This window comes from Vitis riparia, chromosome 19, assembly GCF_004353265.1.
Source record: "Vitis riparia cultivar Riparia Gloire de Montpellier isolate 1030 chromosome 19, EGFV_Vit.rip_1.0, whole genome shotgun sequence".
Classification (NCBI taxonomy): domain Eukaryota; kingdom Viridiplantae; phylum Streptophyta; class Magnoliopsida; order Vitales; family Vitaceae; genus Vitis; species Vitis riparia.
In genome coordinates, this window is record NC_048449.1 from 16,518,445 (window position 1) to 16,590,533 (window position 72,089).

Sequence of the window (72,089 nt, forward strand, 5' to 3'; positions counted from 1 at the left end):
ATGCACTCATTTGCTGGGAGATCAAAAACTTTACCACCTATTTAAAGGAAACAATAGGCATGGAAGAAAAGCTGCAAACAATCCACAGTTGATTCTCCTATTAGGCTCGACAGTCAATCACAAAGCCCGTTCACATATTCCAATACACGTTCTTGTGTATTATTTTGTCGAAGTTGGCTTTGCATCCAAACATATTCCTTAAATTTTAACACTTCCAAAGAAGAGAGAAAGCACAACCAAACTATACACCACAAGTTGAAGAGTGAAGAAAAGCGCGGAACCCATGAGATGTTCCCCCTTAAAATTCACCTGTGAAGCCTTGTATCCCAACAACCACCTCAGCAGATTCTGGAGCTCCGTCTCCTTCACATCCTTAGGTAGACCCGAGATGAAGGTCATATGTACCTTGTCGGAAGGCGGAGGAGCCGGAGTCGACAGCCACTGCCAGTGGTAGGGGTGGATTTCGGCATCGCCCATTTTTAGAGGGTTTGGAATACGAGATATAGTGGAGACCTTGGTATCCACTCAAGAAAACTAACCTATCAAAATATCTTACCATGGATTCCCCTGCTCAGTCTCGACCCAGCCGAAATGCTTATCACCCCAAACACACCCAAAAGAAACATAGAAATGCAAAGGAGTGCAAAGACCAAAACAGAGCATAAAATAAGCAAACCAAAGACCATTACACCTCGCTCCATCCCATAAAGATCAAGGAGTCGGATACAAGTGGCATAAAAAGGAAGCAAAATCATGATTTTAATACATCAAGTTCAGGGAAGGAACAAAACATCAGACATTGGCAAGAGAGATAAAAAACACCCCAAAATAAAACCAAAACAGAGCATGCATATAAATAATAGATCCAACAAAGCAAACAAGTGGCCCAGTAGTCATACCTGGAATGCTCTCCTCAAGCCAAGAGTTTCTTGGCTACCTGCTCTGCTCCCTCACCTAGCTGTCTCTTTCCTACAACTGTGTTTTCTTTTTCTCCTTGCTTCCCGTCCTTTTCAGCCGCCCAAATACAGCTCACCCATCAACTGCTTTCTTTCCTTTTCAGTCCCATCTAGCCGCCCAATGCAACTCAATCTCAGGGTGGTAAGAAGAAGTCAAGAAGAAGAAAGAAAAAAAATGAGACACAAAAGAAAATGCCCCCCATGTGAGGGGGTCTACACATACCTTTTTCTTTTTTTCTTTTTTAAATTGACATGACAATTGAAAAAACTTCTTATTATTTTTTATAAGAAAATTGACATGTGGCAATCAACCATACCACATGATTTTTTTTCCAATCATGCTTATCAATGTTTTTAAACTTGACATGTGGGCATCAACATGCAACATTATTTTTGTTTTTTTGTCCTTTTTATTTTTTATTTTTTATTTCTATAATATGTCACTAACACATTCTCATAAAATATTTTTAATTTCATTTTTTTTCACTCTTTCATTTTTTTATTTTAATTATTTATGAATACTTTAAATATAAAATAATAATAACAACATATAATAAATCATTAATAAGAAAAAATTAATATAAAAATAAATACAAAATAAACAAATTTAACTTTTTACTTATAAACATGTAAATTCGCCATGGTTTTAACTTTTTTTCTTGATTAAAATGTTTAATAATTTTAATTAATGAAGATAAAAACTTGGTTGTGGTTCTACCATTTTGATTTGTTAAAATTTTTAATTTTTAATTATATAAAATAAAAAATAAAATATACTTTTTCACAAAGAATTTGTATTTAATCATTTATATTAATTTTCTTTTAATTTTATTAAAAATTAAAATTTTTGTATATCTTAGCATAAACCAAAAAACAATTATATATTCTTCTCATTATAGTGGTACTTTTAATACACGTCAATATTACTTTTTTAATAAAAGAGTGATGCTTTTTTTTTTCCAGAAAATCAAAGAAGAGTGGAATATCATTCCCATCACACTCATATTATTAATATATTTTAGTGTTACATTTTTCATTAAAGAGTGATACATTTTTTTTTTTCCAGAGAAGTGTGGTATTCTCTTTTCCAAGAGTTATGTTGATGGATGCGTAACAAAAATTTTAATTTTTAACAAAATTAAGAGAAAATAATATAAATGATTAAATATATTTTTTTAATAAAAAATATTTTATTTTTATTTTATATAAATAAAATTTTTTAAAATTTAACAAAGCAAAATATTAAATGTTAAAACCATAACCAAGTTTTTATCTTTTTTAATTAAAAATATTAAACATTTTAACCTAAAAAAAGTTTAAACAATGGTCAAGTTAAATTTACAAGCAAAAAATTAAAATCATAATCATCAATTATGATTTTCACATGAAAATTTAAAAATATTATAAATGTAATAAAATTTATAAAATAAAAAATCATGTGTTTTAGGAATATAAAAAATCTTATGTCATAAATCTCTAAATGTGTTTTTATGTATTTATTTTTATATTAAATTTGTTCTCATTAATAATTTATTATATATTATTATTTTATGTTTAAAATGTTCATAAATAATTAAAATAAATAAATGTGAAAATATTAAATTGTGGAAAAAAATTGAAATATAATTTTTTTTATGAAGCCAACATATTAAAAAAATAAAAAAATGTGAAAGTATTATGGAGAAAAAAAGGAAAAAAAAAAGTCATATGACATGATTGATTGACACATGTCAATTTTTTTTTAAATATTAATCATAATAGGTGATGAGTGATGTAAAAGTACAAAAAAAGAAAAAAAAATGGTGACAATTAGTAGCCGGAATTTGGATGATGAGGGTTAGAGGGTAGTTTTGGCATGTTAAGGATTTTTTACTATTTAAGTGCATGTTTCGAGGGTTATTTTTTCTAAAATGAATGAATTTCAAAAGTAAAAAGTTAAAATTTTAAAAAATTTATTTATTTTTAGATAACACATTATTAGAGGATTCTTCCTTTACTAAGGTGATGTTTGTTTTTTTTACTTAATTCTAAATAAAGCCTTAATATTTAATAGTGTTAAATATTAGGTTGTTTATTTTTCTAGTATTTTATTTATATTAAGTATTAAAAAGTAAAAAAAAAAAAAACCAATATGTTATTTTTTTTCTATTTAGAAAAAGCTACTGTAGACCCCCATATGGGGCTTGTTTTTTTCATTTGATGCAGGTCACACTTCTTGCCAAGTGGAGGGCTCTTAAAGAGCCAGATGCTGCTTCCTGGTTGGGTGGTCAGTGAATCAGGTAGTGGGTTGGAAATGCAATGGGGTGGAGACACCTGTTGGAGGATATTCAGAAGAGCTTTTGGGCTGTTAGAGAGGAGTTGGGTTATTCTTTTAAAGTGTGAGGGGGACCCCCCCCCCCCCTCTCTTACCATGAATCCCGGCCAGATGATACGGGCAGCCATGAAGCTGAGGGCTGGATGCCGGCTGTAGCAGGCGTGCAACAGGCGTGCAGTAGCAGGAAGAGTGGTTGGGCAAGCCATGCTTGCTGACCGGTGAATAGGAGGGCATAAGAGTGGCTTGCAAAATAAGACACCAAAAAAAAGAAAAGAGGAAAAAGGGGGCTGGAGAAAAATATAGAAGGAGTAAGGGGGGAAAGGATTTTTTTAGAGAGGTAGGAGAAGAATCAGTCAGGTTTGATTATCTCTTACTTTATCTTATCTTATTTTTTAGGATCACCTTACGTTTCTTGCTGATATTCAGATGATTGCTTTGATTACCTAAGGAGGCAAACCTGTTTCCAACTTTTGTTTATTTGATCTTTGTTTTCTCCCGTATGAGCTGCATGTTGGATATATTTTGTGTTTGTATGTTAAGTTCATTGAGATCCTCCCACCAGGCTCTTTTGAAAGCTCTTTTGGTCTTCGTGATGCAGAGCTTGGTTTTAATGGTATTATCTTCCCTTATACATTGCTCTGTTCTTTTTTTCTTTTTCTTTTTTTATTCTTTTTCTTTTTCTTCGTTTTTCCCCTCTATTCTTGGCATTTTCTGGAGAGGAGATTCGTTAGCTTGAGGGTGAAGCAAAGTAGCAAACTGCCTGGGTACATTTTGCAGAGTGAGAGGAGGAGAGCAGTTGGAAAAGAGAAGAAAAAGGGGGAAGGAAACGGGACAGTAGAGGAGGAGGCCCAGGCAGAGTCGCGGAGAGCAGGGAAAGAGCTTGTTAGTTCGATCTAGGTATGATTTTCGCACTATTTTTTGTACATTTTCAAGAGATCTATCTTGTTTCTTGATAGTTTTTGGGTTTTATTTGTTGGTTTGCTGTGGACATCAAGAGCCACAAGATGGTTTTGGTTGAATGTGATTATCTGCCCATATATGCTCTGTTTTGGTACTCTTTGATGCTCTCATTTTTTTCCCTTGTAAATGGCCCATGTGCATGGAGAAAAGTTTAACTTGTCCAAGCAAAGGCTTCATGTTCTCATGATGAATAACACGATAACCACATGCCTACGCCTTCTCCACTGTTCGCGTCATCCATACCCATTTCCTCACTCAAGCTTGTAGGAATCAAGCATCCTCCACCCCACCCATTTTCCTCTCATTCATTCTCCATCCCACTCCCTCACTTACATGGAGTCTCACGGGTGCATGCTATCCTTCACTCCTTCACATACCCATTAAAACCACTCACCCAAGCCTCCATATCCATACAACCCATACTCATCCTTCATGCTACTCATAACCATGTTTTACCATACCCATGTGTACACCCATTTAATCATACCACCAAACTCGTTTCTCTCTCTAAACCTTTACCTACCTGTGGGATCCTCCCTAAAAAATGCCACGTGACTCTCTCTCCCTTGCACACGCAGACGATCCCCTTTGCGACGCGCGACATAGTTCATTCCACCTGGGGAAATTCTGTCCGGCCGACGTTCCACCTTCTCCGGATATCTCACATCCGGAATTCTATCTGGCCAACGTTCAACCTCCTCCGGATATCTCACATCCGGAATTATGTCCCGCCGACGTTCACCCTCCTCCGGATATCTCACATCCGGAGTTCTGTCCGGCCGATGTTCCACCTTCTCCGGATATCTCACATCCGGAATTCTGTCCGACCGACGTTCAACCTTTTCCGGATATCTCGCATCTAGAATTCTGTCCGGCCGATGTTCCACTTTCTCCGGATATTTCACATCCGGCGTCTGACGCCGGATGGGGGAGGAGGGCGATTCAACTTCCCCGATCAGACATGTCTGGATCCTCTGATAGTGCTTACCCAGAGAGCATCCACAACCGACAATTCAGATTCCCTGGACAGCTTAGCTCGTCAGACACTCGCGATTCGCCAGATCCATTTCTGCCCACAATCTTCTACTCCTCTTGATTTTAATAGGCATGAATGTTTTTTTTTCATAATTCTGGAATAATAGAATTTGTGATATTAATTTATGCAAAATAAACGGGTTTTGATGGGGCCCCACATATGTGACTGATCGATTGATTGACAGATAGATTGATTTGATTATGATACATGATTGATTTATCCTGCTCTATGACATGTTCGAAATTGTTCCTTAATTGTGCACTAACATCACTTCTCGATAGCGCTTCATGGATCACTGCCCAGGTACGCATCCACATCCGCTCTGGTCATTTTCGGTATGCATGTTTAGATTCTCACGTGTGCATGATCACTCTGAGTATTCATTGATTCCCTTATCAATTGTCATGATTGCTTCATTTTATTAGTAGAGACCCGTTTTTAGGGACTTAGAAGGGTGCTACGGTTTTTACCGTACCTTCCTGACAAATAACCTGACCCCCGAACCCGATCCGGTTTTTCGCAGACCACCTTTTCCAAAATAAGGAGTCACACTTAGAGTTTTCTTTCTTATATTGTTTACCCTTTAAAAATAAAACAAAAATAAGTGACGACTCCAAGTCATTTTCTTAATAAATAAAAATCATAATTTTTCGAATAAAAAGCGAGTTTCGCCATCAAGTGGGAAACACATGAGCCGAAATGCGGGGTCCACAACTACATATTTTGACTTTTTCTATTCAGTAAAAAGTTTATAATAAGTTATGAAAAAGTAGAAAACAAACAATCCAAATTCTAAAAACAAATTGTTTTCAACAAAAAACCAAATAAACAAACACCCTCTAAATCTATAACTTTTTTTTTCCTTAGCTTACACTAATTTCTAGAACTATAGACTGATTTTGTATAAAATATTAAACAATATTATAAGAATTTAGAGTGTGACATTCTCATTCTTTAAATTTCTTTTTCAGAATTCTTCTATTTAATTTCTTTTACCTATGTTTGTTTCCAAAAATTTTGAGAGAAAATGTAAAACAAAGAAAATAGGGAGGAAAAGTAGTAGGAGCAAAGTGAAGGAAAATAAAAAATAAATTTAAGGTCAATAAATTAATTTTATTTGCTACTTCAAATTCATTTTATTTATTTTAACTCATTAATATAAAAATTAAACAATTTAAAAATATATAAGTTTTTAACTAATTTTAATTATATTTAATTTTCTTTAATATTTTCCATAAAACAACTAAATATATAAAAAAAATCATTTTCCTCCAAGAAACAAACCTTAGTTTTACAACAAGACAAAAAATTTTAATTATCAGGGTGTGAGAAGGCACAGCCATAAAAAGACAACATAACAATCCAATACTTTATTGATTCATCTCTTAGACAATATGAAAAGGTATAAAATGCATGAAGTAGAATATAATTTAAGAATGTTTTAATGAATCATCTCTTAGACTATATGAAAAGGCATCATATGAAAAATTAATTCACTTGTGAATTTTTAAGTAACTTTATATTTGCAATCATATATCAATGATAAAGAAAGTATAAGAAAAGTAAAATAAAAAAATTGACTGCCCTAAAATGAAGAGAAGGTGGTGATGAATTTAATGATTACAGTAGCCATTGTAAAGACAGTGAATACGACATTAAAAAATAACATATGGTTTGATTTGAATGATAAGGTTTAAAATAATAATCTAGTAGATGACGATGTTACACCAATGACATCAGAGCATGCTTATCGCCAACATAAATTAATACAAGTGCATGTTTTTTTTTTTTGGCGCGGGGTGGGGGGATGGTGTGGGCGCAGAGACATCATAGGAGCTACGGTGGATGATATGCTAACAGCGGTCAAAGGTGAAACTTTTATTTATTTTTATATGACATTTTAAATCGAGGCCTCATCATGGTTGATCACGTCCGAACACGTGGCAAGCAGTTAAATTATTTGGAACCACATCTGGTGGGTCCCACCACAAGAACTTTTGACCACCATGACGTTCCAAAATTTCAAAGTACGGTTCCCACAAAATTCCACACATCCGATGGCTCAAAACCAATCATGCTGGTTTGGAATCTTTGCGCAGGCGGTACGGTTAGTAGGCCCCACTCCGGCAACAAATTGCTTCTCACCACGTGGCTAATTTTTTGGCTTAGTACTCTGCTTTTGGTCAGAGCAGTCAGGCACAAGAGTTCCCAAATGTTAAAGTTGGAGGATGCTTAGTGTGAAGTGAAGAGAATGTAGCAGAAAGAGAGAGAGAGAGAGAAACGACTCAACGAGTCTTTGAGGTGGGAAGTGTTGGTTTTTGCCATCAAGGGAATCAAGGAATCTGTTGCGGGATTTGGGAAGAAGAAGGTGAAAGTGCTGTTGGGTTTTCCTTGGGTTTCTTCTTTTGCATGAGGTACGATTCTTACCAACAACTGATGTCTCTTTGATTTTCGCTGCTTGAGTGTATGTATATGCTTTTTTGGGTTTAAATCTCAGTCTAGAAATGCTAGATTTCATCTGGGTTTTTTTGTCATTGATGATTTCTTGTTTTGGAAGAAATTGGTTTTTGATGGTGAATTTCCCTGGGAAGGTTTGCCTTTTCCCAGGTGAGTGCTAGATTTTGTGGGTGTTTGCTGGGACATTTTGCGGAAATCTGTGTTAATGGTGAAAGGGGAAGTCTTTTTGAGATGGGGCTGTCTTAAAATTTTGATTTTCAGTGACTGGTTTGTTGAAATGGGGGAGGTTTTGGTTCTGTTTCCTTTTTCTCACGGAAGGATGGTCCTTAGAGAGCTGGAATGATGTGTCTTTATGTATTATTGAAATGGAGATACTTGAATTGGTCGGTTTGTGTACCCTCAAGCTTTTATTGGAGGGTTTTGTTGAAAACTCAAGATATATCAGTGGATGGAATTGGAACTTACCTCACAAAGAAGGAAATGACCCAACAATTTTCATTTTTCTTTTATCCAGTGGAACTCCAAAAAGATACAGAAGATGTATGAGCAACTACAAACCGTAAATTAATGAAGCAAATTTTTGTAGATGAATTAAAAATGAATCCAAAAGCTGGGAGATGTCAACAGGTGAATGGGATTGTGGCCAGTTCCCCGCACCTGGGGTTTAACTCTGGTGGCATGGATTTCTTTTGGGATGAACCCAAGCCCAACCTGAACTTGGTTTTCTTCTGATGAATAAAAGTCTCTGTTAAGAGAACTGGGCAAATTCCAAGTGAGCAGTATGTGTATGTACTAGGCAAAGAGAGAAAACATTAGCTAACCAAATCAGTTGTCTAGGCAAAGTGCTAAATTCATCGAATTCACCAAATATACGGAAGAAAGATCCAAATGCCTCCCAGCTCCCACAGACAACCTAGAATGCAACAAGCTTAGAAAAATGTTCTTCGAATATCCTATGATTGCTATGCTAAAGATGAAGAGTGTCATCACCACAGTTTACTGGCTTAGCAAATCGAAGGTTGGAGTAAAATCGAAAGTTGGAAAAAATTGAATCTCCAATTCCTTAAAGATTTTTCCATCATGTCAAGTTTCACGCAAGACAATGCCTGCATTTTATTTCCCACCTTGAAACTTGTCCATTATGATTCCATATGCCCACACCGTGGTTCCTCCAACTTCATGGCGCCATTAACTGAAATTTGTTTCCTCAGATTTCGAGAAGACAATATTTCTTCAAAGGAATCTCTTCTCTACCTCCATAATAATTTACCTGAGAGCTTTATTCATGACCACATCTCTAAAATTAGAACTCCTTGTCCCCTTAGGCAAGAAAATCTGCTCCCGTTTAAGTAAATGGTATTTGGATTTCCTCGCACTTACTACCTTGAAGGAAAGTATCTAAAGAAACAAACTTCCATTTTTTGCCCCTTATCGTATGAGGTAAAGGGCTGCTGTTAGAACTTATAATTTTGGAAAAAAATCTTCTTCTATTTTATTTGCCTGTGTTTATTTGGAAGTTTCCTAAGTCATCAAAGAATTAGGTGGACTGTGTATTCTTTTTTTCTTTCATTGATTGCTAGCTTAGTTTGCAAGATATATGCAGAACAACTGACAGGCATGAGTGAGGCAGCATGATCCATGTTACTGCACTCTGATTTTAGTTTTCCTGGACTTATATAGCTAAGGGACCAGCTTCTGGGAAACGGCTTTGATTGAGAATTGGACATGAGTATGCTGGTGGGGACATGCTCGAGCCAAGGGAAGCTGATATACCTGCCCTTTTTCTGTTCTTGATTGTATTTCCTCTGGTTACCTACATTTTACTTGGAAAATGGAGTGAGGTCACAAAGAAGAAAAAGAGAGTAAGTTTGCTTGCTCAACTGGCTGCTGAAGAAGCTTTTAAAGCAGAAGCAATGGCTGCTGCCAGTGTTATGCCTCTTGTGTCTTCTTCAAAGAGTGGAAATCATGAATGCGCCAGATGCTTTGGTCCAGCAACAACCCGCTGCTCCAGATGCAAGTCTGTTAGATATTGGTATGTCCTATTCCTTGCCTTTTGGCTACTGTAACCTGTTTTAATCATTGTCTATATATAAGAGTGTGTGTGTTTTAAATATGTTATTTTTTGTCAAAGTTCTTATACATTGATAATGTTCTCTCTCTCTCTCTCTCTCTCTCTCTCATTTTAATTTTTAGGATGAAGTGGGGTGTTGCAGTAATGCAAGGAAGTGCAATTTGAAACTCTGAATATAATTCTAATATTTTGGACAAAACTCATCAATTCGGAATAGCATGTTCAATTATAGAAGTCAATTTCATGAAGATATTATGTGTACTTAGATTTGATTCTGAGTGAAAATATCAGTTCATTCTTGAAAGGGGGTTTATGTCAGTTGTCCATTTCTAGTGAACTGTGCCTTTTATCTGTCCACCACGTGGCATCAGATAAATCTCCCTGTCTAATGAAAAGGCAATCCTTGACACTCTGAATAATTTCAATAGAGCTTCGTACTGTGCTTCAATTGAGTCTTATGAAATGTTTTGAGCACGTTCAGATTGCTTTTAGAAGATCTATTCTCTTTGGAAGCTTGTTTTGGTGAAAGATTCCATCAACTGAATTATCAATTAGTGAAATGAGGAATCTGTGCTATTAATTTATGAGAGATTTCTTTAGTAATAACTAGGAAAATAGTTCTTAAATTTAAATTTGGTTCACTCACCGGGGAGGATCAAATTACTCAAACCTGATCCGGTCACATTAATAAATCTCCTTTAATAATCACAAAACTCTATATGATGGCTCTATTTCAACAAGCCCCCCTCCAACTAGTGCGTGCAAAAGTCTGTTACCTACTCTCAGGTTTGAATTCTTGAGAATTCAAAAATCAATGAACCTTTCTGGTTTGACAATATAGACTTCGCCCTTAAGAGGCTGGCAGTTAACTACATCTGGTCTCATCAGAATGACTACATATTGGCTTCAATTAACCGTTCATATCTTTGTCATACAGCTATCACCTTCTTAATTTCTCCTTTTTGTTTTGTCTTTCTACTTTGAGAGAGGGAGGCTCTTGCACTACTTTTGATCCTCCTTTGTCATTGAGGGATGATCTAGCTTACATGGAGACATGGTTATGGGCTCCCTGAAAACAATTGGAGGCTTCTAAGAATTCATCTTAGCTTGTAATTAACATATTATGACTCATATTCTATTTCTAGAGCTCTTATCAAAAAAAAAAAAATTCTATTTCTAGAGCTGCCCTCCATAGGGATCACTAACATGGAGGATAGGGTACGGTGGAAAGAGGCTAAGGATGGTATTTTTTTCTGTTAAATCCTTTTATAGCACTATGGAGGGCAGCAGTACAGTCTCGTTTCTGAACAACATTATTTGGAGCCCTTGTGCTCCTTCTAAGGTTGTTTTTTTTGTTTAGGAAGCTTCATAGGGTAAAGTTTTAACTTTGGATCAACTAAAGAAGAGGGGCTGCTCACTGCATTTCTTGTGCTGCTGAAGAGTCTATTGATCACCTTCTAATTCACTGCACCAAGGCCAAGGTTTTGTGGGATTTGTTGTTTACCCTTTTTAGTGTGTCGTGGGTTCTTCCTTCGTCAGTTAAAGAGGTCCTTCTTGGGTGGCATGGCTCGTTTGTGGGCTAGAAGCAAAGAAAGGTTTGGAGAGCAGCCCCCTTGTGTCATTTTTGGATGATTTAGAAGGAAAGAAATAGGTTTGCTTTTGAAATGAGGAGTTTTTGATTCAAAGGTTGAAATATTTTTTTGTTTGTAATTTTTGGTCTTGGGCTAAGTAGTGTATAGATGAAGGGCCTAATTCTTTAATCAACTTTTTTGATTGGTTGGGCTCTAGATGAGGGTGGGTGAGTTTTTTGTACCCCTCTCTTTTGTTTTTTGCCTATAGGCACTTGTTATATACTTCTTGTATGTTTTGGGTTGGTTGTTGGGCGCCTTGTTCTTATTAATATATCCTTCTTCTATGGCTTTGCCTGTCAAAAAAAAAAAAAAAAAAAAAAAGTTTAAAATTGAATCAAAGAGATGGGGAACAACATTAGAAATATCCTTTGAAGTCTTACAAGAGAAGCTCAAAGACTTGTTCCAATGGCCAAGCCTTAATTTATGATAGTGATGATGATTTAAATTCATCTTGGGGCTTGCCATAGTTGCTTTTTTAAATTTCTATTTTGGTTAGTGGTTGACTTTTTATCAAGTTTCTATCCATTTTTAGTCTAAGAAAATAGAAAATTTTCTATTTCATGTGGGCCTAAATAATATTCCTTTTCCATATCTTTTCCTATTTTTGCAAAGAAAGATAAGGAATTAGGAAAATTGTCTTATTAAGGGTCATAAGAGACGACTGCATATACCTATGTAGTCTTTCAAAGTGAAAGAGGAGAATTTTAATGAAAGTTTCAGCATCTATTATGCTTTCTTTGAGAGTGGGATTGGCTTCTTCCCCAATGTGATTGCTTAGGTAACCTTAAGTGTGACTGTCAAGTATTTTTTTATTTTTAGCCATTTCTATTCTTTCCACTTTATCCTATAATCCAAGTAAATGATATAGGGCTGGAAAGTTTAAGAAAGAACGCAGAAAATAGCTTTTGAAGACTTACAAGGGGTAAGACTAGTTCCAATGCCTAAGGCGTAATTTGAGATACTAATGATGATTTAAGTTAATCTGGGGACTTGCCATAATTGATTTTAAGTTTTTATTTTAGTTTGTTAATTTTAAGTTTTTATTTTAGTTTGGTAAGTTTATATTTTAGTTAGCAATTGACTTTTTGTCAGATTTCTATTTCTTTTAATCTTCTTATTATATATATATTAGAAGAGTTTTTGTTTCTTTTAGTTTTTTGACAATATTCCTTGCCTACATCTTTTCCTATTCTGACAAGGAAAGATAAGGAATTAAAAAGGTTTTCCTATTAGGTAAGGTCATAAGAGTCTATACATACCTATGTAGCCTGTCAAAGTGGAAGAGGAGCATTTTAATAAAATTTTCAGCATCAATTATGCTTCCTTTAAGGATGTGATTGCCTTCTCCCTTAGTGGGATAACTTAACAAACCGTAAGTGTGATTGCCTAAAACCTTAGTGTGGCTGCCTAGCAACCTTAGTGTGGCTGCCTAGCAACCTTAGTGTGATTATCAAAAATATTTTTTTTCACTGACATTTTTTAATTTTTTCATCTCATTCTATAACCCAAGAAAATTGTATAGTGCTAGAAATTTTATGATTTTGTGTCATAAAGGTAGCCAAAGAGTTGTGGAGTTAGATTGATGGTAAGAAAATAGCAAACAAAAGCAAGAATGTTGAATGAGGAAAGGTATATGCAGTGAGAAGGGTGAAAGAGGGGATAACTTACCTAGTGGAAGTACAATGTAGTCCTTGTGGCCTTTGTGAAAGTGAGATGAAATCTATTGATCATATCTTTCTTCATTATTGTAAGGCTAGGGAGTTATGACACTTGCTATTTTCTTTATTTAGAGTTGCTTGGGTCCTTCCTTTTTCAGTTAGGGAGACCCTCTTAAGTTGGCATGACATTCTTTGTGGGAAGAAAGCATAAGAAAAGTTTGGAGAGCCGTCTTGTTGCATATTTTTTGGACTTCGTGGAAAGAATGAAACCAAAGAGCCTTTGAAAATGTGGAGCAATCGACTCAATCATTGAAGAGCTCCTTTGTTAAAAGTTTGTTGTTATGGGTTAGGATAATGGTAGAAAAATCAATGCCTTTAATCGATTTTATAGATTGGATGAGATCTAGATGATAGAGGCAACACTTTTTTGTGTTTTCCCCTCTTCCGGGCTTTATCCTTTGTTTTCCCTTTGTATACAACCTGCCTGCCTTGGTATATAGCTCTTTCTATTAATATGTATCTTACCATTGCTTATAAAAAAAAGCTCATGATCATCAATGGAAGCTATCTAAAAGAAAGGTGAAAGGGGAAGGAAAAAAGATGAAGGGGAAAAGAAAAGTAGGGGAAGACAAAGGCCAGTGGCCCAATGTCTTCAAAATAATCTCCAAAACCCCTCTAACTAGGGTTGGAATCACAACTTTTGTGGAGGAGAGGCTTGGATTGCCTAGATCTAGGGTTTGATCTAAGTGCATACTACGAAAAAGCAACACACCAAGTGCTTCTTGCTTTTAGAGGAATGCACTTCCATTTTAGGCTTTTAGAATTAACTTAAGGGTCTGAAATTGCATGGCTGTTGCATTGAGTAGACAAATATACCTGCTTGGGTTATGAGACTGGTAGTTTCATTGGATTCTCTTGAGGGCCTATACATCATTGATTCATTCTTTGTTCCTATCTGGCAGTCTTGTTTGTCTACAAGTGTGATCCTTCTGCATCTTATGTTATTGATGATGAATTTTTGCTTTGATGGGTTTCCCTGAAAACTGGTAGGAGGTTTTTTTACATACATTTTGTTGGTAGACATTTGAAGACGGCTCAATTTATTTTGCACTGGAAAACTTCTGATGGATTGTGCATCTTATATTGTTGAGTTATTCTTTAGGGAAGCTGTATCTGTATGGAGTTAGTGACCCTAGCTTGGGCTATTTTTAGTCTAGTAGTTATCATCTCTAATCTGATGGATAAACAGAAGTGGCCAATCATTGGTTGGGATATTTCTAGGGATTTCCAGCTGGCAATAGATATCAAAACTGAAGGTACCTGATCTTGCCACATGCTGAATTTGTAAATATTTGATTTATTAATAGGTCAAGCTGAAATTCTCATTTGGAACCATCTATTGCAATATCTTACCTTAGGAGTTGCAATAAAAGAGGTGTAGTGAGAAGTAGCTGTGAGATAAGCTTGCCAACTAAAGAATGCAGTGTATGAGCAAAGAAGAGAGCAATCGTTGTTGCTAGGGTACTTGAATAAGGTATACTCTTGTTGAGAGCCATTTGGGGTTGGATCTCATGGCAAGTTTAGTTGGAGAAAGTTCACACTTTATTGAATTCTTGAGAAGTTAGCCTCATTGAATATCTCCTAGGTTTTCAATATTGCTTCATTTTTCAATTAAAAAAAATAAAATCTGCTTATACTAGTGGAACTTATTTATCTTCCGCTGAGATTGCAAAGCCCACAGAGGATTATATTTGGGACATCAAGGGCATTGCCCGCAAAGACATGCTGAGGATCACATTTTGAATGTACCTAGGCTGATGGAAGGTCAAGAACAGATTGTATGTGGATTGATGAGGGAGACTTGTGACAGTGAGCACCTTTTCCAACAGATATCAGTGGTTTACTCAACAGGCTTGACTTCTCACATGGGGCAATTTGATTTAGCTTAGGATTTTTACTTGGTCCACTTTCTATTCTGGATGATTTCCTTTTAGGAACCCTTTCCATGTAGTTACTACTTTGGATTTTATTTACATTAAGTTAAGATGTTAGTTTATTAGTTCAAATTACTTTATGATGTGCACAAAGTGCATGTTATCAGCTAAATATTTAGATCACCAGCATGACTTCACTGTAATACTACTCGTCTTTTTTTTTTTTTTTTTTTTTAAGGCTATATACCACTCTCCTCTTTTTGTGGGCTTTACCTTTGCTTCCACATAGCACATGACTTGAGAAGACTTTTGGCAGGTGCTCATATCTTACTCTTTTTCTTTCTCTTCTGTTCCCTTCTTGTCTCCTCCTTTTCTAAAAATGTCCATGGGGATGGGTTTGGGACAAGGTTTTTCCTCTTCTGTCTCTGTGCCTAATGAGAGATGGTGCGACCTATCCCAGCTCAAACCTGAGGCAGGGTAGAAATCCAATTACCATCCCTATCAGTACATGGTGGGTAGGTTGAGTCAGGATATGGGTAAAAGATCTGCACAAATTGGGTGCCCTACAAGCTGTTTATTTCGAAAGAAAATAAAATCTGTTTGTTTGGGGAAAAAAATAAAGAAAAACAAGAAAGAAGAAAACTAAAAGGAATACTAAGTGCCCATTTAGATTACACTTTCTAATTTTTGTTTTTAAAAACAAAAAATAGTAGTAAGTTGTATATAAAATGTAAGAGATCTTATATAAAATGTATGAATTTATCTTATATTCTTAAAAATCACTTTTAAAAATTTTAAAATTTGAGGTAGTAAAATTTTTTTAATACCTCATTTTTTTAAACAATTTTTTAAAACCATTATTTTTTTAAGATAAGTCTCTAAGAGTTCTTACATATTTTTTTTTGATAGACAATCACAGAAAAAAAAAATGGAAAAAAAAAAAACAAAAAAATAAATTGAGTAGAAAGACGAAAAAAAGAAATTGAGTATATCCAAATGACGAAAAAAACCATAATCTTCATGTAAATCCAATTAACCCAATCAAATTGAGTACAAAGATATTAGATATTTAAAAAACTCAAATGGGCTCAATGAATGATTTCCAAAAAGATTGAAGATGAAATAAAACAGGGAAAAAATCGCACAAAAGAAAAGCACAATTCCACTGTGGGAATTTGGAAAGTACTTGCAGAAAGATCGATTATGAAATAAACTGAAAACACCTAAAGACCTCACTCCTAATTTTCCCAACAAAACTTGTCTTAGAAAGGAGAAAAATAGAGAGAAATTCACAGTCCAATCAATCCAAACAAATAATAATAATAAAAAGAGATTAAACAATGTTACACTGGGTTTGAGTGAACAAAATAAATAAAGAAATATATAAATAAATAAATAAAAAGGCAGATGGAAGAAATCGAGTGGCCAATTTGTGGGTGACCGATTGGAGAAGGGGCTGAAACATGGTGTAAAATGGTGGGTGAGGAAGGAGGATATGAAGAAATGAGGTGACTACTTGTGAAGGAAGACATGAGGGGTGAGGATTGGGGTTGTGTAAAATGGTAAACATAATGGGGTTTTTGTGATTAATAGCAAATTCAAGGGTAGCATTGTAAAATAACGTTAGATCCCAGGGCATTTCAAGGAGGCCAGTGCAATACCTATCTTGGTGGACCTGAGCTTGGTCATCCCATTTCTTCCTAACCATCCCTACTCCATCTTTTCTTTACCCCTACCCACCCCTAATAGTTGTGGGCCACTGTTGGTTATCCAAATACACTGGTCCATTGCCTCCCCTATTCCTTTCAACTCCTTTCATCCTCTCTTTTTTGTATGAATTGAAGTTTGCAAGCTTACTCTACAATCCTTTGTGCCATCTTCTGCATTCAGGAGGCTTGTAAGTTGATTCATGCCCTCCTTTTTGGTGACTTCCTTCTCATTTCTCCCTCTTGCTTGACTTTCATTTTCTTCACCTTTTTCTCATTAGTGCATTCCCCATATCTGTCTATACCACAGTCAACTGTTCTATTGCTATTTCTTCTTATTTGACTGCCCCGAGTTCAATCTACCCTACATTAGACCTTGTGACTGAAAATTGTCCTGTAAGGTCTGAAAGTGAAGATTGTCTAATTGTGATGTTTTGTATTATTCATAAATTCCTGGTGGGTTTTAATCCCTTTTACATGCTGGAGGAGTGCAAAACATTACGATTTCCACTTTTAAATTTAATATCCTGTGTGTCAACAATTTTCAGCTTGTCTCTTTTGCATGCTATCAAACTATTTTCTTTTATTAATCTCTAAATGCTCGTTGCAGATTGTGTGCTTAAAGACTAATTCATTTTGTTCCCTTATACGTTCTCCAAATGAGGCATTAGCAAGCTAGACAAAGTGTTAGGCTTCGTCCCCCAACCAATGCAAGATTATGCTGCTTTCTTGTATTGCTAGGGATCTAAGCATGTATATGTAGAGTTGGTATTCTTACCATTCATATATGCATGTATAGGTATCTTTGTCGCATCTCCATCGGTTTTTAAGCATTTGCATGTCTATGCAATAGAGGCTAGCAATTTGAGGACTTGTTGATGCTACTTCTTTGTTTTCCTTAATATTTCATACCCTAAGCCTGTCTGTATGGGGCCACCGTTATTGTATTTTAGCATCCTCATTTGTCTCAACTTTACAAACGCTACCTACTTTTTGGTGCCCATTATTCTGTTCATTGAAGTATAGATACTCTACACAACTATAAATTTTCATTTATATATCTATCATTTTTTTTTTTGTCATTTATAGAGTTGACATGATCAAAATAAGATCCTTAAGCAAACTACTAGGAATCCAATCTTCGTTTGATTTGATTAGCATTCTCATAGTGTCCTATATGTCCTAAAATCTCTCAAGTGACTTTAACTAAAGTAAGTACAACAAAATGTAGAATAGCAAGGGATAGCTGGGAAAATGTTTGCATGGAACAAAGAAAGGGAGGTTTGGGTGTTAGAAGTCTTTCTTTGTTTAATAGGGCTCTTTTAGGCAAAGCCGAGTTAACATTGTGCATCAAAAAGAGGAGCCCTATGGAGATAGGTCATAAGTTGAAAATATGGGGAGGAAGAAGGGTGGTGGTGGTCTTATGATGTGAGAGATGGGTATGGTGTTGGGTTATGAAAAGTTATTAGGCATGATTGAGATTTCTTTTATAGTAAAATTTCATTTCATATAGAGAATGGGAGGAAGGGTGAAGTTTTGGAAGGATAGGTGATCCGGGGAGGAGCCTTTCAGTGGTTCTTTTCCATCTTTGTTTGGTTTAGCCTCATCAAAAGAGGCTTGGGTGGCATTGGAAACCGCGCTTTTCTAGAAATCTAAATGATTAGGAGTTGGATGATATGGAGTAACTCTTCTCTAGAATTCAAGGCAAGGTATTGAATAAAAAGGAGGATAGGGTAGTGTGGATGGAATTGAGAAATGATTCCTTCTCCATGAAGTTTGTTATGTGGCCTTGGAGACAAGGAATTAAATCACTTTCCAATGTGGGTCGTTTAGCACTCGTGGCTTCCATTAAAGTAAGCTTGTTTTCATGGAAGGCTTGTTGGGGAAAGGTTTTGACTCTAGATCAACTTCATAAAAGAGGGTGGACTTGTTTAAGAGATGCTTCCTTTATAAAGTCGAAGAAGAATCAATTGATTATATTTTGTTTCATTATGCCAAGACAAAGCTTATTTGGTAGTTGCTCTTCTCTTTCTTTGACATTTCTTAAGTTTTTTCTATTGTCAAAGAAACACTTCTAAGTTTGTATGTCTCCTTGGTAGGAAGGTTTGAAGATTTGCTTTGTTGTGCATTTTTTGGACTGATTAAAATGAGAGCAATTGAAGGTCTTTTGAAAAACGAGGTCCATGTTCTTAAGAGTCTTTTTTTATTACCCTCTTTTGGGGGTTAAAGTTGTACAAAGATGAAGGCTAAAAGTATTTATCATATTTGTTGATTGGTAGGGCTCTTGCTAAGTGATGGGGGTTTTGTTGATCTTGTAGCATTCTTTGTATATGTCCTGTGCACCTTGGACCATTGTTCTCTTGGTGCTTGTTAATATTCTTATTGTCTATAATAAAAGATAGTTGGGAAATTGTGTGAAATTTTCTAATATTATTTTTGGACATGGTAGCTGAAGTTGATTGTCTGTGTTAAACTTGATATTGGCTTTTACTTCTTGCTTCTCTAGAGTCTTTTGGTTAATGATTGAATCGTTATCTTGGAAATGTTTGATAGTTTTTCGTATCTATTCAAATTGTTGATTAGAAATATGGTTCAAAGTCATGGTATTAGTCATTGACTTAGGAGGTCCCGAGGCACACCGGTCTTGGCTCTAGGAATTGATATCGAGCACTACATAAAATATTCTAATTTAAGAACTCCAAAAATTGTAAAACAATTTTTAAAATTATCACAAAAATAAGTACAATTAAACAAACTATATATATATATAGTTTATCTAAATATATTTATCCCCACAAAAGATACATCAAGGGATAATCATTAATGAAGATGTTTATCAAGAAACTCTATTATCAACCTCTATAAATAGCCTAAGCTCAGAAGTGTCATCAGCACAACTTGGAAGAGAGATAATTGAAGCTTCATCCCTGAAGAACTTTCTTCAATCCAATGGACTAACAATCCCAAAGCTCTACAAGATTTTGTCGCTCAAACCTATGCTCATCATTTACGCCCACGAACTACAAGCCAATGAGCATAGTAAAGCTCTTTTAAATTATAGATATAAAGCTATACAAACATCATTCCTTCAGCATTTAAGATCTCAAAGGCTACATTCATGGTGAAGCTTTATTCTTCTCTTATATGCTGTAAGCCTCTGCAACTGTGTCAACACATCCCAACCTTCTGCAGCTGATTGTATTTATTTTTGTGGTGTATATATACATATGCATAACATTATTCATAAAGTGACTAAATGTTAGATAAAAATAATAAAAAGGGATTTATTTAAATTAGATATTTTGAATTTTTTTAAAAATATTTTCAACTATTAAAAGATACAACCATGCATCATCTTTTAAAATATAAACATCATTTTTCCTATCAAATATATTCTAAATAAAACAATTATAAAAAAATAATTTTTATTAAGTTTATTTTTATTTAAATAAATAAATTTAAAAATTAAATATATTTTTTAATACTTCTATACCTAATTTCAATTTTTATATTAATATTTATAACCTCTTTATTTCATATAAACATAAATATTATTCTTTATTTCATTTAATCCCAATTATCTATTTAAATACAAATGTTGTCAAATGACCCAAATACCTATCACCATTTAAAAACCCATATTCCTAGTCAAACATTCGGTCCCTTTCTCTGCACAATACCAATTTCTGTGCAAAATACCCATTTCATCTTCTCTACATAATGTACATTTTACCTCATCCAACAACTTCCTACATCTTCTCTTAAATTTTAAGGCTTTAAACTGAAGATAAATCGGCCATACAAAGATGCAAAAGCTCAAGTAAGTATGAAGGATGAATATGCAAACCAAGGCTCCAAACTCTCCTTCCAAAGTTCTTCACTTCTCCACTGTTTTTCTCTCCGATATCAATGTTTTTTTTATCTCCCATTAACCAAATAGCTCAGTATCGGTCATTGACTCGAGAGGTCTTGAGGCGCACCGATCTCCAATTCAATAGAGATGATTCATGAGTCAGCAAAATATTAACTTGGTTATTAGTCGATACCGGGTGCGGCCGAGGCAGATATGCTCCACCGAGTTGTACTAGTCTCGACCTAGATTTTGAACCCTGATTAGATTTGTCTAGAAAAAGTACAGGAATGATGGGGGTTTAGTTGACTGCAAAATACAATCTTTGCTCTCACCCTTGTGAACATGAAACCAAATGGTTGTTCCTGATTAAAAAATAAAAAAATTGGAAAGGAAACTCATTCTTATGTATGGATGCCAAATAGTTAGGCTGAGGGTTTGCTGAGATTGTAGTACTATTAACATATTAAGGATATTATCATGGGACTTAATGAAAGAATTTCTGGGGAACCATGTATTTTTTGTTTCTTGTTTTCTTTTCTTTTTTGAACTCTTGGTACAAATAACAGGAGACTTTACTCTTTTTTTTTTTTTCAAAGAAAGAATGATGTCAGTTATATTGCTTGGCAAGTCATACAGGCTGTCATTTCCAGGTGGATATTGAATGATTGGTTCAGGCATCCATGTGGTCAACTATGATGAGTGTATTCAGAATCAAGGTTTACATGCATTTTGGTTATTTCCAAAAGTTCATGTCTGTTTTGCGCCAAAAATATGTATACAATGTTTAAACATCGTGTTAAGTATTGTATACTTCAAAGCCAGTGGTTATTAGAGACAACAAAGGAAACTAAAACCACACTTGCAATTATTTTTATGAAAGTTATATAGGCTGATTGATTTTAATCCTAGAAAGCTTTTTAATTGTTTAATTGCCTTCTTAGTAATATTTTAGCATTATAAGTATGAAAGAGAATTGATGCATGTGGAAAGGGATTTCTCCTCCATGCATAACATTATGAACATGTGGCACAACATAACCTATAACTTTGTAAAGTTCTCTCATTAATTTTCAAAAACAAAACCTGTATACAGTTCTGGGAAGTGCCAAATAATTCACTGGAGGCAAGTTCATAAGGAAGAGTGCCAGCAATTAGAAACCCACAGCTCCATTACATCTCTTAAGGCTGCTGCAATTGAAGAATCTGTTCATGAGAGGGTCTCAGTTAATGACAGCATGAACTCACAGTTCTATGGTTCTGGTATCAAGCAGACTGTGCTGGAGAAAGCTTCAGGTAATATAATTAATCCTTCATTCAGCACTGGCGTGCCTGCCACCAATGCTTGTTCCAGCATTGATACATCTCAAATTACCATGATGGAGAGAAGAACTGGAGACAAGTGGGTTTCCCGAAAATCCAGCAGAGAAATTCTGAAGAAAGAGGATGTAGCCATATGTGGTTCTACTGAAGAGGTCTCTACTAGTAGCAATACCAGCATAACCTCTTCTGACGATATTTCATTAAAGGAGGCATACACAAGACAAAAGGTTCTTACCCTTTAAGCCTGTTATTTCAATATATAATATATGTTTTTGCCTATATATATATATTGGCTATTCCCAAATGATGATGTAATTTCTGAAAATTTTACTTTATGTTTGCTGCAGTTAGGAAACTGTGACTCTGTTGTATCAGAAGAGGAAATGTATAAAAAATATAATTTTAGTGCTCCTACTGCATTTGCTCGTGGACATACCTCCAGTTCAATGCATGAACGTCATAAGTTGCAAAATCAAAATGGAAATGTATTTGAACCAAGAAGCAACTATGGCATCTCAAGTTCCTGTTCAGAAAAAAATGGCACTAATGGATGTGAAATTGAAAGGGACCATATTTCTTGTGGAGGAAATTTACATAGAGAGGGAATAACTGCTAATGATGAAACAGGGGAGCCAAACTGTTCCCCTGGAATAACCTCAATCAAAAGAAGTGGTAAATCCAAGACTGCATTGCACACATTAGGAACTAAAACAACCAAATCACCAAAAGCATCAATGAAACTATCGAGAGAAGAAACATGCTCAGAAATAGAGAGAAAGGGTCAAACTGCAGGCAAGTCAAGCAAATTTAAATCATGATCCATATGAATGTATGGTTACCTCCTACTCTTTCTTATCTCCTCTGATTCCATATTTTGTGATGCAGAAGCAACTAGAATGAGTGATTCTACTCCCATCCTTGTGCCAGGAAACAATGAGGTTACAAGCATGGGATTTATGAAGATGATGGGTCTAAGGAAGCCTCTAAAACCCCCCAAGCAGGATGCCTCAGAAGAAAGCAGTGATATACATAAGAAAATAAAGGTCAGTTTCTAATTAATTACATGCATTTCCACTTAAGTGGCAATTACATTCTTTGCTTCTTGATGGAATTGCATGAATTCTATTCTTTTTACTTGAAGTTTTTGGACTCAATTGCAAGTCTCAGTCCTGGTCTGCTCTTTAATGTCTCAGATGCTATTTCCTTATGAAGAATTTGTAAGATTCTTTCAGTGCGAAGTTTTCAACATATCACCTAGGGGCCTTTTGAATTGCGGGAACAGGTATGGTTACCGCTTGTTGCTTTTTTCTTCCTTGGTTACAAACCTAGGAACGGGATCAAAATAGAAAGGAAGTAATGGGCTTTTGGCACAGCCTTTATTAGGAACACAAAAAACAAAAACTATCATATTAGAAATTTAATGCAGTCTAATCACCATAAAGTTAAAACTCAAGTGAGTAGCCCATTGTAAATTTGTGTGAGACTGCTTCCAGATGAGGTCATCAATCTTATGACCTGCCTCTAATTTCATGCTTTTATTTTTCTTATCATAGAGATTAAGCTGTTTTGTCTTAAAAGAACAAAGGATATAAGCATTTGAAGAAAATGAACTATATAAATTCATGGTGATACAAACAGCTTTATACCTAATCTTTGAAAGAGCTCACTCTTATTATATGTGAATACAAGTCATAGGTGGCTCTAGTTTAGGAAAAGATGTTTTTAGGTGGCTGTATTATTCCCTAGCACCTGGACATTATATTTTAGTGATTTCTTATTTATTTATTTTTTATTTTGCAGTTGCTACGCTAATGCTGTTTTGCAGTGTTTAACCTGCACAAAGCCTCTCATCATTTATTTGCTTCAGAGATCACATTCAAGAACTTGTGCGTTCTTTCATTTTTCCCTTTGTTAATTTTATGTGATATGTCCTGCTAACTTTTTCAGGTGCCTGCATGACTATCTCTTATTTGTTATCTGCATGTTAGGTTGTGTGACAAATTGGTGCCTTATGTGTGAACTTGAGAAACATGTAATGATGTTGAGAGAGAGTGGAGGCCCTCTTTCTCCAAGTAGAATCCTTTCGCATATGAGGAGTATTAATTGCCAGATTGGTGATGGAAGTCAGGAAGATGCACATGAATTTTTAAGGTCAGTCAAGAAGTTTTTATTTTATTTATTTTCCTTTATGAAAATGCCTCATTTTCATCTTGTTTTCGTTATAGTTAAAGAAACTTTTACATATCAAACTGAACTTGCACTATCTATCAAAGAAAAGAAATGATGCTTCTCTTCTTTTCATTTTTAACTTCATGATTCTTCCAATCCTATTTTTATGCAGGCTTCTAGTAACATCAATGCAATCTATATGCTTGGAGAAACTGGGTGGTGAAAGGGAAGTTGATGCCAGACTGCAAGAAACAACCTTTATACAACATACTTTTGGTGGGAGGCTTAGATCCAAGGTGATCAATTTTTGTTTGCAGTCCTGCAACTTATGCTTAATCTTTAAGGTCTCTTGAGTTGTGAAATATCTCATGGCATGATGGTGCTGCCATTATTACTATTATTATTATTACCATTATTATAAAAAGCTAATCAATTTCAGTGTAACCAGGTCAAGTGCCTGCGATGTCATCTCGAGTCAGAAAGATATGAAAACATAATGGATCTTACCTTGGAGATATTTGGGTGGGTTGAGTCATTGGAAGATGCACTCACTCAATTTACAACTCCTGAGGATTTGGATGGAGAAAATATGTATCGATGTAGAAGGTTTGATGGCCTTATATTAGCATTTATGGTCCCATCCCATATCTTAGAGATTCTGCAAGTTTGAAGTGTAGCCTCAATTTACTTACTAGATTTTCATACATTTTGATAAAAGGTGTACTACATATGTTCGAGCAAGAAAGCAGCTGAGCATACATGAAGCTCCCAACATCCTGACAATTGTCTTGAAGAGATTTCAGGTATTACTAAATTACCCAGGCTGCCAGAGAGTGAGTCCTGTTATACATTTTTTAGGGTCCTTTGACGGTCATTGAGGTTTGAGAAACTTCAAGGTTTGGTATCTTGGTTGAAATACAGAAAATCAGGTTTGAATCTTTGTTTGTTGGTTTGCAAGTTACTTTCATACTATATGAGTAATTCATTATGGGGAATTTCTTGTAACTTCCAAACCGAGGTAGACTTAGAACAACTCAGCTTAAGGCAAGCCCATATCAAGATACAGTACCCTAGTCCTCTCATGCCTTAAAATTGTTTTTTCTCTGCTCAAGATAATTCTGTGGTTGAGAAGTTTCCTGATAAATATTGTTGTCTGCATCTACTGCCTTTAATTTTTGTAATTATCGGACTTCTTAATTGAGTTATTTCTTGTTCAGGAGGGAAGATATGGAAAGATAAACAAGTGTATTACTTTCCCTGACATGCTAGATATGATCCCATTCATGACTGGGACATATGATGTTCCTCCACTTTACATGCTGTATGCTGTTGTTGTGCATATGGATACACTAAATGCATCCTTTTCTGGACATTACGTGGCGTATGTGAAAGATTTGCAAGGCAATTGGTTCAGGGTAGATGATGCTGAGGTAAATCTTTTTCCTCACAATAGTTTCAGTGATGGATTAGAGGAATTTGTGAATTACGTCTGATTTATGGATTCTAGATTGATAGTGTATGCTGAAGCCAAGTTCTAAATGCTTGCTGTTTTCCCGCTTTTCCTTATTTGTTTACAATGGACGGAACTTTATTAATAAATTCTAGCTGTTAATGAATTTGGTTAGTATATCTTTGGTTCTTTTGTGTCTGTTGGCTTTTTGTTCAAAATTATTAAAGCATATCTGCTATCCTCACATGCTTAGTTTGTATTTAATTTTTTTTTTTTGGATAGACTAGTTTCTATTTAATTTTGACATGATGGGATATCTAATTCTTCTTTTGGGTTAGGCTTTTCTATTAAGAGTTGAGATAAACGTTATTCTCTCTCTTGCCCATCTACACACATGAATTGTGTTTTTAGGACATAATATTTTAGAGTCTATTAAAGAAATACAAACCTTACAACTTTATCATAAGTCAACCTTCACTAGGACAACACCTAATATGTTGAAAGGCTAAAAGCAGCCTTGAGGTTTTTTTTCTAAATGAGTAAGGTGTAGGCCTCGAGGTAGAATGAAGCATAAGCCCAAACTTATTCATTTTAAAAAATAAAATAAAATTAAAACTCAAAATTCATCGAAATGCTAATAGAGTCACATAAGGATAAAATAATAGGAAAAACCATAAAATTCATTAAAAGAAAATGAATCGTTTATCATTTTAGTGCTAATTTTTTCCCCCAAAATTCAACTTCTCTTATAGGTCCATCAAATAATTTTCATCACCATGACTAGTAGGATGCTCAGAGGAATTATCATTTCTAATTGTTCTGTGTAAACTTAGCAAAGCTAGCCCAGAGGATGAGCTAAGGCTGCACCAAGCTAATATGGATTGTTCTTGCCTCAATTTTCTCAAGTCATTACCATCTATGCTAATTAATTGTCAGTGACATGGTAATTGTGTGAATGATTTTGCTTATGGGTATATAACATTAATGTAAAATTGATTTATTCACTTGGGGTGGATATGGTGTTGGGTCTTCTGGTTTATTCCTTTCAAGTCTATACTTATTGATGTGGTTTCTTGCAATGGGATGTAGATTTTAACATCCAACAAGTTGAATTCCATTTTTGACATTTTAAATTTTCATTTCTTTTTAAAATTTTAATTTCTTCATTTGATGATAGGGATTCTAAAATTCTATCCTGTGTCATTAATAGGTTCAGCCAGTGTCAATGAATCAGGTGATGTCAGAAGGAGCGTATATCTTATTTTATATGAGGTAAAAATTTAGTTATTTTGTTGCATTTCTTCTCTTATTTTCCAATTGTCATTGATATTTATGGATGACAATGAGTAGTGTTGTGTTGGGTTTGTGTCATGTTGAGGTATGAAATACTGAAAATTTACTGATCTCGAATACAACCTATTTAATAATTGTGTCAGAATGATCTCATACGAATATGGTCCATTTATTATAAGAATAACACAACATTACTCATTTAATAAATAGGTTAGGTTGAATTATATATGAATTGATATTGTAATTTATTAACTCGATTTTAACCTATTAAACATGTTCATACAATCTCTACTCATCTAAATCTTTAAGATTTAAAATTTATAGAATATTATTTTAAAAATATTTTTAGCTGTTTTTAAATTTTAAATTTAATTTTTAAATGTAAAAACTCATAAATTTATATGGGTTAAATGGGGTCATAAATGAATTGGGTTATAAACAGGTTGTTTAAACATGATTAAGTAAATGGGATTGACAGGTTGAACAGTCAAACCTGAGTATGACCTATTTGTTAAATGACTTTTATAGGTTGATACGACTATAATACGAACATGATTATGCCTAACCCAAACATGCTAAAATTCATGACATGTTACCGAGTCGTGTTAAAATAGTCACACTTATTGATGCTGCTCTAGTTTCAACTAAATTTGTCTATGTAATTTTGAAGACTAAACATTCCCAAAATATAATGATGTGGGATTCTGTCTTAGGAATAGTGAGAACTGAATAGACGCAGATACCCATAGTGATGGAGTGAGATTTCAAACCATATAAATTAGGTCTTTCTCCTACCTAAAAGCACTTTTTTTTCTGTATGTGATGCAAAGGCAGGTTCTGTTTTGGGAACATGGACTTCTTTTAGAGTTAAGATGTTATTTGTTTCTTTTTCTTTTTCTTTTTCTTTTTAATTTTCCTAATGTTACATTGTTGATTGTGGATACCCATGTCTTATATCACATTGCTAAGGACACATCACGTCTAGTTTGTCACTTCAAATTTTCGTTTTCCCTGTATTCATGCTTAACACCCCCCAGGCTTTGAAGTGTTACAAATCTCTTGTAGGTCTTGGCCCCGGCCTCCAAGAGCTTTTCCTATTAAAGCTATCCAGCAGCAAGCTCCAGCCTCTGCAAAGCACTGCTCTTCCAAGACACATAAATCCTCAAGGAGCAAACCCAGAGGTGACTTTGTTGGCCGAGAGCCATCAAACCCCAAACGAGAGGTTGCACCAGGCTTTAGCAGCGCCACCTCTAATGGAATTCTTAGGAATGGCCGGAATGGGAACAGGACTTATGTTGAGCCAATCAGCCAGGAGTTCTCAGATGCTCCATCTAGTGATTGGTCCCTTTTTACAAGCTCTGATGAGGCATCTTTTACCACTGAGAGTACTAGAGATTCTTTCAGTACTGTAGATTATGCTGAAACATGCAATGTAGATCCTATCTCCTCAATCTTCAATACCTCATATATGCCAGAATACGCCTCAGGCAATGCTGTCTCCTGTAGAATGTTGTCAAATGGTAAGCTGGAGACAAGGTATGTGCAGGAGAAGAAGGGGTATGTTTTGGACTCATATTTGCCAACCCAACCTGATAAAACATGGAAAGGAGAGAATTTGAAACAGGTCAGTGTTTCAACCGAATTCCCTTCTGATTGCAACTGTGGCATGTCTGTAAAATATGGGAGTAACCCAAAAGATACTTTTGTTAGAACATCTGGTTGTTGTAAACTCTAATTGATGGGTAGTCAAACTAAGTAGATAACTTAGTAGGTACAAGCCATGCCTCAATTTTTTCCCTTTCAATGCTAAGTTGAATGGGGCATGTGCATCTTATATTAACACCCAAAGAAATGGATATTCTTAATTCTCTTTTGAAATTACTGTAACAACTGTAAAGTGGCAGATCTTCCTTCCTGGAGTCCATTTATATCTATGGAAGGTATTTCCTGACGGAAAATGCATGTTTCAAATTTCAATAGCTTAGCTTACTAAAATAAGCGGATTTTATGTTGGAAGTAATAGTAGCCCATAGCTTGCTGTAAAGGAAATATTTCCCAGCCATTATATGATGTTTGTTCTGGTGGGAATTCTCTGCTGCTTTGGTCTGTCATGAAGATTGAACGGTAACATCGATATCTCTGTAGTTGTTACTGTTTGAAGCTGATGATGTTGTAGCATGCGTTTTCCCTATCTGGGGAAACAAGGCCTGTTGAAACTTGTTGCATTAATTCTTGGAAATGGATTCACCACCTGTTATCATCGTTCATCTTAAGATAGGTTTTTTCTTATTTAACTTACTGAGTAATCACTAACTTACGGTTTTTGTTGCCAAAAGTAAACAATGCAAGCTGGGAAGTAGCAGGTATTTATTTGTTTGTACTTGATTTGGGTTAAAACTTTAAGGTAGTGATGTTATTTTTTGGAGATTACAATCGTTCGTTGGCCAGGAAAAAACCAGAAAAGAGCATTAGAATGTATAGCATCCTATACACTAACTAAAAAGGCAATTCAAAGAGTTGGAAGTCTGAGATACCTATAAGACTGAGGCATCCGGAGAACCATACGGATAAAGAGAAGATATGAGTGAAGAAAAAAATATTTGCAGCAGTAGGATGTAGGCTTTGCTGAGAGCTAAGCTGTATGGTTCATAAAATCTAGTATCTGTCTCCAGTTGTTTCGTGTGCAACCCTTTCCCATGCTTCATTCATTTGGGTCTAAAATCGATATCTTATTGCAGTCACCAACCAGAGCCTGGTGATGGCCCAAATATCCAATATTTTATGAAGGGTTCATTTTCATGGATGACAATACAGCACCCAGAATGGATCTTGGGCACATGACAACTAGGCTTTTAAATAACACAACCGGACTTCGACATACGACTAAAATTTCTTATTACAAGAGCACGGAAATTGTGATTCAGCGCACCTACTATTATCTTCTTCTCAGAGGGCACCCACCTCATCTTCCATATCAAACATCATCCATATCTCGTTCACTCTCTCCTCGTATTCAAATGGAGAATTGTATTGTGCAACCGTATATGTGGAGGTCGGGTCATCTGGCCTGCTTTTCTCAATGGCTGCAGACCAGATAGAGCCTGTAAGACTGGCTTCCAGGGCCGCGGCTTCCTCTCCAACCTCGGAGTCAGACACGAAACCACTGAATTGTCTCACTGCTGCGTATGCAGGCCCCCATTTTTGGACATGGAGGCCTTTTGCCGGAGGTGGGTTTGCTTGATTTTTCTTAGGGACGTAGAAGCTGACAACAAACGAAGATTCACAGAAGGGTCCATCACTTGGTGAGACTTGGGTGATGACTGGAGCTGTCATTTCTATATGTTCTTGGTACTCGTTCTTCCCTTGGATGTAGTCAAATAGCCTGTTAAACAAAACAACAGTGGAAATGGAAATGAATATTGAATAGGAAAGTTCACATAACATCTACAATGAAACAGCCTCAACATTTTTCAAATAATAATAATAAACCCAATATTACTCCGATTCAGAAGAACAAGCAAACGCATGTAGTAATAAAGGGCCAGGAGTAAGAAGCGTATATCTATCTTACTGTAAGAAGGCATCTCTAGTGGCATCAACAAGGGAGATATCTTGAATGGGAGAGGTTGATATCCAGACAGTTGAATTATAGCGCCGAATTTCATAGCCATTTCCAGCCTGAATTAGGTCGTAGGTGGGGCACTCGATGCGGCTACACGTTGGTGGAAACAACCCCGTGCTCTTTTGAGAATTGGGTATGATGGAATTTGGAAGCAGACTCAAGAGCAGTGAGAGCTTGAAGAGATGAAATGCAGACATGATTGGTTGGTTGATGATTCACCTCTCTTCTGCCCAAAACGCTATCCAAGATGGTGGCCTACTTTTTGCCTTTTGGAGACAATAAATGCATAGCGTCCACACATTTATATATATAGGACTCGTTCCACTTCTCACCACAATATCCCATCTATCCCTCAAACCATTACATGTTTTGGAAGAATTTTCCTCTGGTTTTGTCTTTTCGGTGTGTGCGTACTTTGATAAAAAGGCTAAACCTGTTTTGAGATAGTTCTCAAAATCAAGTTTACGATTGCTTTTCAAAATAAAAATCTACTTGAAAATTTAGAATATATTTTTAAAAATACCATCTATAAATAATAATTTATTTTTAATCATTTTTATATTTATATTATTAATTAAATATAAAATATTTATTACATTTGTTTTTATTTTATATAACTAAAATAAATTATTTAAAAACAAATAATTTAATAAAAATAGTAGTTTAATATATTTTTAAATATCTTAAAAAAATCAAATTTTTATAATTATTTTGATCCGTGTCTAAGAGATTAGCTTTTAAGTTACAATCTTCTTAAAAGGAAAAGAAATTGAGGAAAAAAATGTTAATAGCTCGTAATGCTAGAAATGGCAATTTTGTGATTCTAAGCGGTTTGTGATGGCCTTTATAAATTTATTGTAAAAGGCTCGAATGATTACACGTGGTGGTAAAAATCACCCCATGTTAGAGAAGCAATAGTAGCCAATGGAGGTTGATGATAAGTCACTTGTTTGTCGTTATGCGCATTAGTGAGAAGGAAGCCACAGAAGGCCGCAATCTTTAGTAGATATTTGCCAACAAAAGAGCCAAATGGATGGGGAGGCCGGAAGGGACTATCAAATTGGGTTGTATTGGAAAAAATCTCATGGTGAGGCCGGGAGGGACTATCAACAACTTGGGTTGTATTGGAAAAAAAATCTCTCTCCCTATATATATATATATATATATATATAATACTACTACTACTCCCCCTAATTTTTTTTACCATGTTTTTATGTCTTCATATTTCTCAAGCAAAAAGAAATGTCTTCTTTCATCATAATATTTTTTAAAGTGTTGCTAAAGTCACATGATGGATCCAAAAACTCCCTCTAAGATGTTTCCAAAAATGGCTTAAGAGTTAATGTTAAAGCTAAGTAACAAACGGACCATCATAGAGCACAATGAATGACCGAGTAGAAGGGGATCCTATGTGTGTCCAACATGAAAGCATAAGGCAAGGAATAACAAGTAAAATGAATGAGATATGCTATGAGGACAAAATGAAGGGTCCATACCACCCTTAGTCCTTTACACAATTCAAAATTTTTATGGGGTTAGAGCTTGAACCTATAATCTTAGGTTTATACAACACATTTCTCACCACCAAGGCAAGTTGCCCTCATTAAACATAGGTTACATATATTATACATGTTGGGAACCTTGGATTTCTCCATTCCTTGTCCATGGATCTCGTAGGGTGCATGTAAACTATCCTAGGCTCCTCAAAATCTATCGCAATGAAAATATATGGTTATAAAAACCATATTAGGATAGAGATATAGAGGTATAGTGCTCAAACCCAGATTTTAATGTTCACAGATCAATTCCTTACAGTGAAGAACATACTTGAAGGTCTCATACACCCAATATCTTCCACTCGATGACTCGAACCACGAGCTTGACACTCTAAAGTATGGACTTTGGAAAGGATGAAGTTATGATTCTCTTTCTCTATGGAGGTGGAAGAAGACTCTCACTAAAAAGTTATGGAAGTCCTAACCCCTAAGGGCTATTTATAGGGTTCCCCTATTGGGCTTAAGCGACTTGAGTCCAACAAGGCATGAGTCACTTAATTTAGCCTAAAATGAGTCTTAATTGATTAATTAACTACAAAGGGTCATCTAATTAATCAATTAGCCAAATCTAGAGGCCTTGTTCACTATCTCTCGTGCAACCTTGTATAATTACCAAAATGTTCTTATGCATAAGAGTGAACTTAGAGTCAATTCAACCCTTATAAACCATGTCATCATGGTATATGAGCTTAGAGCGAGGACCACTAGAACCCATAGGAGTGCTATCTTCCTCAAAATCTAATTCTAAAATTGATTCAACATTCTACTAAAGAGAATCAATTGTACTCCAATATTCTATGTAAATAATAATGAGATGAAGTTTGGGGTTCGTGACCTACTATCCATTGCATGCAGACTCCCCATGAATTGGTACTTGTAATCTAATAAGATAGTGTTATCACCTATCAAGATTACCTCTCTAATCCTTGAGTTGTAGATCTCATTATTATGTGATCAAATAACATATTCTAGTTCATAAAGAGCATATGTCAAATTCCACTTAAGGAATTACTATAGCGCCATAGATTTCATGATCACATGTCCTTTAAATCACTCAAAAGGATACATTGTCTCAATTTATGAGATATCATGATGTCTCTATTGAGAATACCTATTGCCATTAGCTTCTAAAAACAATGACCAAATCTATAGGGATATATGATCACTTTAGGATCTCACCTATAGGTCAAAACCTCCTATTGATTTTGGAAGAGGCTCAATATCCTATCAAGGTTGAGAGTTCATGCAGTATAGTAGCTTGGTGAATTATGACAATTGATATCCTTGCGTCATGATTCACCACAAGTCCTATCTAGCGTGCATCAATATACTAGTGCACTCACCATGGGAAATCAATTTTGACGGCCAAGAAAACCATCCTTCTAATTAGGAGATGATGTACTACAGTCTCTATTGGATTTTCCAATTCCATGAAACAACTGTGGACAACTTATCTACTTATAAGGAACTCATGACTTGTATCTTTTGTACAATTTCTAATGCACCTAATGATTTGTGCTAAAATATGTGCTTTAATGTTACATATTCAATATGATTTATGAACCATAAGACACCCAAATCATCCAACTTGACCCAAATTGATGCTAAGGCCCTACCCATGGGTTTAACTTTTATTTTGAAGATTTATCTCAAGTTTAAGAGAAGAAAAGGGTGCAAGTTGAAACCATTTTTGATTTTGAAAGATCAAGGGGTTAAATGAGAAATTGAGCAAGTCAAGACCCATGGAATTTTAGGAAATGCAACAAGAGGATGTCATGAGTTTAGGAGATGAGGATTGATCATTATGAAGTAAGAAAGAAGGTAAGCAAGCATGGATAATGAGGCATGAAGAAAACTCATCAAGTTTGCATGGAAGTTTGGAATTCAAAATTTGGTGGTAACATGTACACTAAATTTGAGGTGAAATTTGAAGCATTTTTTGAAGCTATTTTAGGCATGCTATTTATCGTTTCAAAGCTTAGGAAGTCAGGAGTTCAAAACTTCAAATGGTGTGCAAATTGGAGTAGAAACGAAGAAGTTATGGCCTTTGAAGACAATTGTGTAGAGTTGAAGGACCATTTTGAAATGATTTCGAAATTCAACTTATGAATTCAAAATCCAATTTGAAATGACCCTAATTTCGAATTAACCCACTACTACTTTGGTGTTTTGCCTTCTCCACCTCAAGAATTGCATCTAGGGCACTCCATCCACCCTAAGTGAACCCACACGACTAGAAATTATCATTTTATTATTTTTTTAGTCATTTTTAGGTAATTATTTTGCAATAAGTGGCCGATAAGAGTGTGCCACATGTTAGGTAATTGATGATATTATATAAACTCTCTTAGTTCTAAGTTTTAGGGATTTTTTTTTTTTTTTAAGGAGTTGGACATTGGAGGCGGAAGAAAACAAAAACTTAGGTTTGTTTCTTTTTTTTTTTCTTTATTAAGTATATTGTTTTTAGTTCTTTTTTTATTCAAATTATGGAATTTTACTCTTTTATGGATTGTGATTGTAACATCACCCCCATGAGAGACTAAAAGCCAACTTGGGGCTTGAAACATGAAAGACTAAGGGTTAGGAAACTTATAGAGATAATGGGTAAATCATTATAATAATGAGATAAATTATTGGTTGAGTTACAAATTTATCAATTTGGTTTTTACCCTATCCTTGTGAGTTAGTTTAGGGAATGATATGGTAGGTTATTACCCGATACTAGTGATTTTTGATAACTCTTAATCATTAGTTATCTTGGTTTTCCCTATTGTTATTTGTCCCATAACAAAGCTATAGGGAGTAGGACGAGTTAAAAGGTCAATCTTAAACTAGTAATTCATCTCATTTATTTGACGGTTTTAGGAGTCTATTTTAAAAAAGGAAAATTAAGTTTTGGATGCAATCTTGAGTTTTAGAGCTCAGGTTGATTGCGAGCGACTAAGGATCCTAAAACCCTAAGGTCATATTACTTAAAAGACCCTTGTTATCTCTAGTTTCTATATCCTAAGTTGGATTGTGGAAACCCCCAAACTTGAATCAATTGAATTTAAAATCAATATTCGTTTTGTTATTAATTATTTTTTTTTCTTAGTTTCATTTCATATAAGTTGATTCCCAAATTGCTTTTCACTTTAAGATTTAAATAAAAGTGATTCATTTATCCTAGTATTGACAAATTCCATAAGCTAGTCCCTGAGGATGATACCCGGAGTATTAAAAAAGCCATAGTGACTCTTTCTATAGTTTTTCTTGACTAGAGTTGCTATGTAAAAAAGCTTAGTATTTTGGATAATAGAAAAAACCGATTACCTAAGTCATGTACAATGTAAGAAACATTTGTTAAATGCTCAAATCAATGTCAATACACCAAATGGATAGCAAGAAGACAATTAAGTCTAACTTTGTTACATTATGTCTTGCTTTTAGGGGCCTAATCTCAACAAACTGCCTAGCCTCATAAATAGATTGGAGTAGAAAAAATTCTACTCCACAATCATATCACCTCTCTGTATTATCTCACAATAAGGTAGCACTTTTCCTTTTCTAGTGATACTTTAATTCTTTAGACTATGCCACCATCCTACTGTTATTACATAAAGGATCCTAGAGGATATAGCCAAAGGAACTACCCATAAGCCAAAAGGGTTCCTTTGTTGCTACAGAAGCAATAAAAACCACTTAAAGTATACATATACCTAGAGGTAAGTCTGCGTGAGTCCTTATTAGATAAAAGTCCAACTCCTAGTACAAAAGGAGTATCAACTCATCGTTCTCCAAAGATACTTGAGTATATGCTTGACATCTGCCCAAAACTCTAATCTTGAAATGAACTAACATATATTCACTATTTTTACAATAAAACAAATATTTAGTCTAACACATAGCATCACATACTTAAAGCTACCAATTGCAAAAGTATAGGATACACTTTAATGCAATCTTCCTCCTCAAATGTCCAAGGAATTAGTCATAGTTACTTGATATACAAATTTGTTTGCTTGAGTGACATTATATTTTTATAACGTAAAAAATTGTCTTATTATTTATCAAAATCAATTTCAAGTAGCTGATTTTGGCATATTAAATAAAATTTGTTTTTCTATTAAAATATAAAAATCAAATCATATTTTCTTTTATAAATATTTTCCTTCTAAAATATCTTATCCACTTTTTCCCTTAACTAAAAACAATAAAAATAATCCACAGACCATACACACACACACACACACACATTGGTGGAGCCAGTAGGCCCGGGGCACACTCAATTTTTTTTTATCCCCACAAGATCGTGTATATATATAATTAAAGGTTTTCATGTGATAAAAAATAAAATAGAAACTTTCTACTCCAAAAAAATAAATTTAATTTTATCAGGCATACAACATCTTATTTATTTCTCATTCTATCATATATAAAATTTTAATTTTATTATAACTTTTCTAATAATATTAATTCTTTTAGTAATTTTATATTTGACATTTTATTAAATAACTGTTTAAAATTGAATGTTCTCTTCAATTTTGAGTTTGATTTTTTTTAAAAAAATTTTGAAACTTAATTAAATAATGTCTAATTTTGTAATAAATTAAATAATTATATTAAATTATGCACTATTTAATTATTCACATCATGAGAATTTCTATTTAGCTTTAAAATTTTATTTTACTGATAGTGTCATTCTAATATCATCAAATCATAGAAAATTCTAAGGAAAAAATATCATTAATTTTAGTTGACTTTAAACTTAGATTCTGTTTGGTAATAATTTTGTAAAATGGTTTTCTATTCTTCAAATAAAAAAAATAAAATAGGAAAACATATTTAACAATAAAAAAATGGGGTTGTGGACCCGCATTTTTCACGTGCGTCCCCACTCAAATAGCAAGACTCGCTTTTAATTTGGTGAAAAATTGATTTTTAGAAAAGATTTGAAGTCGACACTTATTTTTGTTTTATTTTTTTAAAGGGAAAAAAAAATAAGAAAGAAAACCATGTGTGACTTTTTATTTGAAAAAGGGCATGTCTGCAAAAATCAAGTTTGAGTTCGAAGGTTAGGTTACCTATCGAGAAGGGACAATGGTAAGCTGTTGCACCCCTCTAAGCCCGTATACCTACGGTCTCTACTAAACGAATTAAGGGAATTGTGGTAATACATTAATTAATCATGGTGTGGACCTCGGATTTTTGGCTCATGCGCTTCCACTCGATGACGAGCTCACTTTTTATTTGAAAATTTGATTTATTGTTTAGAAAATGACTTGGAGTCGCCACTTATTTTTGTTTTATTTTTAAAGGGTAAACAAAATAAGAAAGAAAACCCTAAGTGTGACTCCTTACTTTGGAAAAGGTGATCTGTGAAAAATCGGATCAAGGCTTGGGGGTCAGGTTACTTATCGGGAAGGTACGGTAAAGACCGTAGCACCCCTCTAAGTCCCTAAAAACGGGTCTCTACTAATGAAATGAAGCAATCATGGCAATCAATAAGGAAATCAATGGATACCCGGAATTATCATGCACAATATGGAGATCAAAACACGCATAAGAATGGCCGGGGTGAGAGATGAGGCGTATCTTAGCAACAATCGATCAAGTGCTAGCATGAAATGTGATTAGCGCACAGTAATGATCATAGAATATGCCACACATATCACTAAATAGAGCAAAAAAAATCATAAGATATCACACCGCACTTCACTCAAATTTATTTTTAAATCTCTAATGTTAGGCTCCCACCAAAGCCCAATTTATCTTGCATGAAATAGTCTCACAAATTCCATTATTTTAGAATTATGAAGAATTTATTCTTACTTATGTAAAATCAAGAGAAACAGAAGATTATTTGAGAACCAGAGTGGGATTAAAATCGTTCGAGAGAAAACTAGATTTTTGAAATTTATTTGAAAATTGGAATCTCGAAAATTATTTGAAAATTGTAGTCTTGGGAATTAAATTTAAGAATTGGAATTTTAGAAATTAAATTTGAAAGAAATTGGAATTTTTAAAATCATTTCAGAATTAGAGTTTTGAAAATTAAATTAAGGAATTGGAACTTTAGAAATTAAATTTGAAAGAAACTAGCAAATTATTTGAGAATTGGAGTTTTGAAAATTAAATTATGAAAATTGAAAACTTGGAAATTATTTAAAAATTGAAGTTTTGAAAATTGGAATTTTGAAGAATTATTTAAAGATGGAATTTTTAAAAATAAATGAATAAAATAATAATAATAATAATAATAATAATAATAATGATGATGATAATGATAATGATAATAAATAAATGTGAAAATTGGAATTTTGGAAATTGGAAGTTGGAAATTGGGAATTAAATTTGGAAATCGGAATTTTGAAGAATTATTTAGAGATGGAATTTTTAAAAATAAATAGATAAATAAACAAATAGAATAAAAAGAATAATAATAATAACGAAAATAATAATGATTAAATAAATAAATGTAAAAATTGGAATTTTGGAAATTGGAGTTAAATTTGGAAACTGAAATTTTAAAAAATTATTTAAAGATGAAATTTTAAAAATAAATAAATAAATAAATAAAATAATAATAATGAAAATAATAATGATTAATTAAATAAATGTGAATATTGGAATTTTGAAAACTGGAAATTAAATTTGGGAACCGAAATTTTAAAGAATTATTTAAAGATGAAATTTTAAAAATAAATAAATAAATAGAATAATAATAATAATGAAAATAATAATGATCAAATAAATAAATGTGAAAATTGGAATTTTGGAAATTGGAAGTTAAATTTGGTAATCAAAATTTTGAAAAATTATTTAAAGATTGAATTTTTAAGAATTAAATTTAAGGATTGGAATTTCGAAAGAACATTTGAAAATGGAGACTTGAAAATTATTTTTTTTTAAAAAAAAAAAGGATTTTGAAGAATTATTTGGGAAAGGAATTTTTCGAAAATTAGATTGGAAAGAAATTGGAGTTTCTAAAATTCATTTGAAGGCGACATTTCTTTTTTTTCTTTTTTTAAAATAAAAATAAAAATAAAATTTAGAATGTTGAAATTTTTGGAAAATTAAATTTAAAAATTTGAATCTTGGAAAATAAAATTTAAAATTAGAACCTTAGAAAATTATTTTGAGGATTAAATTTTTTTAAAAAAATGAAGTTTCGGAAAATTGAATTTCGAGAATTAAATTTTTGCAAACTAAATTTAGAATATGATTTTAGAAGATTATTTTGAAAATTGTATTTTTTTTAAAAAAGATAAATAAATGAAAAAAATAAATAAATTTGAAACTTTGGAATTTTAGGAGAATTTTTTGATAACAAAATTTTTCAAAGATCAAATTTTTAACATGAGAAAATGAATTAAGAGACACGTGACTACTGGGCTTGCATGCCAATTGTTGGCTTATTTGTCCATGAATGGTAAGCTCCCACAAACAAGGTTTCATTTCCAACAAAACTGGACTGCTTCACTTGCCGGGTTAGCAACTAAATTTTCCTGGTCCATGCCTAAACCCACGCTAGTATCTTCTGAACCCAGCAATAGATCAACATCTCCTTTCTCCTCATCCACCATAGGCTTCCAATCCAGTGGAACACTACCCGGATCCATGGAAACAATAGAAAAGCAGCTCCACAGCAGCACCACCAACAAAGAATGAAACAATATCAAGAGATGAAACTTCTTAAATGAGAGTTCCGGCGGCCTTGGCTGTCACGATGACGCAAATAACGAGAAGGGTGGAGCCAACACTCGAACACGCCATGAGCCAACATGCATGAATCGCCCTCCTTGCAGTTTCCTTCTCGAAACTATGAGCACGCCGTGCCAGAGTAGTGAAACTTCCAGGAGCCCCTCCGGTGATGGTGAGGATGTGGAGTAAGATGAAGAAGAATCCGTAGATTGACTCGGAAGGAGGGAAGCGAGAGTGTTAGGAAAAAATGCAGCTGGAGGCTCTCCCAAGAGGATGCAATTGCAAAAAATAAAGACTTTGTGGGTGTGGTGGTGGGATTATGTGATCGGACTTGACTGGTTATGGATGGAGGGACCCATTTTCAGGTGACATCCATGGCCAAGGGCGAGTGGAATTAACAGAAATAAAAAGCATGATTTTCGGGCATCAAACTCAAATGAAACAGAGACAAAATAATTCTAACAACACCCAAGCAAAGAAAATGAAATGAACTATAGCACAGTCAATGCAACTCACAAATCGGTTAAATATGTTCTCTAATTCGCACCGGGGAGTCCTGAAAATCCCTTTGTTGAAAATCCTCTTTCAACCCCTCTTTCCCAGCTCCTCTCCATCTCTTTCCGTTCTTCAGTTATGCTTCTTGCCCTTTTTGCCCCAAACACTCTTTTTTTTTTTTTTTCTTGCTAAAAGAAGAGCCACCACCCATAAGAGTAGTGGTAGTTGCAGTAACAGTCCCATCTCGCCGCCCCATGCCCTATTTTTTTTTTTTTTTTTCACTTTCTGTCCTCTTTGGCTGCCTAAGAACGACTCATTCTCAGTGTGACAAAAAAATAATAAAAAAATAAAATGAAAACCCCTCCATCTCTAGGGAGTCTACACATGGATACCAAGATGAAAGGAACAAAACAATATACACAAAGATGACAATAAAATCTAATTACAAGAATGCACAAAATAAAATAATTATTTTATTAAAACATGTTTATTAACTTGTTCCTCTTATTTAAACAAAATTTCTAATTTATTTGATATTCAATTTTGTACACAACAAGTAATTATATATAAACAAATATATACAGAAACCAATAAAAATAAAACCAAATAATAGTGGGAAATAAAATGTGTACCCAAACAAGCTTACAACAAGTTCAATACTCCATTTACAACTTTTCGAGTTTCACTTTCTTCTATGAAATTCCATGCTCCATATGTCATAAATTCGTACTTAGCCAATAGAATTGTAGAATGAGCCCATGTAAAAACAAAAATAGCTCAAATGTAAATATTCAGGAATGTACAAAGTCCAAAACAAGTATTCAAGCCCAAATCCAAACTTCAAATTAGTCCAATAAATTTAATCAATTAAAATGGATCCAAATTAACAAATTTATCCCAACAGAAATATCCCTCATGCTATAGGTCTTAACCTGAAATTTTCAAATTAATGGTCAATATATAAACTCAATTAGTCAAGCCCAAATATAACAAATCAAAATAAATTTAATTATCCCATAATCCAATCCTAATTTAATATTCAAATTCAAAATCCAATAACCAAAATCAACCCAATTTAATATGTAAACCCAAAATAACATCTAAAATACACTACAATTATCTCATGTCAAATTAAATAATTAAAATGGAAAAAATCCATATCAATCATAAAACCATCCAACAAATTTCATTAATAATAAATGAGCCTAAGTTCCATATTAATTTACCAAAGTCCAAATCTCACAAACAACAATTACAATTAAAATCAAAGATAGAAAAAGATAAAATAAAATAAAATAAACTTACATTTTTTTTTTTTTGGAAATCATGAACGAAAATAGGGGGTGGTAGTGTGTTGAGAGATAGAAAATAAAATACAATAAAAATAAAATAAAATAATGAGAGACAGAAAGAAGTGAAGGGGCTCCGAAAATGGTGTCGGTGTCACACTACCGATAGTGGCTCATCGGCTGCAATTGGTTGATAGTGTTACAATGATGGTGAAGGTTGTGGGGTTTTTGGAAACAAAAATAAAATAAATAAAAAAAGAAAAGGAAGAGAATGAGAAATGGAAAGAAGAAAATGGCAAAAGGGAAGAAGGGGGAAAGAGAAAATGGGTGTTTGGGTATCTTTGCAAGTGGGTGGATGAAGAATGGAAGAAGAAGGAAAAAAAATGGGAAGAGGGAGATTGGGTAGGGAAAAAAAGAAAATGGGGAATAAAGAAGAGTGGGACAGGTGGTCTTGGGACGTGGGAGGTATAGGGGGGTATGGTAGGAGAGAGAAAGTGGAAAATGGAAGAAAAATGGGGGAAATAAAAAGGAAAAAAATAAAGAAGAGAAAAGGAAAAAAAATAAAAAAGATAAAATAAAATAAAAAAATAATAAGAATTAAGATTTAAAAGGTATAAGTGGGCCAATACAATAAAATATAATTGGATCTGAAATTTATTAATAAAATTGAACTCAAAATTAATGTAAAAATAAAATTGGGACAAATTTTGGGGTCTACAAATATGCCTTTTTTCGGTAGAGTACACGAGTAAAGGAAGCATATACACAAACAAAATGAAATGGACTCTACTAAAGAATAAGAAAGATCACCAAATTTGTCCCAGTATGACATGGGCTCTCTAAGATCAAAACAAAAACAAAGGGGTCGAAAAATAACCTTAAAAAGAAGTGACAATAGGTCGAACAAATAAGGTGCCTTTAAAGTTACAATGCGAATCTAGAACTCCCTTAAAAAAGGCCTCCAAAAGTGGCTTGAAAATTGATGTCAAAGTCGAGTAATAATCAGACTACTATGATGCATAAGAACGAACATAGGTAGAAGAAAAAAACTACAAGGGCACAAGGTGAGAGACACCAATGATACGATCAAAACACATGCTATAAGCCCAAATGACTATATCACACACAATGGAGAAGGAGAGACTTTGCAAAACCACGGCTCTTAACGCATAAAATGCGGCTTTGAATGCCTAAAATGTGGCTCTGAATGCCAAGACTGAGAAGAATATCTCTTAACACCTAAACTTTGGCATTAAATGCCTACTATGGATTTGAACACCAAAACTATGGCTCTGAACACCAAATTGAGAAATGGCTTTGAATGCCTAAACTAAGCAAGGTGGCTTTGAACGCCTAACTACGGAAGGTGGCTTTGAACTCCCTAACAAAGCATGGTGACTTTGAAAGCCTAAATTGGGCAAAATGGCTCTGAACGCCTAAACTAAGTAAGATGGCTCTAAATGCCTAAACTAAAGGTGACTTTGAACGCCTAATATGAGGAAGTGGCTCTAAATTCCTAAGCTGAGGAAGTGGCTATGAAAGCCTAAACTGAGCAAGGTGGCTTTGAATGCCCAAGCTGATGAAGGTGGCTCTGAACACTTAACTAAGAAATGTGACTTTGAACACCTAAACTTAGCAAAGTGTCTTTGAACGCCTAAATTGAAGAAGTGGCTCTAAATGCCTAAGCTAATGAAGTGGCTCTAAAATCCTAAATTGAGTAAGGTGACTCTAAATGCCTAAATCGAAGAAAGTGGCTCTAAACGCCTAAACTATGGAAGGTGGCTCTAAATGCTTAAATTGAAGAAAGTGGCTTTAAATGCCTAAACTGAGCAAAGTGTCTCTGAACACCTAAACTGAAGAAGGTGGCTTTGAATGCCTAAACTAAGGAAGATGGCTTTGAACACCCAATCTGAGAAAGTGGCTCTGAATGCCTAAGCTAAGAAAGTAGCTTTGAATGCTTAAACTGAGCAATATGACTCTAAATGCCTAACTAAGGAATGTGGCTCTAAATGCCTAAATTGAGCAAGGTGGCTCTGAATGCTTAACTGAATGAGGTGGCTCTAAATGCTTATGGCTTTGAACACCTAAAAATGTGGCTTTGAATGCCTTAACTGAAAGAGGGTGGCTTTGAATGCCTATGGGGGAAAGGTTTTGAACACCTATATAAGAAGGTGGCTCTTAACGCCCTAGGCTTTGAATGCTTATGAAAATGATGGCTTTGAATGCCTATGAAAGAAATGGTTCTGAATGCTTAAGTGAGAAGGTGGCTTTGAATGCCTATTTGAAAGTGGTGGCTTTGAACGCTTGTGGATCTAAACGCCTATAAGGGGAAATGGCCAACACCTATCCGATGGTGGTGGCTTTAAACACCTATCTAAAAGTGGTGGCTCTCTACGCCTGTGGCTCTAAATGACTATGAAGGAAATGATTCTGAACACCTATGTGGGAAGGTGGCTTTAAACGCCTATGAAAGTGATGGCGCTGAACTTCTATGTAAGAAATGGCTCTGAACGCCCATGTGACAAGGTGGCTTTGAAAGCCTATGACTCTAAACACCTATTAGGGAAATGGCTCTGAATGCCTATGAGAGAAGGTGGCTTTGAACGCCTATTTGATGGTGGTGGCTCTGAATGCCTATGAGTGAAAAATTGCTCTGAATGCTTATGAAAGTGATAAATCTAAATGCTTATGGCTTTGAATGTCTATGTGAGAGTGATTATGGCTTTGAATGCTATGAAGGAAATGGCTTTGAACACTGAAGGTGACAAAGGTGGCTTTGAATGCCTAAATTGAGCAAATGGCTCTAAACACCTAATTTCAGAGAGTGCGGCTTTGAACACCTAACTGAGGAAGGTGGCTCTGAACACCTAAGCCGACGAAGGTGGTTCTGAACACCTAAACTAAAGAAAGTGGCTTTGAATGCCTAAACTAAAGAAGGTGGCTTTAAACGCCTAATTGAGAAAGATGGCATTGAACGCTTAAGCTAAGTAAGGTTGCTCTAAATGCTTAAACTAAATAAGGTGGCTTTGAAAGCCTAAACTTAAGAAGGTGGCTCTAAATGCCTAATTGAGCAAAGTGGATCTAAACACATAGTGGCTCTAAATGCCTAAACTAAGGAAGGTGGCTTTTGAACACCTAAATTGAGGAAGGTAGTTCTGAAAGCCTAAACTAAAGAAGGTGGCTTTGAGCGCCTAACTGAGGAAGGTGGCTCTAAAGGCCTAAACTAAGCAAGGTGGCTTTGAATGTTTAAACTGAGCAAGGTGGCTCTGAACACCTAAACTGAAGAAGGTGGCTCTGAATGCCTAAGTGAGGAAGGTGGCTCTAAATGCCTAAACTGGGCAAGGTGGCTTTGAACGCCTAAACTAAGCAAGGTGGCTCTAAATGCCTAAGTTAGGAAGATGGCTTTGAGCGCTTGATTGAGGAAGGTGGCTTTGAAAGCCTAAATTGAACAAAGTGGCTCTGAAAACCTAAACTAAATAAGGTGGCTCTGAACGCCTAAACTAAACAAGGTGGCTCTGAATGCCTAAATTGAAGAAGATGACTCTGAATGCTTAACTGAGAAAGGTGGCATTGAACACCTAAGCTAAACAAGGTGGCTTTGAACGCCTAAACTGAAGAAATGGTTTTGAACTTCTAAATTAGAAGAGATGGCTCTAAACACCTAAAACTATGGATCTGAACGCCTAAAGTTGTGGCTCTGAATGCCTAAACCAGAAGAGGTGGCTCTGAACACCTAAAGCTATGGCTCTAAACGCCTAAAACCATGGCTTTGAACTCTTAAAGTTGTGGCTCTGAATTCCTAAATTGAAAGAAATGACTTTGAACACCTAAATTGGAAAAGATGGCTTTGAATGCTTAAAATTGTGGCTCTTAACACCTATGAGGGCAAGTGGTGGTTTTGAACACCCAAATGACTCAAGAGAAAGAGTGATTGGGATAATGAACTCAACAAAAATGAGGTATGCCCCAATAGAAGAGCTCTGAAAGGGGGGAGGCTCCAAGTGGTAACTCATAAGGATCAGTAAACAGGTTAAATGATTGTGAAATCAACGGGAGATATGATGAACCCAAAAGCGGAATGCCCTAGTGTAATGACTCACAAGTATCAAGAAATAGATCGAGTAGTGAGAAAATCTAAAAAAAATCTTATGAACTCAAAGATGGCAGTATACCCTAGTGTAAAATAGTGACCAACATAAGACATAGAATGTCACCATATAAGACACTCTAGGATATGCTTAACAACAATGCAACAAAAAAACATATATATAGCCTTAATGAACAAATGCTTAAACAAGACCATGCGTCATTGAAACTATGCTAACAAAGCAAAACTAAGATAGCAGACCAAACAAATGTTGACTAAGACTCCAAGTCTAAAAATGCAAGTAGGTTAAGACATGCTATGTCGACTATCAAAATGTAACATCATCACAAATACGCCATCAATCTAATAAGCTTTACCATCATGGAAGATGCTAAACCTAACATCTAAAGACATGTGAAAATTAAAAAAACTTAAGATTGATCCATATCCCCCTCTAGTTAAGAGAATGGGATAAGGTCATGTAGGATGATGAAATAGGTGGGCTCAAAAAAAGATATGTAAGGCTTTGACAAGATGGATGCAAGTATAGTGGTGTCAAAGGTAGGATGTTTGGATGTCCAACAAAGGTAAGTGGGTATCCAAATCGAACTAGGTATGTTGAGAAGACTAAACCCAGGGTGTCAACAACTTTATAATCCATAAAAAATAACAATCATAAACAGAAGGTTGAGTTTTAATGTCAAAATCAACAAGGTGGCTATGCCCCAGTATGAATACATCATCTCAAAATGGGTAAGCCCTTAGTGCAAGATAATCTCTGGAAAGTATGTGTTTGGCATAAATTGTCGTATCACAAAATCTATCACCAATGAGTGGGCTATGCCCTCAATATAAGCATCTCCAAATCAAACATCGATGAGAGGAGTACAACCAATCATACATCATCTGAGCAAAATGAATCCCTGCTCCTCAAAGTCATCATTATAATGTAAGAGAGTATCTAACCTCCTCTAAAGAAAGTGCATGTTCTGATGTGAAAAAAATCTAACAAAGTGGTATGCCTCAACAAAAATGCACTCCGGCATGATCATGCCCTGATATAAGTTAGTATCTCTAAGATCAATCACCAATGAAAGGGTTATGCCCCAATATAGGGCCATCTCTAAAATGACTAAAATCCGCTACAAGCTCTCACAAGTGTCTATGTCTTAATCCAATCATCTAAAAAATCCATCAATACCAATGAGAGGGTTATGTTCTCATATAAACACATCCAATCAAATCACCCAACCATATCTCATACTCCAATGTGAAAAGAATCTAATCACCTCCAAGGAATGGCTATGCCTTAAAAACCATCATCGATTGAGAAATATGCCCCTGTGTAAAGTACACCAGATGAAATATGCCAATCATGTCTTATGCTCCAATGTGAAAAAAAAAAAGTCTGATCTTCTAAAAGGGATGGCCATGACTCAAAATCCATCATTTACTAAGAGGAGTATGCCTCGACATAATGGTCATCTAAAAAAGCAACCCCCGACCAAGAAAGGTGTGCCCTAATGTGATGTATAAAGCAGAATGTTTGCACACCCAACAAAAACTCTTTGAGGTGACTATGCCTTAGTGTAGGGTCATACCACAACTCTTAGTCCATTACAATCAGAATGCTCTCCAACCAATCCCAAGTATCACCCACAAGAGAGCTATCAAACACAATGTGTGATGTCATGGCTTCAGGGTGGTCTTAAGACTCGAGATGTAACGTAGGCTAGGATAATAAGGTGAAGAAATGAAGGGAAACTAGTTTCAATAATCCCAATGACAAAATCCCATACCCTTATGTACAAAATGCAATATGTACAGAAAATCTCATAAGTCATGGACCTAAGGTTGTCTAATATGAATGTATCGATGAGGAGTATGCCTCGACATAATGGTCATCTAAAAAAGCAACCCCCGACCAAGAAAGGTGTGCCCTAATGTGATGTATAAAGCATAATGTTTGCACACCCAACAAAAACTCTTTGAGGTGACTATGCCTTAGTGTAGGGTCATACCACAACTCTTAGTCCATTACAATCAGAATGCTCTCCAACCAATCCCAAGTATCACCCACAAGAGAGCTATCAAACACAATGTGTGATGTCATGGCTTCAGGGTGGTCTTAAGACTCGAGATGTAACGTAGGCTAGGATAATAAGGTGAAGAAATGAAGGGAAACTAGTTTCAATAATCCCAATGACAAAATCCCATACCCTTATGTACAAAATGCAATATGTACAGAAAATCTCATAAGTCATGGACCTAAGGTTGTCTAATATGAATGTATCGATGAGGAGAACAAAGAATCCATAATGAATATATCAGTGATAAAAGAGAAGAAAAGAAAAATATCAAACTGTCAATGGGATGTATAAGAATGATGTGTGGAAAATATCGAATACGGAATGTAAATTGATATGAACAAAGAACAAAGAATAATGTAGGTAAGACGGATGAGATACCATGAGAGGAACAAATAGATTAAAGGAAAATGAATGAGCACAAATTTACTCAAATCAAGGCATGAAAAATAATCAAATCACCGATGTATGTAATGAATGATCTGGAGTCCCTAGGCTCACACGTAAAATACATAACAAGATAGACACAAGGAGAGGAGAGCCTCTGAAATCTTAGAGACAAACTTTCATAAGTAACTAACTCAATAAAGCAACCCTCAATGACCAATATATACAATCAATGGAGAATGATACTGTATACATACATACATACATACATACATACATATATGTGCTTATTTTATTTATATATATATATATATTTTTTTTCTTTTTTTCTTTTTACCTGCACATACTATGAATATCAACAAACGAACTCTATTGAGAATACATAACAAAATGGATACACTCCCAAACACTGACGTGTACAAACTCTCTCTGCCAAGATAACCTTCTCAACTAAAGATCTCTAAACCAACGTCCATGAGATAGGAGTGGAAGAGGATATAACCATCTTTCATACACTAAAATATGAAAAATCATCACTCAAGGCATAGAAAGAAATGTGATGATAGAGACAAAGGATGGAGTGAAGGACATAAACAATGAGGTATGATGAAGAATGATGGTAGAACGACAAAAAAAAAAAAAAAAAAAAATGAAGAAGGTGAGTCAATAAGTCTATGGCTCATGAAACTCTCGAATAAAGCAATATACACCAGAGAGCCCCTATCCTAGTGCAAAAGGTGAACAAGGTTATAAGAAAGAAAAGTTTATGATGCTCATGTGAGGCTCAAAGGGCTAGCAACGGTTCAAATGTCAATAAAGGTAATAGGCTGTGAGCTAATCGAAATGAAGGTCACTCATCCTGCGGTCACGGTCTCAAACATTGTGCTCTCAAGCTCTCAAATGATCAATACTAAAGATCGATGTCCATCTAAATAACTGTGTCAACTCTTTGGAATCTTGTGCCAACTCCAGATGCTCCGTAATAATCTTATAGATGATCTTCTCAAAGCAAAGTAAATGAAAATCTCATCAAGCACAACTGCTTATCACAAGCCAACTCTCATCATGTTGGATCAAACTCTATACTCATGGTAGAATAAATGATAATCCGATCAGGTGATCAACCAATCCTCACATCATAAGCCATCCATTGCCATGCAAGATCAAACCGAGCCTCAAATTCCTCACACTTTACCTGGTTGGATAAGAGTAGGGATGTGAAAAGCTAGAACAATTAGGAATGGAAAGGCCATGTAATGCTGTCAAGGGTGATGCTATGTAAAGCTCACAATGGATGAATGACAAAGTCTAAGTGTGGGAGTGGGTAAGGTATCACTATGATCATAAGAAGATGGGTCATAGTCTTGAACTCCCTAAGTCAAATCTTTGATCTTAGGCTAATAAGCTCAATATCCTCCATGATGGGTCAGGCCTTAAGACCACAAGGTGCAAGTGAAGAGATGCCTCGAGTCAAAAGTACAACACATCACATGATGTGTGGTCATGTGATGATAATCAAAATTTGTATGTATGATAAAGACTCTAAAGTCATAAAGGTGTCTACTATGAGATGGCTACAAATGTGACTAAAGAATTTCTATTAGTGATCCAGAAAATGAATGAGGTGTGAAAAATAACATTGTCACGGGATCGATACTCCATCTATAACAAAATATCCTTGATTTACTTTCAACCCAAGCTCCATAAAGAAAAATGATAAGGTGATAAAGGCAAACCTCTAAAAAATGGTGTGAATGTGAAAATATGCATTTCACCTTTATGTAATGAAAATATCGGGTTGAAAATAGAATCAGGCAAATCGACTAAATAATGAAGTACCAAACTCATGACAGGTGAAGAATGTAAAAAAGTGAGCATGATCAATGAGCATATCCCAAAACATCAAGCATAAAGTGACAACAAATTGAAAGAATGTGTCAACTCAAGAAAAGAAGACTACCTAAAGCCCTAAGAAGAAAACACACTAGACTCAATGAGCAATAAATAAATAAAAAACCAATGTAGAAAAAGGTGGCCCAAACTGATACTCAAATTGGCACTGATCTCTGAGCACTCTCAATTGGAAACCAAAAAAAGGAGTATTGAATCCAGACTGTGACTAAAGCAGCCCTGAAGGCTCTCAGATGCACCCACATGAAGGGAAATCCTAATAAAAAGATCTAAGGCTCAACTTACAAGATTAAGATGGCTTTGAAAAGAAAAAAGGTAGACTTTAAAGGATCACTAGTAGAAGTGATCGTGCCCTTTGATGGTACACTACCTCTTGCATGCCTTCGAAAAGATAAAACATGTCCATGCAAAGTGGTCATCACCTCCACACATGCACTAGCTTGCATCCAAGGGGGTTTCCTATGGTGAAGGTTCTCACATGTCTCAACACTCAACCGTAATCTAAGGTGCACAATGAACGGTGTGGGTGCATCCGAAAAACCTATGAAGCTAAAGCAAAAAATGAAACATATTGGCTACACAAATATCCATGAAATCTAGCTTTGGATTATACAAGTCTTCAAAGACTAGATTCCAATCAACATCAATGTGTCAACCTCCTCTTGAATGCTCCCAAACATAAATATAACCCATCACTAAACCTTACTTTGAATCACTAGCTTGGTCGAAAAACAAACAAAGCAACAAAGTCTCATATCAAATACAAGATCAAGGGAAACAAAGTCGACCGAGACTAGAGAATTTGAGGTAAGGGGATAAATGTGTGTTCCACATGGACAAGTAGTACATGCATCACACAGAAAAAGAGCAGTCATGCATCATGCAATCACACAATGCACAGGTATATCGGTCATATTTACACAAAATTTAAGAGAGAGTAGGATAATAAGATGGATATATAATAGGAATAACATGCTAAAAAAGGATCAAGATAGTACACAACAAAAAGAATCAACATATCAAGACGAACAAAATATATAACAATGTGAACATAGGTGTTAAAGTAAGTAGGATAATCATGGCAAAAAGATCAATCGTCATAATCAACATGGGAACATTTCCAATGAACAATAATGACCAAGCATTCATCACGGATAAACATATCAAAGCTCTCAATGTGTAATCATCACCCAATCATACAAAGACATAGAGATAGAGAAGGACATCCACTGATTGACCAATCAAACGCCACATTTCTCTCAACTCAAGTTCAAGTTTGACCCTTTTTAATCCCCAGTGGAGTTGTCATTTTGTGGACTTGCATTTTTCACATGCGTCCTTACTCAAATGACGAGACTAGCTTTTTATTTGGTGAAAATTTGATTTTTAAAAAAGATTTAGAGTTTCTACTTATTTTTGTTTTATATTTTTAAAGGAAAAACAAAATAAGAAAGAAAACCCTATGTGATTCCTTATTTGAAAAAAACATGTCTACAAAAACTGAGTCTGAATTCGAGGGTTAGGATAGCTATCGAGAAGATATGGTGACGAGTCCCCTCTAAGCTCGTATACCTACAGTCTCTACTAAACGAATTAAGGGAATTGTAACAATTAATTAATTAATTAATTAATTAATTAATCATGGATACCAAGATTAAAGGAACAAAACAATATACACAAAGATGACGATAAAATCTAATTACAAGAATGTACAAAATAAATGATAAGAGAATTATGCAAAATGATTTATTGAAATAAAAAAATTAAAAAAAAATAGTTTCAAGAAATTTCAAAGGATTTTATTTAAAATAATTTTGAATTAATGATTTCAATTTATTTATTTACCAAAAAGAATCAATTTTCAAAAAAATTATTTACACTTATTGTATCAAAAGAATTTGTTACAAAATTTCAATTTGGCAATAAAAATTATTTTTACTTGCTTTTACTAGAAAGGAATGAATTTTTACAATTTTATTTATATATAACTTCATTTGAAAAAGAATTTTTAATTATAAACAAAAAAAAAAAAGACTTTTATAGCTTTATTTACAAAAATATTAAAATTCAATCCAATTTTATTAAGAAAATGATTTTTACAACTTTAATTTGCAAAAATAACTCTCATCCCATTCTTATAAAAAAAAATTTAAAAATTAAATCCTTTATTTCTAAAAATTACTTTTAATCTCATTTTAATTAAGGAAAAATAATTTATTTGAAAAAAATTTGAACAATTTTATTAAAAATTTTTTTTGGAGATAGATTTATTTACAAAACAATTTTTGGACAATTATTATTAAAAACAAAATTTTGAATTTTATTAAAAACAATTTTCTAGATTTTCCTAAAAATACTTTTATGAATTTTTATTGAGAAAACTTACTTTTATTAAAAATATATATATATATATTTTCTGAATTATTATTTTATTAAAACTTGTTTACTAAATTGTTCATTTTATTTTTTTAAAAAAATCTAATTTGTTCGATATTCAATTTTGTACACAACGAGTAAATATATACAAACAAATATTTATAGAAACTAATAAAAATAAAACCAAATAGTAGTGGGAAATAAAATATGCACCCAAACAAGTTTATAAGAAGTTCAATGCTCCATTTATAGCTTTTTGAGTCTCACTTTTTTAGATAAAATTTCATACTTTACATGTCATAAATCCGTATTCAACCAACAAAATTGCAAAATGGACCCATGTAAAAACAAAAATAGCTCAAATGTAAATATTCAGGAATGTATAAAGTCCAAAAAAATATATAACCCCAAATTCAAACTTCAAATTAGTTCAATAAATTTCATCAATTAAAATGGATCCAAGTTAGCAAATTTAACCCAACATAATTATCCCTCATGCTATGGTCTTAACACGAAATTTCCAAATTAATGGTCAATATATAAACTCAATTAGTCAAGCCCAAATATAACAAATCAAAACAAATTTAATTATCCTATAATCCAATTCTAATTTAATATTCAAATTTAAAATCCAATAACCAAAATCAACTCAATTTAATATGTAAACCCAAAATAACATCCAAAATACACCAAAATTATCTCATGCCAAATTAAATAATTCAAATGGACAAAATCCATATCAATTATAGAACCATCCAACAAATTTCATTAATAACAAATGAGCCCAAATTTCATATGAATTCACTAAAATCCAAATCTTACAAACAACAGTTACTATTAAAATCAAAGCAAAAATAAAGTAAAATAAAATAAAATAAGATAAAATAAAACAAAATGAACTTACACATTTTTATTTTTTTAAATCATGCACGAAAATTGGGGGTGGCAATGTGTTGAGAGAGAGAAAATAAATTAGAAATAGAAATAAAAATAAATAATGAGAGAGACAAAGGGAGTTGAGGGGGCTCCGAAAATGGGGTTGGTGTCATATTGCCAGCAATGGCTCACTTATGGCAATTGGCAGATAGTGCTACAACGACGATGAGGGTTGTGAGGTTTTTGGGAACATAAAAAATAAAAAAAATAAAAAAATATAAATAAATAAAAAAAAGAAGGGAAAAGAATGAGAAATGGGAAGAAGCAAATGGGATAAGGGAGAAGAGAAAAGTAGCGTTCAATGTCTCTGCAAATGGGTGGATGAAGAATGGAAGAAGGAGAAAAATTGAAAGAAAAATGGATAGAAAAAGAAGAATATATTAAAAAAAAAAAAAAAAGGAAAATGGGGAAAAAGGGGGGAGTGAAAGGGAAGAAAAAAAAGTAAAAAGTAAAATAACATAAAATAAAATAATAAGAATTAAGATTTAAAAGGTATAATAGGGCGAATAAAATCAAATGTGATAAGGTTTAAAATTTATTGATAAAATTGAGTTCAAAATTAATATAAAAATAAATTTAGGATAAATTTTAGAGAATAATTTTCAAAAAACCGTTTTTGAAAATACTTTTCAAACGAAACCTTATTTGTTTAAAATATTTAATTTATTAGAAAAATTATTAAATTCCTTGAAAATTTTAATTTTTTATACAAGAATTACTAAATTAATTGAAAATTTTAATGATTTTTTTTTTTAATATTTTCTAGTCTTTTGAAAAATTAATTATTATTATATTTGTAAAATCTAAGTGTTTATATTATCATTCTGCATATTTCAACCCAACCCACCTCTAGCCAAAATCTGTCTCTGCATATATGGGATCTTTTATATGCTTATTAGATATCATGTGAACACTTTTAATACAATTGAAAACAGTGGAGATTTTATTTTATTTATTATTATTATTATTATTATTATTATTTGTGAGGATATGTAGCCTAACTTTCATATGAGAGTACAATAGCCTAACTTTCCCCTTTTAATACAATTGAATACAGTGGAGATTTTATTATTATTATTATTATTATTATAATTTGTGAGAAAGGAAACTTATTCTTTGTTTTTTACCCAAGTCTTTCACACGACGATTTGTTTGCCGTGGCTTCAGGGAAAGGAAGTCAAAAATCAAGAAGCCTGAGTTCCTTAAATCTTCCCCGCAATTGTAAAGAAACTAAGCCCTCAGTTTCGACATAAATTCGTTCGTTAGAAAATATGCAGTTTCGAGTGATCGATGGGTATAAAATGAAGCACGGTAAGTGATGGTTTTGCATATCCGCAGTTCCAAGGAAGATGAAGGCCTATGATGTTGTGCTTATATCCTGTTTCTGTATCGCCACAGCACTTATATTTTTGTGTTTTCTCTGCCAAAAGAAACGCTCTACTCTTCCTCCATCATCAGATGTAGAGAAAGGCCAAAACCCTAAAAACACTACGGCCACAACAGATGGTGGAATTTTTATTTTTACAGGAGCAGCTGCTATGGCCACCATGAGTGCTGGCTGTGGTGGCGGCGGCTGTGGCGGTGGCTGTGGCGGTGGCTGTGGCGGTGGCTGTGGCGGTGGCGGCTGCGGTGGTGGTTGTTGAAAAATGCCATACTACTTCCCTGTTTTTTTTTTTCTCTGGTTCACAAGTTCAATTTGAGGCTTCTGTGAAACGTTTGCTCAATAAATTATTATTTTAATTAAGATATATGTAATCAAGGGCAGTAGGATAATTCTCTCCTCTTGGACAGATTCTTATGCTTTTACTTCAATCACCCTGTTTTCGTGTGATAAGCTGTATGTATCATCATTTTAGAATGATGCCATTTATGTAATTCTCCTAAAATGAAGGATTTTTTTGGGAATTATGTAAGTATGCACTATTTATGCAAAGTGCATTTTGGGAAAAGTAATTGCTACGTGATGCATTGAAATGATGTTTATCTTAAAATGCTCTTACATGTATTCTGGTTTTAAAGTACCACTATTTTTGTGGGATCCTCCCTAAAAAGTGCCGCGTGGATCCCTCTCCCTTGCGACACGTGGCATCGCTCATTCCACCCGGATATATCATATCCGGAATTCTTCTTCGCCGACATTCCACCCGGATGTCTCACAGCCGCAATTATATCCAGCCAACGTTCCACCTCATTCGGATATCTCACATCGGATTCAGCCGACGTTCCACCTTCTCCAGATATTTCACATCCGGCGCCTGCCGCCGGATGGGAGAGGAGGACGATTCAACTTCCCCGGACAGACATGTCCGGATACTCTGGTGACGCTTACCCGGACAACTTGGCTCGTTAGACGCTCGCGATTCGTCGGATCCATTTCCGCCCACAATCAAAGAGCACCGACAATACTAACGACTAAGTCTCCTGAGCTATCACTCATCTTTAATGCAAGATATATTCGACAAGACATTCCCAAGTCTTCTCAGGTCTTTTGACACATCCCCGATATTTAAAGTCATAAATTGAGGCGACATCCACCGCCTAAATACCTTCTTGACAATTGTCACCTCGTACTAGAAACGTCATGATTACTTCGCCACCTTATGAGCCGTAATCATGACTATGGGACCCGCTAGCACAGCGAGGCCATGCTTTCTGACTCGTATATAAACTCTAAGGAGACTCTCAGGAAGGTAAGAGAAGAGATACAAAAGGGATAGAAAAAGAGAGATAAGCATCAAGGGATAAACATCGATAAACATCCTTGACAAAAAATCACGGAGCAACACTCCCAAAGGAAAACCCTATTTTCCAACAGCTTCCAAAATACTAACTTAATCATCGGAGGGTGTGTCCTTAATCATCGGAGGAAGGATGATTCACTGTAATGCGTTGATCGAGATTCCGTTGCTGGTGACGACTACTGTAACGGGGAATTTTGCCATCAACAATTTTAGCATTAAATTAATATTGTTTTAAACTTAATGTACATTTATTGATTGAATGATGAATTATGTGAATTGAGTTGATATAGGTGGTAACTCCTATGCAAATATAAAGATGTTTCGGAGTAATATATAATAAATATTATTATAATACATGAAATGAGAATTATTTTCCTCAAACTATATTCTTTAAAATAACTTAATACACAATTTTTCCTATTTTTTAAATGAATGCAATGATAAAACACTCCTCATTTTTATTAGAAAGCCCTAATTTTTTTAAAATGAATCTCCAAAAATAAATAAATTTTGAAATATTTATGGGAGGACTCACCAAAACTAATAATAATATTAATTTAATTTCCTCCACCATTTTATATTGAAAACAATTAATTTTATATTACTAGATGCAACTTGATCGGGTTTAGAAGGTTAGTTTGGACCAAACTCATATATTAATATAGGTATTTTTTTTAAGTCAGGTCGATCCAATCCTAGCCGGTTGAAACATTATGTATACCGACGAACCGAATATGGGGATGGGCAGGCTGAACATGCCCAAATTGAAGCCCTTCCTGATACATCATCGTCCGATTGGAGCACAATCGAAAATGTGTGTGATTTTCTATGATCTCTACTTGATTGTAGACTTGACTCACAGTCAAGCCATGGTTCCTTCCCGGTTAGTGTCAGGTCAACTTAGGCGAACCCCTCTGCAATTTCCCAAGCATTGCCCTGCGTCAACGCGTGGTTGCCCGTGGACGCTTCTGACCTCCTTCCGCCCTTGTTCTGGGCATGTGAATCCATTCTTATATATATAAAAAAGAAATAATATAAGGAATTTTGATTCCCATGTTATTTTTAAAAGTAAGTTTTTTATTTTGATTTTATAACAAAAAATTATAAATTCAATTTATATAATATCAACTAAATTTAATTCAAATTTTATTAAAATAAAAATAATTTATAATTACAAATAAATTTTTAAAAATTTGTTTTTATGAGATATGAATAATAATATTATAATAATATCATAATTTAATAAATATTATAAAAAAAGTACTAAAATCCTTTTGAGTTCATAATTGATTTATTTTGTTAAAAATAAATAATAATAATTTAAAATTAATAATTGTTAATACAATTTATTTTAAATAAATATAAAAATAAATAAATTTTATCATTTTAAGGTATAAACAAGTCGATTTAACATAGTATTCTAGACTTTTTTTTTTTTTTTTTTTTTTTTATGTAATCTATAATTAATTAATCAATTTTTTGAATTCTAAATTATTCTTGAAAATTAAAAGACTCATTAAAGAATTTAAAGTATTAATTACGTCTCATTTAATTATCTTTTAATTTTTTTTTCTTATTTCTTGAAATTTTCTTTTTATTTTAAAAAACGAGTGAAAACAACTTATTTTTGTTCTCTAAAAACAATTCTCTTTTATTTTTTAAAACCATTTCTAGAGAATAACAACCAAACGGTGCTAGAAACTTTTACAAATATTTTTTTATTTTTAAAATATAATATTATTTTTAAATCATATGATCAAATAGATTTTTATTATTTAATTAAAGAAAATTCTCAAAGATGTTTTATTTTTCATGAAAATAAAAAAAGAATATTTTAAAGTCTGATCCCAATAATTTGAAGATGGTTTAAAGGCTGGCTAATAGGTTGGTATAACAACCCACCTTAAAAGGGGCAACTAGGAGAAGATAAGCTCACTCAGGATCGGAATGTAAATCGGAATCATCATCTCCACAAAATAAATATAGAATGAGAAAAGAATATAATACAACTAAATAATTATGGGTTGAATACAAGACCTATGTATTAGTCGCAATACACAAATGTTAGGATGGTTAGTTCAATGAAATATTAAAGCTTATGGCTTGAACACAAGATCCAATTATTACTTATAATATATAAATATTAGCATGGCTAGTTCAAGGTAAAGAACGTAAACATAATCATAACAATATATAAAGAACCGTAAGAGATATAAGCATGCAATCAATATGTTTTCTATCAACATTAATATGGTCTTTAGGGTCTTATTACCTTAGATCACAATGTCACAAAACTTATCTCTTAGTCATCCTCTCGAAGAACACTAGAATTTACTTTTTCACTTTAGTTAGGCTCTACAATCTGGCCCGATAGTTGGACCCAAAGTCTCACATAATTGCTTCCCGCTTATGTAGAATTGCATTATATACCTTATACATATATGTGTCGTCATGTGGCCTCTCAATATAAATGTCCAAAAGTCCAATAATTCATTTAAATCATAATAGAGTACGTAATTTCACTTATTGTAAATATATGCAATAGATTAAAACAATTGTTTAAAGGTGGTAGTATTTACAAAATTATTTACACAAACTTTTTTGTTTATAAAAAATAATTTATTATTTGGTTTTATTAAAAAAATATTGATTGAAGAAGAGATTTTATCTTTGTTTGATTTAAAGGAAAGTTTTTCAATTTTATTAGAACTTAAATAATAATAATAATAATAATAATAATAATAATAATAATAATAATAAATATGAATAAAAATAAAAATAAATAAATAAATAAATAAAACTTTGATTCTATTTGTCTTTAAAGATTTGGATTTTATAAATAAATAAATAAGTGTTTATTCGATTTTATTTAAAGAAAACCAATTTTTCATGTTTTATTAACCGAAGGTGTTTTATACCTTATTTATTTATTTTTTTTTGAAAAAAAAAAGAATCTTTACAATTTTGATATAAAATAAATTTTAACTTAGTTATTTTTTTATTTTAATTTTTAAAAAACATAACCTTATCTAAAAAGAATAATTTTTCTTAACTTTACTAAATAGGGACTTTTATTTACAAAAAGAATTTTTGCTTTTCAAAGAGGATTTTTACAAGTTTATCTAAAAATAATTTTTTGTTTATCTTTTATTTAAAAAAAAAAATCACAATTTTATTTACAAAAGAATTCTATTTCAATTATGTTTACTTACAAAATACATCTTAATCATTTAAATAAAAAAAAAATTATTTTTGTAATTTTGTGAAAAAAAAAAAATTAATAAAATAAAGTTTTTGAAAGGAATGATTTGAATTCTTTGCGTCATTGTATTGTATTACAAAAAAGGTTTGAATTTTATTATTAAAAAAATAATTGAAATTTGAATATAAAAAGAGTGATTTAAATTTCCTAAAACATAAGATTTCAATTTCATTAAAAGCAAAAAAAAAAAGAAGAAAAAAATAGATATTTGATGAAAGTTAAAAGGTCACTTTTCAAGGAATAGGATTTCAAATTTGCAAAGACGGAGAAAGATTTAGTTTATTTGATAAGAATTGCTTCAATTTTATAAATAAAAAGTATTTATTTATTTGTTTATTAGAAAATTGACTTTAAATTTATAATTAGAAAAAGGATATCATATTTTAACAAAATTTCTTGCTTTATTATAAAATATAAAAAAGTAATAATAATCTCAAATATAATAATAATAATAATAATAATAATAATAATAATAATAATAATAAAAAGATTTACAATATATTAACAAAAAAAAAAAAAAAAATCTTAGTTTTACTTTATCCAATTTAGAAAATTTTTATATTTTAGGAAAATGTTACATATTTACTTGAATAAAACAGGTTTTTTTTTTCTTTCTATTTTTTTTTTAAGAAAAGGAAGACATCGGTTCATTAAAAAAAAAGGCTTTGAATTTATTATCACTTCATAAAAAATATTATAAAAACAAAAAATTATATATATATATATATATATATATTGTTAACAAATTTTTATAACAATATAAAAAAAATTAAATAAATAAATGAATACAATAACGTGCACACTAATAATAAAATCCATACTTATCAAATAAACACACAAAAAATAAATCGAAGGAAAAGTAAGATATTTGTAGGGATATATGTACACAAATTGATGAATATACATAGTTAAAAAAAAAAAAGATATTTGAATCAATGATAAACAAAATAAAAAAAAAAAATCGTATATGCAAAAATGACATATAGAATAAAACCAATATATACAAAATAAATAAATAAATAAGAGGATAAGATAAACATACAACTTTACAGTGCAGTGCAATCCCATTTGCATTGACTCTCCATAACTTCCCAAACAAAGCTCAAAAAAATACAAACCAAAATCTCTCAAGCTTCACTACACACAGAAACTCAAATATTCAAAGAGATCTAGAGACTTTAGAGCCATCCTCCCCCTTTTTTTCCTTACTGCCAGTGAATCTTTTTATCCCAAATTAGGTTCCACTAACTTTCTGCCCATGCGCATACCCTGCTTCAACCACCCCAATTGCTCCCATTTTGCTCTTCCTGCTCTTAGCACAATACCAAAACACAAAGAAATAAAAGAAATGTCATAGCCCATTGACAATATTTTAATGAAGCCCAATTCAATATCCAAAATATACAAGCCCAAATCACATAAGTTAGCAACTCAAATCAATAACTATGCTAACCCAACATCTCAAATAAAAAAAAATCAAGTCCAATTAAGAAAACTAGCCCAACTCAAAATGCAATCTAAATACCAACAAAACCAAAGCCCAAATAATATTGAAAGTAGGCTCGAACTCGAATTCAAACCCAAAACAGTCATTGTGCAAATCAAGATGGAAATCTCCTCCTTACCATTAATCTCACCTTGAAACCCATGGACAAGAAACGATGGTAGAAAGGATGGTGATAGAGTTAAGGGGCATGGCGGCCATGAGTTGCTTGGTTGGAAGCAAAAATGGATGAATGCTCTTTGCGGAAACCATGGATGCTAGATTTCATATAAGAAAATCTAAGAGAATGAAAGAGAAAAAATGTAGGGAAAATAAAGAGAGAGAGAGAGAAAGAGAGAAGTGTGGCTGGAAGAGATTTTTGGTCGACAGTGGTGTTGTCAGCAGTGGCCCTGCCAGCAGCGACGTCGTCGACAGAGGTGCCACCAACAATGGTGTCGTCAATAGTGGTACCGTTGACAATGAGAGGGGTAGCGTGGAGGGTATGAAAATGGGAAAGGAGAGAAAAGAAAATGTAAATAAAGAAAGAAAATGGAAGAAAAATGAAGGATAAGAAAAATGGAAAAAGAAGAGATGAGAGGTGGGTGTAAGAAAATGGGATATAAATAAGAAGGTTAAGGTTTTGTTTGAAATGAATGGTGGGGATTTAATGAAAAAAAGAAAGACTAAGATTAAATCTCTAACAAAAATTGGATTTAAAAATTAAAAGGACTAAGCCTAATAATCATTGACCAAAAGTCTTAAGATAAAGAAAAAAAAAATTGAAAAAAAAAAATTAAAAATAGAAACAAAAGCAAAAACAAAAGAGTTTAAGACAAATTTTGGGGTCTACAAATGTTCCTCTCTTTGGTATAGTTCATGAGTGTAACGAATATAAGAGATGGAGTGCAATGAAAGTGTGAACAATGAGTGGAATGAAGTGAACTCTACCGAAGAACAAGAGAGACCCCAAAAGTGTCTTAGTGTAACATGATCTCACTCAAACTAAAACAAGAACAAAGGGGCTCTAAAACCTTAAAAAGAGGGCAAGAACGTATCAGACAAGAAAAGAAAACTCCTATGATGCCTCTAAAGTTACACTATGGATCTAAATTCCCTTCCAAAAGTCTCCAAAAGTGGCTCAAAAATCGATGTTGAAGTCGAATTGCAATCGAACCACCAAGGAGCACAAGAATGAGTGCGTACAAAAGGAAAAACCATACACGTACTATACGAGGACACAATGCGTATGGGTACCAACAATATGATCAAGACACACGCTATGAGCTTAAAAGGCTATAATGTTCACACAAGAGAAGGGGAAACTCCAGAATAGTGTGATGAAGAAGTGAGAAACACATATGCAACAAAGTGGGAAGTAGGATGAAATATGAAGCTATGAGGACAAAGTGTGCAAAGACTTCAAGGAAGAACGTGATGCATTCAACATGACCGAAATAACATAAAATAAACGAGATGCGATCGCAATGACCGAAATCACTAAATTGAAGAAAAGGAACGGGACACGATTGCAATGATCGAAATCACATAAAACAGATGGGATGCAATCACCATGACCGAAATCACCTAAAACATATGGGACACGGTTGCCATGACCGAAATCACCTAAAACATATGGGACACGGTCGCCATGACCGAAATCACCTAAAACATATGGGACGTGGTAGCTATGATCGGAATCACAAAAAACTGCGGAAACACAAGACACGATCGCAATGACTGATATCACTAAAAAGGAAGGAATGGGATGCGGTCCCAATGACTAAAATCACCTAAAACAGATGGGATGCGGTCACCATGACCAAAATCACCTAAAACATACAGGGCGCGGTTGCTATGACTGAAATCACCTAAAACGGATGGGACGTGGTCGCAATGACCGAAATCACTTAAAATGGAAGGGACATGGTCTCCATGACCGAAATCACATAAAACATATAGGACACGGTCACCATGACCGAAATCACCTAAAACATAAAGAAAAAGGGCGAGACACAGTCATGATGATCGAAATCACCTAAACTAAGGAAAATGACAAAGATGTGACCTATTGTATAAGGTGCGGTCTACGCTGAAGATAAGACTGAACTGACATGATGATGATCTGACCAAATGGCTTAAAGCCAAAGGATGTCGGAGGTAGTGATGCAAATGGACTTGACATAGAAGGAGATATGCCCTAGTATGACAACTCATAAAAAACGATAAGTAGGTCAAAAGGCGATGAAGTCTACTTAAGGTTTAATGATCTCAAAGAAGATGGTATGCCTTAGTATGAACCTTGTAAAGTCGACAACTAGGTTGTAAGGTATTGAAACCTGTTGAAGGTCTAATGAAATCAAACAAGGGGGTATGCCCCAGTATGCAAACCATGAGAGTTGATAACTAGGTTGAAAGGTGATGAAATCTACTAAAAGTCTAATGATCTAAAAAATGAGGGTATGCCCTAGTATGTAAATCACGAGGGTTAACAACTAGGTCGAAAAGTGAGTGAAGTTTGTTGAAGGTTCGATGATCTCAAAGAAGGGGGTATGCCCCAGTATGCAAATCACGAGTGTTGACTACTAGGTCAAAAGGTGAGTGAAGTCTGTTGAAGGTCCGATGATCTTAAAGAAGGGGGTACGCACTAGTATGTGCTATTGAAAAGATTGAGATGTGGAATGTCACAAGAACTGTTGTACTCTGGGATATGCTCATCAACCATGTAATGAAGATGTCCAACCTCAAATGGGAATGCCAAACAAAACCATGTATCGGGATACCATGCTTACAAACAAAACTGATTGGTGGAGAAAAACAAAGCTACCTAATACTCAAAATGCAAAGTGCAAGCAAGTTAAAACTTAACATGTTAACTGTCAAAATAAAAACATCATCACTAATAAATTAATAATCTACAAGGTCTTGTCATCATGGAAACTATTGAACCAAAAGTCCAAAAGATTTATGAAAGCTTGACCAAGATACTCGAGGACTAATCTATATCCTTCTCTAATCCAAGGAGTAAGTCATGTGCCATGGTGAAATAGGTAGGTTGAAAGAAAACATCAGTCAAGGCTCTGATAAGAAAGATATACGTGTGAAGGTATTAATGATGAAATGTCTAGGTATAAAATGAAAAGGTAGGAGGGTATCAAATAGCAACCAAGTATGTTGAGAAGAATGAACCTGATGATGGGAAAAACCTGGATCTCTTCGTTTCCTAAGTTCGAATCAAGTTAGGAATATGCATAACTATCCTAGGCTTATTCTAAATCCTATACACAACGGAAAAAAAAAATATTTTTATACTTTAAAAGAATTTAGAAAGTGCTAAGGAATACCATACCTCAAATTTGGATGTTCCAGAATCAGATCCACATGGTGAATATGAAGATCGAAATAGTAGAAGTCTTGTAAACCTAAAGTCTTTTGCTCGATGATTCGAATCTTGATCTTGGCATATTTATCGTGGGGAGGAAAAGAGAGTGGAGGCTATGGCTCCTCATCTCTGGATGGTGGAAGACAAAATCTATGGAAACCCTAACCCCTAAGGGGTATTTATAGGGTTCCTAAGTGGGCTTAAGTGACTTGAGCCCACATGGGCTTGGGTCACTTAATCTAGCCCAAAATGGGTTCTAATTGATTTAATTAACCCAATAAACCATACTAATTAATCAATTAGCTAAATCCAGAGACCTTGTTCACTTACCCCTATGCAACCTTTCATAATTACCAAAATGCTCTTATGCACAAAAGTGAACTTAAAGCCAATCTGACTCTCATAATTTGTGCCTACAAGGTATATGAGCTCTCAAAGAGCCTATGTCAAGTTCCACTTAAGAAAATACTATGACCATAGTTTCCATGAACACTCCTCTTTAGGATAACCCAAGGGGACATATTGTCTCAATCCCAAGAGATATCATAGTGCCTTTATTGAGAATACCTATTGCTATCGACTTCCATCAACAGTGACCCAATCCATAGGGAATATATGATCAGCTTACGATCTCACTTGTAGATCAAAGTCATTACTAATTTTAGTACAAGCTTAATATTCTCTCAAGGTTAAGAGACAACTGAAGCCGCTTGACGAGGTCATGACTACTTGATAGCCTTAAGTCATGATTCATTGTAGGTCTTGTCCAATATGTAACCATACACACTAGTGCACTCACCATGGGAAATCCATCCTGATAACCAAGACCAACCATCCCTCAAATTAGGAGGTGGTGCACTACAACCTCTAAAGGGTTGCCAAGACTCATGAACTGGTTGTGAACAAGTCATTTATTTTCAAGGAACCCATGGCTTAGATCTTTTGTGCAACTCCTACTGCACCCACGTCATCTACAATGAAAAAGATGCAGGTAAGAATGGTTATAAGTATAATACATGGAATGAGGATAGATAAAAGTGAAACTGAAACATCATTAAATAAATAATGAATTCCAAATTTATTACATCATGTTATGCTTTTAAGGGCTCTATCCTAACACTTGAAGTGTCACTAACTCCATGATCCATTGAAAGCAGTAATCATAAGCTAAAAGTCAAGTCTTAATGTCGAAAATTAGTAAAGTGGCTATGCCTCAGTGTGAATGACGACAACGTGAAACAAACCAATGATCCCTATATTACTTGTCAAATGCTCTAATGTAGAGAATAAATCTGATCATCCTCTAAGAGATGGATATGTCCCAATGTGAAGAATCCGATAGAGTGGCTATGCCCCAGCGAAAAACATTCTCCATCATGGCTATGCCCCAGTACAAAACTATTTGAAGTGGCTATGCTCCAAGATAAATCAAACTCTGTCGTCTATGAGAAAGTTATGCCTCAACATTCATCATCAGGTCAAGATCATTCTCAACTCCTAATACTAAAAATGGGTATATCTTAATGTAATCTCAACAACTCTTGGCTCCATCAGAATGGAATGAAATGGCTATGTCTATTATGCAAAATCTATGAAGCAACTATCTCAAAATAAATCATCACCTCAAAAATCATCCATCAATAAGAGGAGTATGCCCTAATGTAAGACACATCATCTCAAAAAATCCATCATCGATAAGAGGGTATGCCTTAGTGTAAGCCACATCATAACTCCTCATCCATCACGCTCCAAGAAATCTCCAACCAATCTTAAGAATCGCCTATGAGTGAGCTATCTAACATAATGTGTGATGTCATGGCCTTAGGGTGGTCTTAAGACCCGGGACATAACGTAGGTCAGGGAATATGGTGAAGAGATGAAATGAAACTAGCTTAATAATTCGAATGATATAATCCCCATACCCCTCATGCATGAGATGCAATACACAAAAAACCTCATGAGTTTTAGACCTAGGGATTCCCAAACAAATGGTGACGATAAAGGAATGAACATATCAAATATCAATAGGATGAGGAAGAATAGTGTGTGGATGCTAAACTCAAGTTGAACATTGAGTAGGATGAGAAAAAAAAAATTAAATAAAGCAAAATGAAATGAAGCAATGGAATAAAGATAAAGGAAAACACAGAGAAAAAAATGTGAGTGATGGTTAACCTACATCGTAGCATGAGAAGCAGTCACATCAGAAATGGATGAAATGATGGATAAAGCAAGGATTTAGAGACCCTAAGTAAAGGTCTCTCATCTCTCACAAAAAAATGAATAGGCAACTCATACCCTCTTTAAAAAAAAACATCAAGATAAGATCAAGTAAAAAGTGGATCTTAGGGAGCTCACGTATGAACTCTCACTGACACATAAACTCAAAAAGTACATCACCACATACATACACGTGCTCAAAAGAGAATGATACAACACACAATACGTTTTTTTTTTTTAATTTTTGTTTTTGGTTTATTTTTATTTTTATTTTTGGTTTTTTGTGCATACTCTTATCAATACTGAACAATCTCCAATGGAAATACATAGTCAAATGGATAAACTCTCCCCATGTACTGATGTAACTAGAATCCTCACTGACAAGACAACCTCTCAAACTAAGATCTTTGAACCATTGCCTATGAAATGAAATAAGGAACAAATATAACCATCCTTCACGTAGTAATGTGAAAAAACCACCACTCAAGGAGAAGCAAAGATTGTGCCAAGTAGGCAATGATGAGGAAAATGAAGAGAATATGAACATCACAAGTGTTGATGTGTGATGCAGTGAAAAGTTATAATGATGATGTCAATGTGGAGATATTGCATTGAAGAATAAGAGATAAGACCTAAATATGTTTGCAAGGTCCAAAACCCATAAGGTATCTAATCAAAGCATGCAAGCACTATAGGGTCCCCAACCTAGTATAATAAGTAAATGAGATGATAAAATAGAAAAAACTATAATATTTATGTGAAGCTCAAAGGTCTAGCAACGTGTAACTCTATATGTAAAGGTGATCAGGTAGGCTCATGAAATGATGGCCACCCATCATTTGACCACAATGTCGAACATCATGCTCTCAAAATCTCACATGGTTGATGCTAAAGACTAGCATCTATCTAATGTAGCCAAGTAAACCCTCTAAAATCAATGAGCAAAGGCCTCAATTTGAACACTTTATAAGCTCATTGTCTATCTCAACCACAACATAGTCAACAAAGTCAAACCGAATCATGATCATCTCATAAAATCAATCTTGTATAGCCATGTCAACTCTCTAAAGTCATAAGTAAAGGCTCAATTTGGATGTTCCACAATAACCCCTCTACCCATCTCAATTGTAGGATGGTGTCCATCCATCAATGTGCAAAGCTCACCATAGATCCCATCATCTCAAACTATACTTGGTCGGATAAAAGGAATAAAAAAAATAGTATATGTAGGGAAGAAAGGATCATGTAAAAGTGTGGAGGTGTAATGTCATACAAAGCTCATCATGGATAGGTCATGAATTCCAAAAGGTCAAGGTATAGATGTGGATATGGTGTTGCTTTGATCACAAGGTGGGATGAGTCACAATCTCAAACTTCCTAGGTTCATCCCCCGATCTTAGGTCAATAGGCTTAATATCCACCATGATAGGTCAAGCCCAAGTGATTAAGATATGCAAGTGAAAGATGTCTCATATCGACAATGCAACACACATCAATATAAAAGATGTAAAATATACTCATAAGAAAGAAAGAAAATATACTCTTAACAAAAAGATCATATCACTAAATGAGCCAATGAGTACATCATGTGTGTAACGTAAAGGACTACGAACAACTAGACTCTTAACATGAACTATATAGTGAGACTTTGAACCAAAACTAGACTCAATAAAACAAAAAAACTCTAATGACTTCCACAACCAAACCAAGGTGCACTGCGTACTGAAACTTTGCAAAGCAACGCACCCATATCAATTGAAAGAAAGCCTTAACCAAGAAATCTCAAAAAGTCAAGTGATCCTCGAATATCGTCAACATCCATAATGCTCTATTGAAGACCAAGAAGAGGGAAAAATTCATGCGTAGAATGTGTAGGCAAGGGATTGACAGTCACACTTGGTCTAGACAAGATGACCAACCTAACATCAATCAAATCTTGTATGGCATTACGAAGTGACGAGTAGTAATCAGTAGCATGTCCTTGAGTTTGATGAAATAAGCAATGCTCATGTAAACAAAAATGAGGAGGAACAGGATGTGGCAAAAGGTGTGGTGCCAAAGGAATAATCAAGCCAACATATTTGAGCTTCTTAAAAGCTTTAGTCAAATTCATACCCAATAGAGTGTATTGTCTCGCAAGCCTTAGTGCATATGGTCTAGGTAGTTGGGGACCAATAGCTCTCGAAGGTGATGATCGTGGCTACATGCTAGTAAGAGCAATGTAAGGCTACTGAGCATAAACTGGTTGATACTAATGCTACAAATGAGGAAAATGAGCTCTGACTGTGGGAGACCTATAGTATGAGTGATGTGCAAGCCTTTGATGCTGGTAGCTAATAGTGTCAAGCTCTCTAGATCTATTAGATGATCCAACTAGCCTTTTTCCCTTACTATTAGGGGAAGGAACAATATTTGTCCATAATTCTTGAGCAATGGCCTCCTCAACACTAAAATTTGTCTAAACTAGACTATTGAGATCTTGGAATAAAATGCTCATGAGACGTCTAGAAAACCTTGGTTGTAGGTTCTAAAGAACCATATCATTCTGATCTTGCTCCTTAGGCCGGTCCACCATATTGACCACCTTTTCCCTCCAATGACTGACAAAGAAAGAAATAAACTCATCTAGCCTTTGTCTGGTGGTCTCTAATTCTCATCTAAACATATCAATATCAACATTGGAAGCAAACTAATTCAAGAACTCATGATCCATATCCTCCCAACCGCGGAGTATTAAAGGCTCGACTGAGGTAAACCATCTCTTTGCGGCCCCATTAAGTGACATGGGGAAAAGAGCCACTAACTATGCATTGTCTAATCCATGTGCTCTCATGACTGTGTTGTAAAGTCTCAGGTGGATCTTCGGATAACCAACTCCACTGTAATGCTCAATGTTTGGCATGCAAAACTTGGTAGGAAAACTAGCCATCAGTATGCCATCTGTATCATCCCAGGTTAGACCTCCATCTTGTAATATGATTGGTCTCATCTTGGACTCAAGCCTGTCAACCTTAACCTCCTGCTCGACCAATCTAGTGTCATCAGTAATGGGAACAATGAGAGGCGACACTATGGCAGCAGGTGGTGGAGCAGTCTCACAATGATCTGAGATGCATGGGAAATTGTCTCGTTAATGCTAATGCCAACTGGATGATGATCCTGGTGTGAGCTCTTTATCTGATCTAAATGTCTGCTTATCCCAACCATGAACTCTTGAATAGAAGCCAATGTGTCAGCTAACTTGTCTGACATCTTAAGTGAACTATCTAAACTCTGATAAGAATCTGATCAAATCAATTGACCTCCAACCTTCCTTCATGGCTATGACTCTAGACTCAACCGACTCCCTATAATGCAAAATAATCAAAACAAATGTGAGACATAAGAAAAAACTCTAAAGACAATAATGTGACATGCAAACACATGGTCCTGAGATGACAATGCAAAATTTGGATGTATGATAAGAACTTTAGAGTCATAAAGGTGTCCACTATGAGATGGCTACCAATGTGACTAGAAAATTCGTATTAATAATCCAAGATAAAAAAGTGTGTAGAATAACGCTATCACGAGATCAATATTCCATTTGTAATTGGATGCACCTGACTCAACTTCCAAACTGAGCTCTGTAAAGAAAAAGGATAAGGTGATAAAGAAAAATCTCTAAAAAAAAATGTGAATGTGAAAACATGTCCTTCACCTTTCTTTAATGAAAATATGAGCATCGGGGTGAAAATGGAATCAAGCATCAAATAAAGAATGGGGTATTAAGCCCATGATAGGTGTCCAGTGCAAAAAAGTGATCATGATTGACGAGCATATCCCAAAGTATCAAGCAAAGAATGTAACAACAAATTGAAATAATGTGCCTAGTCAAAAGAAGGGAAGTTGACTAAAGCCTTAGGGAGAAAACACGTCAAAATCAACGAGAGAAAGGAAGAATCTAATGCAACACGAAAAATGGTGGTCTAACTAATACACAAACCCACACTAATCTCTAAGCACGCTAATTGGAAACCAAAAAAAGGGAGTATTGGATCTATGCTATGACGAAAACGACCCTAAAGGCTTTCAGATGCACCCACGTGTGAGGAAGAAATCTTAATCGAGAGACTAAGGCTTAGCCTATAGGGTTAAGGCGACTTTAAAAGGTGAAGAGTAGGACTTTAAAGAAGCTCTAACAAAAGCGATTGTACTCTCCTATAGTATGCAACCTTTTACATGCGTTCGAAGAGATAGGACGCTTCCATGCAAGATGGTCATCACCTCCACACATGCACTACCTTGCATCCTAAGGGGTTTCTTATATTGAAGGCTCTCCTAATGGTTGGTGTACTTGACAACTCTGATCACTCAATGACGATATAAGGTGCATAGTGAATGGTGTGGGTGCATCTGAAAATCCTATGAAACTAAAAAGAAAACACACTGGTCACACAAATATCTTGAAACCTAGTTTTGGGCTATACAAGTCTTCAAAGATCTGACTCTAATCAGTATCAATGTGTCGACCACCTCCAGAATGCTCCCAAACATAGATATAGCCCATCACTAGACCCTACTCCAAATCACTAGCTTGGTTAGAGAACAAACAAAGCAACAATTCTCATGAAATACGAAATCAAGGGAAACAAAGTCAATCGAGACTTGAGAGTTAGAGGTAAGGGGATAGATGTGTGTCCCACATAGACAGGAAATACATGGTTCATGCAAAAGGAAAGAAGTCATGCAATAGACAGTCACACAAAGAACAAATATATCATCCATATCTACATGCAAGCTAACCAGGAAACAAGATAAGCAAGATGAAGATTCAACAAGAATAAATAATAGCATACTCAAAGCTGATCAAAATAATGTACAATAGGGATTGAGACAATTAAGATATACAATAATGTGAATATATATGTGTGGACCCTGCATTTCACTCTATGCGTTCCTACTTGATGGCAAAACTCGCTTTTTATTTATTTGGTGAAAAATATGATTTTTAGAAAAAACTTTGAGTCACCACTTATTTTATTTTTATTTTTAAAGGGAAAAAAAATAAAAAAGAAAACCCTAAGTATGACTCTTTATTTGAAAAAATAGGTCTGTGAAAAATCGAGTTGAGTTCAAGGGTCAGGTTACCTATTAGGAAGGTACAGTAAAAAAACTGTAGCACCCTTCTAAGTCCCTAAAAACGGGTCTTTACTAAATAAGGTGAGACAAGTGCAACAATTGATAAGGAAATCAATAGATACCAATGAAATGATCAAATAATAAAACAAATCATGTATGAGAATAAGCAAAGTGGGAGTGAGATCATACCTTTGTAGCAAGTCATAGTGCGCTATCATGAAACGGGATTGGTGCACAATAATGAATACAAATATATTGCATGTGTCACAAAATAGAGTAAAAAAATCCTCAATGGCAATTATGCACTTCACTCAAACCATTTTTAAAGAGAATATCATGAATGTTGGGCCCCCACCAAAGCCCAATTTATTTTGCATGAACTAATCCCATAAATTCCATTATTTTGGAATTATGAAAATTGCATTCATGCTTATTAAAAATGAGAAGAACAAAAAATTATTTGAAGATCAAAGAAAATTTGTGAAAGTGCTTACTTGAAGGGAAATAAGTTTATTAAAAACGAGATTTTTTTATGACTCTAAACCCTAAGGAAGGAAGAAAAAAGAAAGGGCTTAAAATTATTTGAAAACTAGAGTGAAATTAAAATTATTTGAAAAACTGAAATTTGAAAATTGGAGTTTTGAAAA

General features: G+C 34.2%; 2 protein-coding genes and 1 pseudogene across 2 annotated transcripts; 1 reads left to right on the forward strand and 2 right to left on the reverse strand.

Annotated features, from left to right (window-relative positions):
* Positions 1–7,479: 7,479 nt before the first annotated feature.
* On the forward strand, positions 7,480–28,781 carry LOC117908466 (ubiquitin carboxyl-terminal hydrolase 15). Its single transcript, XM_034822064.1, has 14 exons — positions 7,480–7,680; positions 9,404–9,755; positions 21,669–22,122; positions 22,243–22,687; positions 22,781–22,938; positions 23,089–23,177; positions 23,696–23,781; positions 23,884–24,046; positions 24,237–24,360; positions 24,513–24,670; positions 24,783–24,867; positions 25,282–25,494; positions 26,725–26,786; positions 27,873–28,781. Exons 2-14 carry the CDS (start codon positions 9,469–9,471, stop codon positions 28,540–28,542), a joined length of 2,994 nt encoding a protein of 997 aa, XP_034677955.1. The 5' UTR covers positions 7,480–7,680; positions 9,404–9,468; the 3' UTR covers positions 28,543–28,781.
* A 734-nt stretch (positions 28,782–29,515) lies between these two features.
* On the reverse strand, positions 29,516–30,713 carry LOC117908467 (heme-binding protein 2). Its single transcript, XM_034822065.1, has 2 exons — positions 30,379–30,713; positions 29,516–30,189 (listed from the first exon to the last, which is right to left on the reverse strand). The coding sequence occupies exons 1-2, from the start codon at positions 30,624–30,626 to the stop codon at positions 29,754–29,756; spliced, it is 684 nt and encodes a 227-aa protein (XP_034677956.1). The 5' UTR covers positions 30,627–30,713; the 3' UTR covers positions 29,516–29,753.
* Positions 30,714–69,124: 38,411 nt separating this feature from the next.
* Positions 69,125–72,089, reverse strand: part of LOC117908259 — a 4,415-nt pseudogene continuing 1,450 nt past the window's right edge.

Coding starts and splice junctions, on each gene's coding strand:
- LOC117908466 (XM_034822064.1), top strand. CDS start 9,469: ATGCTCGAGCCAAGGGAAGCTGATATACCTGCCCTTTTTCTGTTCTTG. Junction 22,123..22,242: donor AGGCATACACAAGACAAAAG/GTTCTTACCCTT, acceptor TGTTTGCTGCAG/TTAGGAAACTGTGACTCTGT. Junction 22,688..22,780: donor GAGAAAGGGTCAAACTGCAG/GCAAGTCAAGCA, acceptor TTTGTGATGCAG/AAGCAACTAGAATGAGTGAT.
- LOC117908467 (XM_034822065.1), bottom strand. CDS start 30,626: ATGTCTGCATTTCATCTCTTCAAGCTCTCACTGCTCTTGAGTCTGCTT. Junction 30,190..30,378: donor ACTAGAGATGCCTTCTTACA/GTAAGATAGATA, acceptor TTTGTTTAACAG/GCTATTTGACTACATCCAAG.